This window comes from Rhineura floridana, chromosome 7 (assembly GCF_030035675.1).
Source record: "Rhineura floridana isolate rRhiFlo1 chromosome 7, rRhiFlo1.hap2, whole genome shotgun sequence".
In the NCBI taxonomy this organism is placed as follows: Eukaryota; Metazoa; Chordata; class Lepidosauria; order Squamata; family Rhineuridae; genus Rhineura; species Rhineura floridana.
Window position 1 is genome coordinate 95,051,763 of NC_084486.1, and position 72,089 is coordinate 95,123,851.

Below are 72,089 nucleotides of genomic sequence, written 5' to 3' on the forward strand. Positions count from 1 at the left end.
AAACTGGTGAAGCTAACAGAACCAACAATGGAAGTTCTTTTCACTGGTTTGAAATTCACACCTGAAGGACACCTCTTCAACTGAAGTGCTAGAATGACTTGGGTTAATGCCACTGTTGCCTTCCTCCTCTTCCATTACCAGCCATCATCAGTATTCTTGCAAATAAATATCTACGACTGAGCTGGAGCTATGCATTGTTTTTCAGAAAGGTTTTTGGCAATATTAAAAATGTCCCACTCTTTCAGTGTTTCAGTGGGGATTTTTTGGGTGGTGATGTTTGCAAAAGTGTTGTTTTGTATTACCATCCCATGTTTTCCCAATTGGCTTTATTTGCACTCAGTGACATCATCACATAGTCAAATCTAACTGGCTATGCAGTATAGTGACATCATCCCACTCACTTGGTAATCCCTGTTTGGTTTATATCTGCCATGTGTCTTAATCCAGGATGCATTGCCCTTATTCTTGCTTGACTTGGCTTTCATTGGTATCTCATAGCCAGCATAATTATGATGAGGTATCTACAAACAGCTATACTTTCTCCCCCTTTCCATAGAAGTGGATGAAATTTGCAGACATATCCCTCAGAATAGATTGATCATGTCAGATTGTAGGCAGATATAACCATGTGCTTTCATGCAGGATGCTTATATATAGATATATATTTTATTTTGTTGGTTTTTAAAAAAAAAAAAACCTAAGGAAAAGTCCTTTTTGAATTTTCATGGCAGAACTTGATGAAATTTGCTGACATAGTCATGCCTTCTGAGGGAATGAAGGCATGAGGACCGAAACAGCCATCCATTGAAATTCTCACTTACCCAAATTTTGAGATGCAGTTCTCCAACTAAGCAATGTTTGCAAAATGCATATGTTAGGGGAAAGAGTACATAAAAATGAATATATTAGTGAAAATAACATACAAAAATGCATTATATTAGAAGAAATTGCTTGCAACAATGGCACATTAGTAAAAATGCATACAAAAATGTGTTTAGTAGGAGAAATTCTCACTAAAATGCCGGAGAATTTTCATGAGTTTTTTTAATGCATATTGCTGCAGAAATGTGGAGAACCAGGTTTAACATGGGAAAAATGAGAAACTAAGAGAACAGAAGCTGACAGACCCTTCCATTCCTGGGGATGAGGGTAGGCTTCTGTCCCCCCCTTTTATATATATACATATATAGTGGGGAACTCTATATTGATTTACATAGGGGAAGACAGAGATATATATTTTAAACAAAACAGTTTTTTAATCCCTTCTCCCCAAGACATTGTGAATGGAATGCCTTGGGAAAATAATTCACTGTGATTAAAAACTAGACTTGCCCATCAAAAAAAGAGATTGTCTCATCACTTTACCTTCTCCCCTCTCATGCTCCAGGCATTTCCCCAGTCATCCTGGTTTCAATTCTTAAAAAGAACAAAAACTGTCATGCAGCTTTTGGACAGTCAAGTTCAGAGAGTGACTTAAAAGCACACTCTGATGTAGAAACATTAGAATCACCCCTATTCGCCTAGTAATGTTAAGTACACCCAGAGCCAACGTAAATTCTTAATCACTATGGCTTCTAGCAGTGAATTCCAAAGTTTAACTATGTGCTATATGAATAAGTACTTCCTTTTCTCTGTTCTGAATCCCTAAGGAGGGAGAAAAACCTCTGTCCCCTACTTTCCACAACATGCATAGTTTTACGCACCTTTATCACCTTCCCCCTTATGCACCTTTTTTCTAAACTAAAAAGCCCCAAATGTTGTAGCGTTTCCTTTCTAGGGAGTAGCTCCAGTCCCCTGATCATTTTAGTTGCCCTTTTTGCATCTTTTCCACCTGTACAGTATCCTTTGTAACAGCCTTTGCCAACCTGGTGCCCTCCAGATATTTTGGACTACAACTCCCATCAGCCCCAGTCAGCTTGCCAAAATATCTGGAGAGCACCCAGTTGGCAAAGGCTGCTTTTTAAAGTATGGTAACCAGAACTGTCCACAGTATTCCATGTGCAGTCACACCTTAGGTGTTTATAATGGCATTATAATACTGGCAGATTTATTTTTAATTCCTTTTCTAATGATTCCTGACACGGAGTTTGCCTTTTTCACAGCAGCAGCACATCAGTTCGACATTTTCACTGAGCTACCCATAACAATTCAGGATATCTTTTCTGGTCAGTCACTGCCAGCTCAGTCACTCTCAGCGTGTAAGTGAAGTTGGAGGCCCCCCTCTCCCACCATGTCTGTTACTTTACACTTTTTAAATATTGATACACATTTGCTATTTTATTGTCCATTAAGCACTTTGGAGAAATCCTTTTGGAGCTCCTTACAAGCGCTTTTGTGTTAAACCAGCTAAAATAATCTGGTGTTATCAGCAAACTTGGCCACCTCACTCTAGGTCATTTATGAAAAAGTTTAAAAGCACTTTGGCCCTTCAGACGTTGCTGTATGACAAGCCAGAGTATAGTCATCTGGGGGTTCAAGGGGTCTTAGACACCTTACTTTTTTGGGAGCAGAGTCCCTATGTCTCCAGCATCCTACGAACCAATCAGCATGAAAGGGGAATGTGTTAGCCACTCAGAAGAGTCTAGCATGCTTCATTGTCCTTTCCTGCTGATTGGAGCCAATCAGAGTGAAAGGAGGTGAGTCAGCACTGAGAAGACTCTTCTCAGTACCTAACACTCTCCCCTTTTGTGGATATTGGCACCTAGGAATATCTGTTGTTGTGGGAAAAGGTATTGACAAGGAGCTCATTCTCAACTCAGCAGCAAAAAAGGGGGGAGGGTTGTGACTATAACTAACATGAAGGGACCCTGTACTTCTGAATTTGGCAGTACACCAGTGATGACAAGTCCTATCATCCCTGGCCATTGGCCATGCTTGCTGGGGCTGATGGGATTTGTCATTCAGCAACATCTGGAGGGCCAAAGGTTCCCCAGCCCTGGGTTAGTGAGACAGGACATATTTTTGCAGAAGCCCTGTTGATCCTGTGGCAATATTTAATTGTGTGTTGTTTGGAGAAAATCAGCCTCTTTGGGTTTTCCATTTACCATTTGCTTTTAATGTTCCTTTCCCCTCTGTCTATTGGTCAGAAGAGAACCCATCTGCCAAATGTGTTTTTTACTTTCATCATTCATGATTTTTGGGAGCTCTGCCAACTTACACCAGCTGTGGATCAGACCCAAAGATTTCAAAGGGCAGCTTTCTGCATTTTTGTTTTGTTTTTGTGAGTTATTGAATAGAGAATATGCTGCAAGTCACACCACATATTAACATCTTCAATTTGCATGAACTGCATTTTCACACCGAGTGCTGGCCTACCCCAATCCCAGTGGCATGTGCCAGTAATAGGATTTCATTGTCTCGTGGCTGTTTTGGAATCTCATCTTTGCAGAAAGAGAGAAATTCATTTTGGATTAAGCTTTTGTTCCTTTCTATTTCTCTTGTGGGAAAGCTAAATTTGTTTTCTAATGCCATTACAAACAAATCTTTGTGTAGAGGAATTATCAGGGCACCTGTTTCTCCATTTAAACTCGATTAAAAGTAAGTTCCCTCCCTTCAGTGTGTACTTTTTTGACATTGTCTTCTATGGATTTACACATTCATGGTTCTTTTCAGTTATTCTCTTCAATTCTGTAATCTCTTTGCTTCCTTTCCTTTTCTTTGATGTGTTTTAAATGCTGAGTACATCAAGAACATGGAATAATTGTAATGTGCACTTTATTAATTCTAAGCTTTAAAACAAGCCCTGGATCATAGGTAGTATTCATTGAATTTATTCATCTTTAAAAAAAAAAGAAAGAAAAAGCCCCAAACCAAACCAAACCTAATTTTGCGACAAGGAAATTCAGCTCACAAGAAAACCCAGATTCTGACTCCAGAAGATATAAAAAAACAAGAACAATCTTGTTATTGCAAGCTTATGTATTGTTGCTATTTTGTGGTGGGATTCAATCATATACTGGCAAATTCAGGTTGCACAATTGAAATTGATTTGGAGATCTTGCACAACAAATCCGCTTCCCCAAAAGATCAGATTTCTTTGAGATAAGGAAAGTGACAGGAACATGCACTGTAAAGTGTGGAATAACACTTGCTTGGTGGCCATTGTGTATCCTCCCAGAAAACCAACTAGAATTAATGCTCAATAAATAGCCAGCACTGTTTAACCTCCCTGCAAACAAATCAGGATGATCAATAAACAGGTCATCTGGAAGTGATCATAGTCTAAGGTTGCCAGGTTGCAACCTGGAGATCCTTTAGAATCCCAGATACGTGAAATATATGTCTCATCTCAGCTGTTCATTTCCTGTTTCTGTCCTCGTCTCCCTTCCTCACCTTTGTAAAGAGGCAGATTCGAGGTATGCCACACTGAAAATGGGGGCAGAAGCAGGCAACATGGCTGAGGAAGGAACCAGTGGAAGAAGCCATGGCTGCCTTGTCTTCCACTTCAGTGAGAAATGTAATGGTATGGCATAGATTGCTGGGTTGCAATGTGGCAGTCTTACTATAGACACACACATTGTTCTTTTGTGCAACAAGAAGAGATGGCCATTTCTCTCGGTTTGCTAACATCCCTAAGAGAGGGCCAAAAGAAACTGTGAGAGCCGGAAACTTCAAGGGTATACTGTTGCTTTGGGGGAACTGGTGATATTAGTACTGCCTGTCAGTGTATCTAAACCTGCCTGCTTCCAGCTGTTCTGCTTCTACATTTGCAGATTAAGAGCGTGCTATAAAAAGAACCATAACTTCAGCACTCTCATCACAAAGAAACTGGCTTCACCTGGGACCTGGAACTCCAGGCAGTGGGGAGCAACAAACAATACACAACTTTAGGGTTGAGTGGACTCTCGTGTTGCAGATGAGCACATGGTGAAGAGATTGCAGATGGCATTCTTAGCCCTTAGTGCTCTTCAGCATTTAATGAGGTAACTGAGAAATTGACTCAACTCATCACAAGCTGAAAAGCACTTGGGGGAAATGTCTCCTCCACGTGGACCTTCACAAAGGCAAGGTGTACTAAGAGAAATGAGGAGTGTAGAGGGCTAGTTAGGATTTGGGCAGTTGTCAGCAACTAGATTGGCTTGCAGGGCAATTCAAAGAGTAGCACAGAGGCAATAAATTCAGTTCCTTCACCACTGCCGTGCAAATTTACTTGCTTTCATCCTTAGCATATACTCAAACTTGTGGACACTGAAAGGCTCAGGCTAGCATGTTGCTGCCTTGTGTAGAAAAGGAAAGAAGCAGAGAGGAAATACATGAGCAGTAGGGCAGGGGAAAAGATCTTTTGGATTCCTGTCAGTTTTCCCTCCCTGTAGGAGCCTGCTTCTTGCTTGGGGATGATAAGCTCCATTTGGAATGACATCAGATGGACACAGCACATGTAGGAATGGGGCAGGGGGGAGGGAAATTCAATTGGTTTGGATTTTAATGTGAATCAACCTAATTCTCACTTTCTGAAACAATATGCAAACTGGAACACAGCTAGCCATCAAAATGCGCATTTCTCCAACTTTTGTGACACAGTTCTCCAACCAAATAATAAGTACACGAATGCACATATTAGGGGAAGTTATGTATAAAAGGCATACATCAGTAAAAATAACATATAAAATGCATTATATTAAGAAAAGTTGCTTTCAAATATGTGTGTATATCAGCCAAGTTTATGTACAAAAATGTGTATATTAGGAGACATTTGCATTAAAATGCCAGCAAATTTTCATGAGATTGCAATCTGATCCAGAAATGTGGAGAACTGAATTTAATATTTGGGGAGAGGGGGAATCAAGAGAAACTGAAACTGACAGAATTGCCTAAACCTAATCCCATGTGAGTAAAACTGGGCCATCTGGGCAGCTAGTTACCTGCCACTGGGTTAAGGAAAGGAACAGAGGAATCGGAGCTGGAGAGGGGAACAAAGCTATACAGGGGGTGACTAACTGGTATAATTATGCAGTCTTGTTTTGATGTTAAACCAATAAATGTGTCAGTATAGCTATTTGTATTCATGCCTATATTGTAGCTAATATGAAACCCAGAAAGACTGACACTGAGTTGCATTCTTAGTCAAAACATATCTTGTTTATCAGTTGGCAGCAGAGATAGCCGGTGATAATATTTGGCTTTTTGCTCTAATCAACCATAGTGTAGCACGATCTCTTTAACATCTGTTATGTATTGTTTTCTGGCTTGGAAATTAGTGTTCGGAGATGTCATGGTTATTTGTTTTGAGCTGAAGGAATGGATATTGCAACTCTTAGTGATGCTTAATTAATGCAGCACCACATTCCCTGGGAAATCTATACTCTAAAGAGTGGCTTGTAGCTGCAAAGGCAGTATCACAAGCATTTGGGAGATACATGATATTTGTGTCAGATTTTTCCATTCATACCCTGGAAAATGGGCACATTATATATAAATATTGATGATGGTGATGGTGAAATCAATCAGTTTGTGAAATCAAAGCCAACATGGGATAGATAATCTTGTAATGGACTAAATATATTTATAGAGAGATCAAAGTATCAAAGCAATGCATGAAACACATAGATTTGCAGAAAATAATGGTTTTGTCATTTTACTCTTAGATCAGATAAATCCAACAAAAGAACCACCTTTAGTAAAGGCAGGATGAGGTGTGAAAATTGGAGGGAGAAACATCAATAATTTAAGATATGCAGACGATACCATATACTTAGCAGAAAATAGTAATGATTTGAAACAAATGCTGATGAAAGTTAAAGAGGAAAGCACAAAGCAGGACTACAGCTGAATATCAAGAAGACTAAAGTAATGACAACAGAAATGGAAACGGACTGCCTTCAAGTCTTATGGGTCATGGCTACCCTATGAATAGGGTTTTCATGGTAAGCATTGCCTCCCTCTGAGGCTAGTCCTCCCCAGCTGGCTAGGGCCTGCTCAGCTTGCCACAGCAGCATAAGCCAGCCCCTTCCTTGTTCACAACTGCCAGCTGGGGGGCAACTGGGCTTCTTGGGTCTATGCAGCTTGCCCACTGCTGCACAGGTAGCAGGGCATGTAACCCCTGAGCAGAGCTTGGAAAAGTTACTTTTTTAAACAACTCCCATCAGCCCCAGCGAGCATAGCCACTGGATTAGGCTGGTGGGAGTTGTAGTTCAAAAAAGTAACCTTTCCAAGCTCTGTCCCTGAGCTACTCACTATGAGGGTGATCTTTAGCTGGCTCTTGACACCCAGGATACACGAGCGGGGATTTGAACTCACAGACTCTGGACTCCCAGCCAGACTCTCCTCCCAACTGTGCTATACCAGCTGTAAGAGTTATGTAACTTTAAAGTTGACAACGAGGACACTGAACTTGTCAAGGATTATCAATACCTTGGCATAGTCATTAACCAAAATGGAGACAATAATCAAGAAATCAGAAGAAGGCTAGGACTGGCGAGGGAAGCTATGAGGAAACTAGAAAGGTTCCTCAAATGCAAAGATGTATCACTGAACACTAACATCAGGATCATTCAGACCATGAAATTCCTGATCTCTATGTATGGATGTGAAAGTTGGACAGTGAAAAAAGTGGATAAGAAAAAAATCAAGTCATTTGAAATGTGGTGTTGGAGGAGAGCTTTGCGCATATCATGGACTGCAAAAAAGACAAATAATTGGGTGTTAGAACAAATTAAACCAGAACTATCATTAGAAGCTAAAATGATGAAACTGAGGTTGTCATACTTTGGACACATAATGAGATGACATGATTCACTAGAAAAGACAATAATGCTGGGAAAAACAGAAGGGAGTAGAAAAAGAGGAAGGCCAAAGAAGAGATGGATTGATTTCATAAAGGAAGCCAGAGACCTGAAGTTACAAGATTTGAACAGGTTAGTTCATGACAGATACTCTTGGAGGTCACTGATTCATAGGATCACCATAAGTCGTGATCGACTGGAAGTCACATAACAACAACAAAGGCAGGATACAGCCTTTGCAACTGTCACAATTGACTTTGCTGTGAAAGATCTCGGTTGATTGAAATGAGCCATTGACTAATCTGTAGAGCTATTATGGAACATTAAAGAACATTCAACCTGCTGAGAAGTTTAAAAAACCTGCCAGCATTGTGATGTCCTAGGAACTGAAAGGGTTCTGTTCTAGTGGTGGGGAGGAATCAGCAGCATTGTGAAGTTTTAGACTGCTTCTGCTTGTGTACGACCATTGTATGTTTGAGTACTATGCACTAATTACTCATTGCTTGTGGGTAGTGTAAATGGGTGTGTGCATATGAAAAGGGAAGTGTAGGAGAGGCTGAAAGGGAAATGGACACATAAGACATTACACACAAAGAACACAGCCGTGTATTTGTGTACAGATGTCTACTTCAGGAAGATAGGAAGCTGCCTTATATGGAGTCAGACCATTGGTTCATGTAGCTCAGAATTGTCCACACTGACGGGCGATGGCTCACCAGGCGTTCATTTCCCAGACCTACCTGGAGATGCTAGGGAGGTCTGAACTGTCTACATGCAAACCAGATGCTATGCCACTGAACTATGGCCCTTCCTCCTACATTATCATAGGATCGCCATAAGTAGTAGTCGACTTGAAGGCACATAACAACAACGACAAACTTACTGTTTGCCTCATTTCCAGCTCCACTTCATTTCATATAAATCTCTCTTGTCAACTGTGGGTCTTTCTGTTCACTTTAATAGTTATAGGCTCACACTCATGAGTGGGAAATTTCTGCTAGAATAATATCAGAAATGGCCAGATATTTCTTACAGTTCCCCCCTTATATAGAAACTATTCAGCCATATGGGTACACTGCATTGTTTTCCATTGCACATCAAAATAGTTAAAAAGCACCACCATGTGGCTAAATGATGCCTTACTTTAAATCCTTATAATATGGTACAGTGTCATGAAGCTACCTTGAAAATACAGGGCAAAATACAGCAAGTTGAGTCAGTTTGTATATTCCTTGGGTAATGATTTTTTTTAAAAAAAATTATCACATGTTCTTTAGAAACGGATGCCACAAAATCAATGTAACTTTCTATATACTGAGCAGTTTTAGTGTTATGAACATTCTTGTAAAGCTTTGTCTCAGTTTTGACCTTAAGAGTAGTTATTTGAGGGAAGAGGTCAGGGCTGGGGTTCTCTCTATGGCCCTTTGAACTCATCCCAGGTGGCACACCCCACTCACCTGCTTCACACCTGAAGTGTTTTTGCCTGGCTGGAGTGTGCCCTCGAGCCCTGATAATGCCTCTTACTTGCCTGGATGGAGGATAAAAAGGGATGTGTAGAAACTAGTCAACAGTATCAAGGTAATTTTTTCATTTGTTACTCTGTAAACTTTTGCTTCTGGCTCCACCTGTCATTGGCATGTGGTCCTTGAAAAGTTGCCCAGAAGGGAATGTGGTCCTTGGGCTAAAAATAAATATATAAAAAGTTTCCCCACCTCTAACATAAGCAGAGCTTGGAAAAGTTACTTTTTTGAACTACAACTCCCATCAGCCCCAGCCAGCACGGCCACTGGATTGGGCTGATGGGAGTTGTAGTTCAAAAAAATTAACTTTTCCAAGCTCTGCATAAATGTTTGGTTATATATCTATATCACGTATATCGATATCTATTTCTATATCCCCCCTCTCTTATATAAGAACACAGGAAGCTGCCTTATACTTAGTCAGACTACTGGTCCATCTAGCTCAGTATTGTCTACACTGATTGGCAGTAGGTCTCCAGAGTTTCAGGCAGGGTTTATTCCCAGTCCTACCTGGAGATGCTGGGGGTTGAATTTGGGACCTTCTGCACACAAGGCAGATGCTCTACCACTGAGCTATGGCCCTTCCCCTCTCCCCCCCTCCATCTATATATATCCTGAAGAATACATTTCAAACACTGAATTCATGGATAATACTAAATAGCAATCCTTCTACTCCTAACACATTCCATGTATTGTAGTTTTAAACTCATAACTAATTTTAACTAATCCCATCACAATTTTATTACACCTAAAAATTCCCTTCTCTCTTTCTCTCAATGTGGATTGACATCTATACAGTGAATCAGAGGGTAGCAGAATGACTTATGCAGATGTACATGCGTATAGATTTTTGATTCAACCCCTTAGAGCAGCCTTCTCTAATTTGGTGCCCTCTATATGTTTTGGACTACAACTATCATCATCCCTGAGCATTGACCATGCTGGGTGCAGCTGAGTCCACCCAACGTAATAGCAGTGCAGGCTTAGCCTCTCACCAATGAGCCCAAGTTCATTAGCACATCCTAAATTGGCCACCTGAAGGGAGCCTCTCAACCCCTGACTCTCTGCTGTCACATGATATGAGTACAATAAGGGTGGGAGGAGACAAATGGTGAGCATCCAAGGCCTTGGAGTGGTGAAGGGTGGGTGGCTTACCCAGAGCTTGTTTGGTTAAAAAAATGAGATACCAGTACTCATACTTTGATAAAAGTGTCATGGTTGCCAGCTTCAATGGGCAGCAAAAAAGAGGTGCCAAGTACTGACTGACACACGGACGTGTGCACGCACTGGACTTATGTAAACCAAACCTAGATAATATTAATTAATATACTATCTGTAATAGTGTTCTGTATTCTGAAGATTCACATTTAATTCATCTTGCTGTCTTCCATGCCATATTCATAATTAACAGAGTTTTGGGCACAAGTCTCTTTCTGCAGTTGTGACTCTACCCTCTGCACACCAGAGAGATAAAGAAATTCACCATTTATGTGCATACTATTCCCCTGCCCATAGACACAGCATTATACTAAAGACAGCATGTCTTTCTGCAGTAATAACACTTTCAAAAATAGTGCACAATTGCAGAGATAGCTCCATTTCACATAGGTGAACAGTTCTGACATAATATTTTACTTTATTTCTGCAGTTTTCCTTTTTTTTATTAGCTAACAAAGAGTTCAAAATAGGTGCAAGCCTTTGTTTTGGAAAAAATGAGTGGTGTCTACTCAGTTCAAGATCTGTTCATTCTGAAATGAATGGGTGTATTTTTCATTACTCACATACATACTCATTCAGGGATGAGGGGACTTACTTTTCTCTGGTGATGGCAAAGCTTCTCTTTATGGCTGAGTTCTGGGGGGCTGTCATTTTATTGACTCAGAATGCCCCAAAGGTTGTGTTGCTCTGGATAGAACATTGTGGACAGAGTGGTGTGAAGGGGATGATGGTCACCAAAAAAAGGTCACCTGTTGAGAGAAACTCTATTGCCGCCATAACAAACAACATCAAACCAGTTTTAAAAAAGAACAAAAATATGAGTAATGAAGCAAATGCATTTCAATGAATTATTACCAAAACAACTGATTTCATTTGCCTAAATGAGTAACAAAACAAATGTGGCTTTTAATAAAAAATGAATGGGGTAAGGACACTTTTACGCTGTAGGCACACTGGCTTCAAAACAAATAGTATGTGCATTTCATAGAATCATAAAAGAGTAGAGTTGGAAGGGGCCTATAAAGCCATCGAGTCCAACATTTGACAAAAGGCTGATGAATCACAGGTGTTTTTTATAAAAAACGTCTGACTCTTTCTTTGTTTAGAAAATCCTATTTTAAAACTTTTAAACAGCAGAAAGAATATGTCAATCCTCTAGGCTAGGGAACCTGAGACTTTCAAGGAATGGAAGGCCATCCTGAGGCCATCAGGAATGATGACCAGCAGCATCTGGAGGGCCACAGGACTTCTAGACACTGTCATCATTAGAACAGTTGGAAGGTCTTCTTTCATTCACTTTCTCATCTTTTCTGTTCATAGTATTCAATTCTCTGTTCCAAGTCCATGGTAATGGTAGCTACTGGCTGAATCAAGGGACTCATGGTGAGATCAGATCGGCTTCACGTTCAGCTGGGACATGGGAATCTTGCCATAAGGATGACAGTCTAAGGCAGCTCTTAGATTACAGACAGTAAGAGAATTTGAGTTCAAAATATTTGAACAGGTATTTACAAGATTGGGACTATTGTTACTTTATATAAATATTGTGTCTTTAATCTTTCACACTAGTATAAATTCTGTACATCTGCATGGATTTACAAAGATAATTTAGAATGTTTTTAAACAGCCTTGTACACACATTTTGTATTAACAAAATAAAAGGAAGATATGCATCTAAATACTATTTCACCATGAAAATTGCTGAGACCATACCTCATTTTACTTTGCTGTTTTCTATTTTTTTTTACAAACTTTTTATTTTTGCAGTTGACCTTCCCTTTTCTAAACTTAGAAAATTCCCCCAATAATGTCCAAATTTATAAATATTCACTTCTGTACAGTATAGAATGAAGGCTTCAGCGCTAAACATTCTAGTGCAGTATGTGAGATTCATTAAGTCACTCACAACTCATGATAACTGTGCTGTTATGCTTGTGCAATGATTATGTTATACATATTAACAGCATACTATTAGTTTTTCATGTTTAAAAAACTGTGGGGTCAGTTAGATCCCATTAACCATTTGTGTAAGTTTTTGTACTTTACATTGTGGGAAATTTTTGATCCCAATGGCTCATGTACAGTTACACTGTTTTGCTGGAAAAAGGAAGGTCTCAATAAAGATTTCTAAAACTTGCCAAGTATTTTATGTTTATGGCCTTCTTGAGATACATGCAGTGAGACCAACTGAAAAGAGCGCATATGGACATAATAATCCTGAGAAATTTGTGACTGAGCAAATGGGACTTCTATAAAATAAATGTTCTAAAGTGATTTTTTTCAAAATGAAAGGAATGAATACATGGGAGGAAGGGAGGAGGGATACCTTATGATCACTGCCAGGTTTGTTGTTGTGCAAATCTTTTAATCAGGTGTATAGGGTGCTTCATTTAGTCCTATTGCACTTGCTCTTCAGAATACTACTTTTTTAAAATAAAAAAAATCCACTCTCCAAGTGCCGTTTGTAGCATCTCAATAATAATAATAATAATAATAATTTTAAAAATGCATGTTTCTTGAGTTGTGGTGCCATCAAGTGGTCAGGTCTTTTCAGCAACTTCTAATTTAACTGTGTTTCTAGAATTCAAATATTTTATAACTATGAACCACACCAAATGAGATATTAAAGATGTGTGACTGGATCTCTCATCTCTTTTTAGTTTAAAAACAAGGACAGCAAATGAAGTGGGAGGTAGCTTCACCCTTTCTCCTGCACCAATTTTCCAGTCTAAATTGCCACCCACAAGTGCTATTTGCCAGTATGGGAAAAATGTGGAATTTCCATCAGACTGTGTATCTCCTAGTCTAATTTGGCCCAGTGTCAATGATCCTATGGACCGTTAGTGCCCTAAAAATATTAGAAAAATACTCTTAAAATTGTGAAAATGTTTTCAAAATAAAAAGCAATAAATGTAGATTTAAAAACTCATTTATACTCCTATACATTGTACAAAACTACAAGGGGTAAAGTGAAAGGAGAACTGTTGCTACGTAGTCAGTAGTCAGTAAATGTGTAGCACTGAATATATTGGGCCTGGCTTTCACTGAAGTGATAATCCTGTATTTGGGCTATAGCACTTCGGAGACTGCAGCCAAGGATTCATATGATTGAATGCTCCTCCTCTATAACAAATAAATAAAAATGCCTGAATATAAAAGACTACATGTTAGGAAAAAGGATTCTAGCCTATACACCTTCCTAACACTTAGTTTTCTGTGTAGATAGAAATTAGGGACAAGGAACAACATTCAGTCCTGTAAGCTGCCCTGCAGTTTGAAGCAGATCAGCCCAGACACTAAGCCTCACTGAGAGAACTAGGCCTCAGTGATACCAAGCATGTGTAAACCTAACAATGCCTACTTGCTACTTATCTTCCCCTGTACATTCAGTACAACTGTACTGGGCTGTAGAAGGACTTTTAATTATGAATTCTACACTAGGGAATCTCCTCAGTGGCAGTTTCCCCTCTACAGGAACCTTCCCAAACGAGATGCCCTCCAGATTTTTGGACTCCAAATTCCATCAGCCCCAGCCAGCATGGCAGCTTGGACCATCTCTTACCACCAAAGAGTAGATTTGGAAACAAATCTCTAGCTGTCCCTTGGGGAAAAAAGCAAAATAATAATGCTGAAGCTGAATTATCCTTTCAAAGAAACTTTGTGGGATTCGTGAGGGAAATGATGACTCTTAATCATCCTTATAGGATATCATTACTATCATTATTATTATTATTATTATTATTATTATTATTATTATTATTATTATTATTATTATTATTATTATTAATAATAATAATAATAATAATAAGAATAAGAATAATAAGAATAATAAGAATAATAAGAATAAGAATAGTTGGTAGTCTTGAAAAATGAAAAATGTTGGCCCAAATGGCAGGGACAGCATGGCTCCACCAATAACCACTGGGGCACAAGTAGTGATGAGCAGAAGTACAGTCAAGCCTATGCTTTGGAGTGAAATGGGGGATGCATGAGGGGAACAAAAAGCCCTGGCTCAGCTGCTGTGCTTTCTATTTACTACTTCTGTGGCCATGTGCAATCTTTGCAGACACAGAAGCGAGTCACATTCAGCACAACACTAAATAGAGGGAGAATCATCTGACTGCATTGTATGCTAGGAGCCGAGAGTCTCTTATCCTCCAGGTATTACTAGATTACAGCTCCCATCATTCCTGACCTTTCCTGGCTATGCTGATGGAGTTGGAGTCCAATGATATATGGAAGGCCACACAGGTTTCTCACTCCTGGCACAGGTAATTCCATGCTATGCTACAACTCCTAGCACAGAAGAGCAGAGACCATCCTCTTGTTAGGTCAACACCAAGGTTAAATGCTTCCTTCCTGCTGATGAAGAGGTGAACTTCACTCTTTTCAAAGCCCTCCCTTGGAAGCATCAATGAAAGGCAGGGGCTACAAAGCTAGGGCTGGTGTTTTGCCTCAGCCCTACAAGTCTTGTTTCAAAGCTTTCTGCTGTTCACTTTTGGAAAGTTGGGAGCTTATCCAAGACTGCTAGCAAAACACTCTTTCATCTTATTTTTACTAAGGAGCAAAACAACTTAATGTTTAAGTCAAAAGATATGATACTGAACATCTTGTTCACATTATCTTTCTGAACATTTTGCATTCCTTTCATTGGTTTGTGAACTTCAGATTTTCATTCCTTTCACTTGCCATGGGGTGCTGTTCCATCTCAAATGGATCCTGTTGTCTGATACAGCTCAACTAAATGCAAGAATCACCAGGCACCAGCCCTTGTGCTGCTGGAACTCCAGAGGCTGGTGCCCCGAAACCCAGATGAGTCCCCACTACCTTTTGTGGCTTGTGGGTTTTTCAGCTTACTGTTGGTCTCCAAGTGCTGGGTGACTTCCTCAAAGGAAGAAATATCCAAGTCACTGTCCTCCTCATCAACAAACTGCAGTAAGGGAGAAGAGAGAACAGATAAGTGAGCAAGCAGCTGATGGCATGCAAAGACAGACTGTACTCTCAATTCTGCAGTGGCCAAATGGCTCACTACCAGCTCCTCAAAAGTCTTTCTAAATCAGTGAAGAAGTTATTTCTCAGGGAAGTCTAAATTCAGATCTGTTGATTAAAGTTTCCTGTTCTATACTCAGTACCAGAAGTACCCATCAGTCATCACAGAACTGGTGGGCTTTCAAGTGGTTAGATGCACCCATCTCCATGCAAGAGCACCCATTTCCATGATTTTGTGCAGAAGACCTTCCTAGCGGATTGCACCCTGTGAGTTTAATCCCTGACAGCTAAGTATAATGTACAGCAGAGTAGCCAATATGGTGTTCTCCAGGTCATCATCCCTGGTTTTTGACCATGCTGACTGGGGCTGATGGGAGTTTTAGCCCAATAACATCTGGAGGGCACCATGTTGGCTACCTCAACAGACAGTATATATAGGCACTTTATAGTGAGCAAATGTCACAGAAGTCAATAGGTTCCTGAAAAACTCTTTTTAATCAGACTATTGCCTATTGCTGCTTTTGAAATACTGGCTATAATGAAGTTATGCTCTTTGTCAATAGAACATATTGTTGACTTAAACTGCAATCCTAAACACACTAGGGAATAAGCCCCACAGGAGGCTGTGAGGCTTACTTTTGAGTAACTAAACATGCATAGTATAGTGTTATTAGGAAACAATTCATGAATAAAAAGCAAAAGGTAGCCATGTTGGCCCCAAATAAAAATTCTGAAATCCACAGTAGTGTGACACTTTCATTAGGCCAACCAAAATATAATGTAAGAGTGAGCAAGCTTTCAAGCTCTCCAAAACTCTTCATCAGGCTGGATGACTACCATGAACAAAAACTGTATTTGAGTGTTTTATCGATTAGCTTCAGGGAGAAAAAAAATACCACTCTCTGGTTTTCTAAGCTAGCGTATGCTGTACAGTACCTGAAGTTTTTTAGTAGTATGGCTGGGTTTAGGAGCTTCTTTGGTTTGGATGGGAAAGAGCTTCACTCCACCAGCAGGCTTTTTTCCAGATGCACTCAGTGTCCTCTCCAGATTTTTAGCCATTGACTGCACCAGTGTTTCTACATGAAGCATATTATGAATATGTAGACTTTTTAGTTGGTTGCTACCCAAGAGTTTCCAAGTGACTTACAACAAATTTAAAAACATAAACATAAATATATTAACAAATTCATACAACACTCCTACAATTCATTCACACACATACACATACACATACACATATACATACACACACACACACACACACACACAGAGAGAGAGAGAGAGAGAGAGAGAGAGAGGACCAGAATCTAGATATATTAGACAGCAAACATGTTCATCATCAGAAGTGACTTCTTAGAGAGTTATTTCTGACTTAAGAAAACTGTGTAATGCTAATGAAAGCTGTCAGAATGACAAAAGCAAGAAATGGGCTGCCAGTGTCTTTTCAGAGAGCTAGTCCAATAAAATCTATGGCAATAAGCATCTAACACAAAAAACTTTGTCACTGTGTGAAAAGAGTATTCATGGATAGTGATAGCACAGTATACAACCTCTCAGGTCACAGATTGTTGGTATATACTGCCCTTGAATGGACTGAAGCACATAGAAAACACTTGTTAAATGCAATGGCAGCCATGTGGAACAACTACACAGGTAAAAGCTTTCCATTTTACCTTGTCACATTATAACTAGGGATGCTTGAAGAATTTGACCCTCACAAATTCTTGGATGAAATGACCTGATCAGCACTTCTCAGATCAATCTGGAGATGAGAAGCTATATATCCAACAGATTTTGAACTTTTCTGAATGTTGCAACAGAATTCTTGGTAGTGAAAAGTGGTCAAAAATGGATTTACACAGCCACAGCCAGCATGGATTTTTCACATTCCGCCATGTTAAATGAAAATGCCCCCCAGGGCATTCTGCTACTTCCTATAAGCTTATTTCAAAACAAAACCTTACAAAACGTATACTCCTGAACTCAGAAACGCTTTACAACCTTCTAAGTCTTCATGGTGATACACAAAACACTCAGAGAGAATCTAGAGTTCAAAGTGTTAAAACAAGAAAAAAAAATCCAGACCCCTGTTGGATGTTTGTATCAGTGGTCTCATAATTTGCTGAAATTAATTAAAAATCAGCCATGTTCACAGAGTATCTGTAATCTTATTACTGACTTTGCCCCATACCCTGACCATTATCTTTTGCAATTTAAAGTATAAAAAAATGCATGGCTGATTTTAAATTAATTTAAGAAATTTAACATTGGAGTCTATGATAGTGCAGGCATGGTCAGTAAGTACCAACTATCAGTGTTCTAAAAGCCAAACTCACAGTTGTTTGGCTTGGCTAATCAGGGAGCCACATCCATGCCAGACATTTATTCCACTTTAAACAGTCATGGCTTCCCCCAAAGAATCCTGGGAAGTGTGTTAAGAGATTCCTTTTCCCCTGACAGAGCTCCAGTGGCCAGAGTGGTTTAAGAGTCAGCTCCTTTTCTGATGATTGTAGCTCTATGAGGGAAATAGGGCATCTCCTAACAACTCTCAGCACCCGTCACAAATTACACTTCCCAGGATTCTTTGGGGAAAGCCATGACTGTTTAAAATGGTCTGGTGTGGATGTGGCCATGGACAGCTTGGGCTTAAATTTGGGTGGGAGACTACATATGTCTGCTATAGAATAAAAAGGTGGGGGGAAACCCAAAAAATAATGTTGTGTTAACAATGTTTTCCTTTTGGAAAACTCTGCCCAGTGCCCATCCACCCAATCTCCTCCCCTCCCCCCTCCATCTACCTCCCTCCCCCTCCCCAGGTCAGTTTCACTTATCATAAGCATGACTGAACGGGAGTAAATCCCATTGAACTCAATAAGAATGTAAGTGGTCAAACATGCATTTCCCCTCCCTCTCCTTCCCCCTCTCCCCTCCTCATTCCAAAACTCCCAACCTCACCCGTGGCCAGTTTCACTATCCTAAACCCGACTGCATGGGAGCAAATCCCATTCAACTCAAAAAGCATGCAAATGATCAAACCTGCCCTCCTCTCCCCTCCCCCTTCCACCTGCTCCCCTTCCCCTTCTGCCTGCTCCCCTCTCCCTCCTTTCCCTTCCCTCTGCACTCCCTCCTCCTCCCCTCCCCTCCTGCCCTCCCCTCCTCCCCCTCCCCCCATGGTCAGTTTCACCTATCTTAAACATGATTGCAGGGGAGGAAATCCCATTGAACTCAATAAGCATGCAAACCTGTCCTCCTCCTCCCCTCCCTCTGTCTCCTGCTCCCATCCCCCCTCCTCTCCTCTGCCCTTCCATCCTCCCCTTCCCCCTACCCCCCCTCCTCCCCTGCATGGTCTGTTTCCTGTGAAAGACCAACCCAAATTGTGTTTGCATTTTTACAAATGTGTATGGCAGTACAATATCTCAGAGGAGGTCTGGTCTCCTGGTCCCCTAGTGCATTCACTATAGCTGCCCAATTTCCCTGCTTTGATAGAAATATATGTTGGCTATAGGTACTTTCTTAAAGTGCAAGGGTTTTTTGCTTATTAGTGAAAAAATACTTTTTAAAAGAGAAAACATGTATTTAAATATGTATTACCATGTTTTTAAAGGATCAGATTAGAGCAGAAGAATTATGAGCAAAATCATTTAATAGTGACACGAACCAAACACAGACAGATTCATCCAGCCCTAATTTTAGCTGGGTTTATAAATTGCTGATGGGTGCAAGCAAAGATGTAACCAGCAATCATTGGATGGGAAAGGAAGAGTGGTCAAGGCTAGGTCAGGGTAAGGGAGGATTAATTAAACTAAATCAAATTACAGCCATGTCGCTTGTAATGCTACCAGACCAGTGTTCAGGAGAAAAAAAACAGATCCCTTGTACGAAGCCACAGTCCACACAACATAAGCCCTGTAGGACTGTGCAAGGCTCATATGCCTAAACAAGTCTCAAGAGTCCTCACTCTGGACATGGCAAGCAATTGTCTCCCATCATTTTATACACACTGGAACCTACTGACCAGACACACATCCTAGCAAAGCAGCCACATAACTCCATAATGTTACTGCTTGCTACCATTCCTTCTATTTCCAGTTTTCAGCTGAAAAGTGTCATAGAATAGTGGAGTTGGGCCTATAAGGCCATCAAGTCCAACCCCCTCCTCAATGCAGGAATCCAAATCAAAGCATTCACATCAGATGGCTGTCCAGCTGCCTCTTGAATGCCTAATTGCTTATGTACCCCAAACAGCCCCACCTACACACAAAAAGGAGGGCCAACAGACTCAGGGAAACTCCAAGTATGGCCAAGTACAAAACATCTTCATGGGGGAAACTGCCTGTGAGTGTGCTCACATGGGAGTGGGTGGAGGGAAGGAACAGAAAGCAAACATGGAGGTGAGGAGGCTGCTTTGCAAAGTTGTCTAATTATAGCACAAGCCACATTCAGACCCCACCCAGAACAGGTAACTTGCCTATCTCCTGAACCACCCAGTCTCCATCTTCCCAGGATTCAAGCATTGTTTATTGGCCTTCAACCTGCTCACTACAGCATTCAGACACCAATCCAGAGTGTTCACAGCCTCTCCTGATTCAGATGTTATGGAGAAATAGAGCTGTGTGTCATCAGCATACTGCTGACACCTTGCTCCAAAACTCCTAATGACTGCTCCCAACAGCTTTTTACAGATATCAAATAGCATCGCGGAGAAAATAGTACAAGTGCCAGGGGGCTAAGGAATACTCACCCAGTGTTAAGCTCTGGACGCGACCATGAAGGTAAGAACAGAACCATTGCAATACACCTTCCAGAGCACAGCCACACAACTTGGAGTGTTCTTTTCCTTAACCTTAACCCCTTGACCTATTTTCCTTGGTCCCCCTCCCAAATGTACTGTCCTCACTCCCACCCAAAATACTCACGATCCTCCTCCTCAGCCCCTGATCTATTACTTCAGCCCATCATCACCCTAGATTGGAGCTAAGAAGTGACTGCCCACTGGAGCCAGCCAAGGGAAATTCTTTGCCCTGCCTCCCTTGCTTCCCACACTTCCTACTTCAACACATTGCAGCTTGTAGTATCCAGGAGGGAGACCTTGCTTAAACAGACACACTCCTGTTGGAGGTGATGCTTTGCTGCTGTTTCAGCCCAGAGAACTTTTGGTCTACCAGGGTAAGGAAAGGACACCCTCCCCCTTTCTATTCAAGACAAACAAAGGAACAGAATGAGAGTCTTCAGCTGCATACCCACCTTACCTTTAAAGCACCTTTAAAATACATTATTTCCCCCAAAGAATCCTGGGCACTGTAGTTTACTAAAATTCCCAGCACCTTTATCAAACTACACTTCCCAGGATTCTTTGTGCTTTAAATTTATGGTGAGTACACAGCTTTCATCACCCAACAAGATCAGCATCCCACTTTGTTGGACGGTCTCTTTAGAATTGCCTATAGTCAATTTGTCTTGAAACAACTATTGTTATTCACCTGAATGAGTATCTGCTGCCATTGAAAGAACTCTTCTCTTGCTGCTTTTTCCCTCAGGCTCATCTACATCAGATGAATCCCAATCACTCTCTTCATTTTGTGCTGCTCTGAGAGGGTCTGGTTTTGTCTTGCGGGGTGTGAGCTTTGGAGAGGCAAAGCTTGATTGGTCCTCAGACTCTTCTTCAGAGCTGAAAGGTGAAGTGCTGGGGAACAGAAACATAAGAGAGGGGGAAACGGAGGAATACATATTCTCTACTAGGGATGGAGGAAAGTTTTGTAAGGTGCTTTTTAAAACGTACTAACCTCATTTGCTCTCCTGGACTAATATACGGATCAGAATGTAATTATGCTTTGGATTTTGGACTGTTGTGATATGTTTCTCAGCCCAAAACCCCCCACCAAAATATGTAAAAAAAAAAAGAAGCCTGTCTTTTACAATGAAACAAGTTTATAAATGCACACATTGAGAAAAAAGTATATTTTATGATCAAATACACTCTAAAATACATATTTTAATAATATGTATTTAAATATGAGAGAGCCAGTGTGGTGTAGTGGTTAGAGTGTTGGACTATGCCCTGGGAGACCAGGGTTTGAATCCCTACACAGCCATGAAGCTCACTGGGCGACCTTGGGCCAGTCATTGCCTCTCAGCCTCAGAGGGAGGCAATGAAAAACCACCTCTGAATACTACTTACCATGAAAACCCTATTCATAGGGTCGCCATAAGTCGGAACCAACTTGAAGGCAATCCATCCATTTAAATATGAATTTTCATATGGATTTAAAAAAAATAAAAATCTGCAGATTACTGCAGAAGCAAGACAGAACAGATGATGAATAAACCCAAGCAAAACTGACATGGATCAGTGGTGGCCCCAAAATTATGGAATGATCTCCCTGACAAGGTGCACCTGGCGCCAACACTGTTATCTTTTTGGCACCAGGCCAAGACTTTCCTCTTCTCCCAGGTATTTTAGCATGTGTTTATAAATTGTTTTTGTGTTTTAAAATTTGTATATTTGTTTTTAATATTTTTAATTGCTGTAAACCACTCAGAGAGCTTCGGCTATGGGGCAGTATATAAATGTAATAAATAAATAAATAAATATAAATTCTCAACTACGCTGCTGTACAGAGTTTTGGAGCAACATCTAACAGAGACCATTTCGAGGGATTTTGAGAGTACTGAGAGCTTTGCAAATCTTGGCCAATTAAGCAGGTCAGAGGGAAATAGCTGTTTTAAGGCAAGGGGCAATATATATGGGTATGTGTGTGTGATATCAACCGATCGATCAATATATACAGATATATATATGTAATTGTGATTAACAAACCAGAGGACCACCACTTAACCTCTGTTTTGTTAATCACAATGATATGTATATATTTTAGGTGATTAACAGAATCAGCGAATTTGTTGTTGCTTTCAAAACTGTCTATATGTGTGTATGTGTGTGTGAAACCCCACTTTTCCTTATGAAATAAACTCAAATCAGCTTGCAAAGAAGTCCCTAAAATACCTAAAACACAACTACGGTTCAAATTACTCAGTCAGTTTCATACAATAAAACCATGACAATTCAGCATAAAACGGGACAGATGTTTAACTTAAAACTAGAACATAGAACTCACCTGGGGTGATGGACAGCAGAGTATTGAGAGGGTGGGCTGTTCCTAGCTTGCTTTGGAAAAGGCATCCTGGGAGTCTCCACTGAACTGGCCATGGAGCTAACTTTGCTCCGAGGAGCTGGTCTAGGAATCTCTGGGGCATAAGGCTGCAATTCAACTTGTTGCATTCTAGGCTTAGAAGACATAACCTGAATTGGAGAATGTGGGCTCCTTTGGTTTTTGCCTGAAAGAGAAGATCGGAATCATCTGGTGAAAACAAATTGGTCAGTATCTGATCTGGGGCAAATTATTGTGTCATAAGGAATGAAACTTTGGGCTCTCATAGATCCTTGGTGAAAGATGGCTACTTCCTACATTACACCAATGATGACTGAAACACTGTGCAGCTAAGAGCTTTTTCATATGTGAGGCTTATATTAACTTTGATCCTTTTGTGTGCTGTGTGAACATAGGATCATGAAAGCTGCCTGTTACTGAGTCAGACTATTGGTCCATCAAGTTCAGAACTGTGGACACGGATTGGCAGCAGTATTCTAGGCTCCCAGGCAGGGGACATTCCCAGCACTAGCAGGGATGCTGGGTATTGAACCAGGATCTTCTGCATGCAATGCAGATGTTCTACCACTGAGCTATGGGCCTTCCCCAACATCCAGTGTTGTTAATGCAGGATAAGCATTTCTAACATAGACAATCATTCTGGGTGACAAAGGGTGATAAAGGCTTTACATTTGCCTCACAAATCAACTGAAGCAAGAACCACTTTCAGCATCACGTGTAAAGTGCCTTAAGTCACTTCAAGTCAGTGGTCAGGAACAGGAAAACTGTGCCCTCCCCAGATGTTACTGGACTACAGCTCTCATCATTACTGACCACTGGTCATGGAGACTAGAGCTGATGTGGCCAGCATTACATAACTACCTTAGGTGCTGTGAAGAGCAAATATTCTACAGGCAGCCCTCAGGCTGAGAGAGATTCCTTGCCACTGTCTTAACTGGTATTTGTATTTTATGTTTGTCTATTGATTTTATTATGTCATTATATGATTGTGAACACAGCTTCTAGCCACAGAGAGGCTCTTTTGCAGCTCTCCTCTGTTCAGTACGGATGGAAGGGTAGATGTCCAATCCTGCCATCCAATAAAATGAGTGCATGTTTAAGGAGGCGTGCTCTATGCAGAACAGGCTGAGCCACTGCATACTGCAACTCAGCAGGAAAAGCAAACAGCCTTTTCTGCATTGTGGATTTTTGAGGAGATATTTACTGAGATCTTCTATGGATGCCATAGGAGGCACTAGTGGGCACACTGGTGTACACAGATGCTACATTGGCGATCCCAGCATAAGCCATCCTTGAAACTCTGGGAAAGGGTATAATACAAGTAAATACACCCCCCCAAAATAAAATAAAATTAATGTGTTGAAAATCAGAGTTCTAAAGAAAGATTATTATAGAGAAGCTTTCACTAACCTGGTGCCTTCCAGATGTTTTAGACTACAACTCCCGTCAGCCCCACTCATATGTAGTCTGGAACATCTGGAGGACACCAAGTTAACGAAGGCTGTCATAGAGCCTCTTACCTGAGACTACAGAGAGTGGCAGAGATGCATCACTTTCATCCTTTCGAACCCCTCTGACTTTCTTTTGCACTTCTTGCTCAAGTTTGTCTCTTAAGGCAAGAAAATGTGGAAATTTTTTGACCTTCTGCTTTTGCTGGATTTTTATCACATCTCTCAAACGTTTATAGGTTTGAGCCGGGATACCTTTTGTGCCCTATTGGAAAAAAATATGAATAATTCAAATTATAGCGTTGCATAATTCTGACAGTGCCACTCCCTTGGGTGGTAGACTTCGTCCTTTCCATGCAGAATGAATGTGCGTAGGTGGAGGGGAGCTGCAGGCTCTGTCCCCAACCTATGTACATTTGCTTCAGTGTTGCTTCAGACATTTGATGGAATGTACACAGGTGAGGGTCAGAGCCAGCAGTCACAATGCCGCCTGCCCTCTGGCTCATGCACATTCATTTGTGCACAGTTTTGTTGTTGTTGTTATGTGCCTTCAAGTCGATTACGACTTATGGTGACCCTATGAATAAGCGACCTCCAAGAGCATCTGTCATGAACCACCCTGCTCAGATCTTGTAAGTTCAGGTCTGTGGCTTCCTTTATGGAATCAATCCATCTGTTGTTTGGTCTTCCTCTTTTTCTACACCCTTCTGTTTTTCCCAGCATTATTGCCTTTTTTAGTGAATCATGTCAAAGTATGATAACCTCAGTTTCATCATTTTAGCTTCTAGTGACAGTTCTGGTTTAATTTGTTCTAACACCCAGTTATTTGTCTTTTTTGCGGTCCATGGTATGAGCAAAGCTCTCCTCCAACACCACATTTCAAATGAGTTGATTTTTCTCTTTGTGCACAGTTTGACCTGTGAAAAGGCTTCAGTTCCATATGGGACACAGCCCAATAGGATCTTCAAGTTCTTCTTTCTGAACCCCCATTCGTCTTAATGGAGAAAGCCACGACAGGTTTTTCTATTGTCTTTGATGATCTTGTGGTAGACACTTCAAATTCGTAATGGGCTGGAGAGATGTATTCCTCACCTAACACATGACTGGGGTGGGGGAAACAATATTTTTCAGTGAAACCCACAAAAGCATCTCTATCAATTCTACTCCAGTTTTACATTAGGCAGTTCCTACACAACACCTTTCCTTTTTACTGCCAGTTGTCCTTGCTGCTGCTTCCAGCATTGCAAGATGATTCTGGAATTACCTGTTTCTCTGATAGAGGAACACCATTTGAAGTCTTTGTTCCTTAATTTGAGAGATTCTGTACACGCCTGGGCTGGACTGGGGCCCTTACATACTTGTTTAAACCTCCAGGCTGCTTATTTGCTGCACCTGCTCTTTCAAATGGAAAGCCCAGTTCACAGCTTAGGGAGCTCAATGGTTCACTTAATTCAAGGACTAGGAGCTGCATAGATGGCTGATATTCCCAAACAGAAATGTTCTTCTCTCACATTCCCTGGACTCAACTGATTTAATTCAGCTGTTCAATTTCTAAGTAGAAACCTTGCATTTAATACTAAATATCAGCCTGTTAAAATACTTCTTTGAAAAAAACTTTCGCCTTATTACAAAAACACAATGAAAAAGGGAAAAACAAATAAATTCCCCAAATTAAAAAAATAAATCTTTAACAGGCTCCCTCCACAGAGTCTTTTTCTGTTCCCTAGCTTTTTTTTAATCTGCTCTGGTTCCAGTGTAGTTATCCACAAAGAAATCCTAAAAGCAATGCCATTTATATATAATGAACCACAAGATGTTTGTTTCTTTGCTTGCTTCATTCACTCCATGGAGAAGTGTTTCAAAATCCAAACAAATAAATGAGAACCTGCAACATGCTATGGAAAAATATGGGTAAGATGGGAGAATCCTTTGCTTAGCACTCAAAAGCTACAGTGGGAAGCAACTTCAGGAGTTGTCCACACTTCACTGCAGTCCTTCCCCTTATTTGACTGCTGGAACAATAATTGTGCCCATGTCCTGCCTTTCTGCAAGGAACCAGTGCAGGTTGTGGTAGACTAATGCAGGGTTCACTTGCTAAAAGATGACCAAACCCTTCACAGTCAGCCTGAAGGTGGCATACTTATCAGCAGGCTCTTATATTTCAAGAGAAGTTTAGGATGACCATGATGCTGATTGGTTTGGCACTCCTTATTTTTCTGCAGGTCTATTGTTGATAGCAGAGCTTGAAAAAGGTTTCTTTTTTGAACTACAACTTCCATCAGCCCAGTCCAGTGGCCATGCTGGCTAGGGCTGATGGGAGTTGTAATTCAAAAAAGTAACTTTTCCAAGCTCTGGTTGATAGACACTTTCTGCTGAACACAGACTGACAGTATTTGTACCTGGTAGGAAGGCAGGGTGTTCTTTTTCTAAAGGCCTTCCCATCACCTCCTCCTTCTAACATTTATTTCCCCTTGCTCCTGCTTACCATGAGTTGCATGTGGTGCTGGAGCAAGGATCTTTCAATCTCTTCCTTGCATGTCAGTTCATGCTACTTTTAGAGCTTGATCCCATGAGCCAAACATTACCTGGGGTAAAAGTATCCAAGTCTAGGCTCCATTACCCGGGCAAAGTGAGGCACTCAAAATATGAACAAAATATTAACAGTTCTGTACTGGCAGAAGACTGGCAAGCAAGCACCAGTATGTAGCCAAGATGTTCTAAACACAATTGGTTCACTTGAGGATCCACATGAGATCTACTTGCCTAGCCCTGTGTTTTTGTATTATGAGGTTTTAGTGCACAGTTCATGCTGAATTCTAGTAATGTAGGCAACTATGTGAGAGGTTGGGACAAAATACAAAACAGGAAGAATTGCAGTTCTCTTCTACATCCTCATTCCCTCTCCTATCTCTCAATCCATATCCAGCAACAGGCAACAGGCTAGGTGTCAGCACTTGACATCCTTCAGAAGCTGATGGGGGCCCAGTACCCTGCCAAGGCCCACAGCTGCAGTTTATTCTGCCTCCCTTACTTTTTTCTAGGTATCAGATGAGTGGGTCTAGCACAGAGGTGGCCCTCCAGATGTTGTTGGACTCCAGCTCCTATCAGTGCCAGCCAACCTGGCCAATGGTTAGGGATAATGGGAGCTGGAGTCCAACAATATTGGAAGGATCACAGGTTCCCCAACCCTGGGCTAGCTACTGCTATATATGCTTTCCAGGGCCCGCTGTTGGAAAAAGGGGCCCACCAGAGAGAGCTTTGCCCAGGCCCCCCTCAAATCTGAAGCCAGCTCTGACAGGGCATCATGTGTTGTTGTGAGAAAAACCACTGCAAGAAAATGGTGGAAAAGTATTTCTTGGACCGAAGACAGAATTCCATTAAAAAGAATTCCTTAATAAGCTCTTTATGAAAAGGACTGTTAACTTTGCCTAATTTCCCTGCGGGTGGGGGAAGGACATGGTCTCTTTTGCAAGTCATTTTCCTCATATTAAGATTCCTAATGTTGAAGAGGCAGGGTAGGAAGCAGCATCAGGATGCCCATTTTCTTGTCTTGGGTGTGAATGACCACACATGACGAAGGAAGGACCTTTAATGAAATGTCACTCTTAATTGCCAGACCCACTTTGCAATCCTCAGTTGAAAGTTTTGTTCAAACGCATAAAAGATGGAAAATGCTTTGTCTCTCCTTCCTCGCTCTCACGGCACTTCCAACTTACCCGCTTCACTCCCATGCTCTCCAGTTTCTCTTCAAGGGTCTCTTCCAGGATTGGACGGAATTGTTTCAGCAAGTTTGGATCCCTCCTTAGTGCCTCTAGAACCCTCCTCTTCCTGTCCAGAGTATCTTCTAGTTCTGCAGAGAAATCAGTGGCCAGAACTGAAAAAATCTTAAGGCACGGCAGTCAAGTACAAAAGCAGTTCTGCCCCCCCCGAAGCCCAGTTGGTGGTGGTGATGGGCAACATAATGGTGCTGGATTGGATGGAGAGGAACTTCTCTACCCAGTGCAGCACCATGATGGGGAGGGAAATTGCCTCAGATTGATCATCAGAATCACTTAAGGGATACTGGCACCTGGGAATGTGGCCATTGCTTACATATTCCAGTACAAGCCTGGCACCTACACAATTAATTCAGAAACCGAGGAATCTGAAATAATTTCCTGAGCACTGCCAATAACACTGGGACTAGCAGTAGTCTTGACAAGACTGCCTAAGAAAACCCAGCTTCTAATTATTGTGCCATTGAAGGAGAGATTATAATTATTTTACTGCTTTGCTGTTTGAAAAAAAAAGTTCTAAATAAATAAAGAAGTAGGCTTAACACCCATCTGAATCACAGGGTAGTTGGACAGAATCCAATTAACAATAATTATAATAATTAATATAGTGCTTATCTGGATGTGACAATCTAGAACAAAGAAACCATCCATCTCTGAGCTGCTGTTCTGGGTGATTAACCACTGGATGGAGTGTTCCCTGGGCAATGGGTATTCCTAGGCTCCACAGTGAATGGGTCAGCCATTGACTTCCCCAGACCGCAGAGACCTATATAGGTTTTCTGCTCAGGTTGGGGCTTTGGACCACAAAAATGTCTAGTATAAAATCAAACAAGAGCAGTTGAAATTGGTGGAAAATAGTATACCTTCTTCAGTAGATTCTTCTGGCTTTTCACCCTTAGGCACCTCGTGAATTTCTGGAAATTAAAAGCAGTACATTAGAAGAAGGTATAATATTTAAATTCCAGTTGGTGGAACTGACAGTTGTTTATCATCATCATCAAACTTATCACCCTACTTATTATTAAACTACCTCTCCATTTGACTACCCAGATGGTGGCCCAGGGTCCCCTGGGACTAGACTGGGATACAATTCCCAGGATTCTTTGGGTGAAGCCATGCCTCTTTAAAGTAGTTTGATACTGCTTTAAATGTAAGGTGCAGATGGACCCATACATTCTCTTTCCGGATTGGAAGCTCCTTGGGGCAGGGACCTGACCATGAACACTGATGGCATAACAACAACAACAACAACTTCAAAGATGTAATTCCGTCTTCTAAATAAGCACACCAACAGCAAAAGGGAGGCTTAAAAACACCTTAAGTGGCACATATGAAATTAGTTCAAGATTGTTCAGCCTTTGTGGCTCAACAATGATTCAAGGATTAATTTGACTACACTTTCTGCTACTTAATGACAGTATATTGGACTCTTCCAACAGTGCAGAAGAAAGGAGAGATTGTTTTCATTCCAGAAATAAGAATTCTTATTGTCTGCTAAATCCCTATAGACAAAGACTTCTGTCCTCTAAGCATCATAATGAAAACATTGACTATAGTAACTCTTCCTTACAGTAGTGTTCTAAGGAAATTTCTCTTTTTAAATGCATAAGTAGACTGCAACTTTAGAGCCATTATTCATCATTAATCCTTGATATGCAGGTTATACTGGGGCAGTAAGAAACTTTAGTCTCCAGAAAACAACCTGTAGTTGTCACTATTTATGACGACTAATAACTATGGAATCAATTGGGGCTTCTTTTGCTTCTAGGTCCTAGTTTCAATTTTAATTCCACGGAGACTGAAATTAGAAGTGAAATGTTCAGAGTGACCTTAGAACAAGGGCTGGATAATTAACTCCACTGTGTGCTTTTGAATCAATAGATATAGCTATTACAGAGTTCCTTATCCACATTCCTAAATTTGTCCATGTAGTATACAGTTTGTCAACAGAGAAAAAGAAGAATCTAGTGTTAACTATGAAAATCCATTCATCCGAGATATCAGCCATTACCTTTGGCTTTGCTAGAAGACAGGAACTTAATCTGCAAGGCAAAATACGTTATTCAAACATCAGCTTTTATTTACAAGGTCTAGTAATTGCTTACTTATTATAAGTGTCCACATAATCAGAAACAATGTGAAACAATTCAAAAAGTAGCTCCAAACATGTATTGCATTCTTTATGCTGAGGCATTGATGAGGAAACTGTGGGCCCTCCAGATGTTATTGGACTACAAGTCCCATTATCCCCGACCATTAAGCATACTGGGCCGGATGGAAGTCCAGCAACTTCTGCATGGCCCACAGATTCCCTGTTCCTGTGCTAGGAAATGGGATGCAAAGCTAGATTCTCAAAGTGGCATAAACCCTATTGTGAATGGCTCTATCCATCTGAAACAAACCCTACTGTCAGAAATGGTTCACTAGGTGGGGCGAAGCCAAGACAATGTCTTCCCAGCAGGTGGCTTGCTGCTGCTAACTGGGAAGTAGAGAGGGAGGAATGATGTGGAAGGGAGATGAGGCTCCTGTCAGTGTTGCACTATGCCAACCTCTCTGCTACCTCACCCTTCCTAGTAAGCAACAGCAACCCAGCTGGTGGGCTAGCATAGCAGCTCCGTGCCACCCTGCAAGCCGCTTCTGCCTACTATAGAGTGAAAGGTTCTCTCCATCAAATCAACTTGATTATCAGAACCACAGTTTAGAACAAGGACATTTTATATCAGGGGAAAGTTCAAATGTGCAATTTGCCAGTATTTGGAAATTGTCACAGTAAAACAAGAACAGTGTTGTGCAATTCTGCTTACTGTGCAGTTTGAGTCTTAGAGCAGAAGAGGCCTACAAACCTATTATCTATTTCAGTTTCAAAACAAGACTCAAACCTCCCAGTGAACTTGAGCCACAAAAGTGAAACAGAGAGCTTCTTAGAGGACTGTAGACAGGAGATAATATTCAGCTCACAGTTTTTTCCTGTGATTGGATGATCTTGGCCTGTTCCCTGAGTTGTGCAGTGAGTGATACCATTTGTTGCTTGCTGTGCTCAGCCATTTTCCATTGGTCAGAAGACAAGGAGGCCCGTAGTCTCTCGTTCTCACCCTTCAACTGGGAAGAGAAAAGCAAGTTGCTTGAAGATTTGGGCATGAGGACCATTATACATGAACAGGAGAAATGTATGCAGGAATGTATGAAGTTGCTTTGTGCTTGTTGTTGTTATGTCCCTTCAAGTCGATTACGACTTATGGCGACCCTATGAATCAGCGACCTCCAAGAGCATCTGTCATGAACTACCCTGTTCAGATCTTGTAAGTTCAGGTCTGTGGCTTCCTTTATGGAATCAATCCATCTCTTGTTTGGCCTTCCTCTTTTTCTACTCCCTGCTGTTTTTCCCAGCATTATTGTCTTTTCTAGTGAATCAGGTCTTCTCATTATGTGTCCAAAGTATGATAACCTCAGTTTTATCATTTGAGCTTTGTGCTAAGTTACCACATTTGTCCACAAAGCTCGGTACTGTCTGCACTGACTAGCAGCAACTCTCTAGGGTTTCAGTCAGGGAACATTCCCAGCCCTACCTGGAGATATCAAAGATAGAAAAATATAACCTGGGACCTATTGCATACAAAGAAGAAGCTCTACCTCTGTGCTATGGCACTACTTAATAGAGCAGAGCCCTCTACATGCAGTTACTTAGGCCCCAAACTAAATGGGACTGCATGGAAGTTAAATTTTGCAGTGCGATATTATCATTCTGTTCATGATTAATTTTAAGCACTAGCAGAAATGATGGAATTGCACTGCAGTTAGGGGTGTGCATCTGCATCAGCTGAAGCCTGAATTGAGAACCAAAGTGAGCTGCTTCAGAACAATTTGGGTTTTGTTCAAGGGGAACCACAGCTTCCCCAAAGCAGCTTGAAGCAAACCAGGTTGCCTCTGGTTACCTCTGCATAGTCACACTATCTCAGTTTGTCTTGTTAAAAACGTTTACATTTTCTCTTCAAGCTACCCATAAAAGGAAAATAGCAGGTGAGGTGGGGGAAGAAGGGAGGAAGAGGAACGGTGTCATTTTGTGACTGACAGCTCTTACTTCCAACCAGAAACTAACTTTACCAGGGCTCTTTTTACTTCCAAACACAGTGCTATTGGGAAGAATTTATCAGTTACTGTGAGTTAAGTAGAAAACAACAACAAAGCCTCAAACTGTTTTTCAATCATCATAACTCCTTAACCTCTGCACCTATCCTCCTAAAATTGTACAGGTTACATCCCTAGGAGCACTAATCATTTTTCATTCAAATCTCCCCTTCCAACACCACTACCACTTCATTCTGTAAACACACCTAACACAGAAACCAGTGTACCTATTTGTCTGAAATTTGTCAGGCGTCATCTACTCAGAAAAATTACCATGCCTGCAAATTCCACCTATTTCTGTCAAAAAGTAAAAACATTATAGCCATTTGTTCAATGTGAAGCTATACGGAGCCTTGAATTTTCTGAAGCAAGTTTATGATTTGCAGCCGAGGAGAAATGGGTCATGCCTGAAGCAGTCAAAGTTGAAAGAGGCCACTTTCCAAAGCGCTGAAGTAGGGTCTCAAGGAAACATCGCCTTTGATGCACACTTTTATGGCAGTTTTGTATTCTGGAAGCTGCCCTGGCCAGAATTGTCTTGTTCTTTTTTTTCTGAGTGTGGGCTGTAAAAACGGCCCCTGTTTTTCTGGATACAGCCATTTGGTAATATACCAGACAGGTATATTACAACAGGGTAGTACACATGTTATACTGATGTACAGTCCATGTATGCATGGGGGAGGGGAATTTTGCCTGCAAGCTCTGCCTTCCTCCATGAACATTCAGCACAATGTATCTACAGAGTCTAAACATATACAACACAAACTGTTACATGCATAATTTCTGTTCATGCATAATGCTATGCACAGGCAGAGGCCTAGAGCGAGGGTGCAGCCTATGGGCAAAATCCTGTTCCCATTTGTGCATTGATGGTACATCAGTATAATACGTGAATTGTCTTAAAGAAAGTGAAAGCTGTGAGAAAAATATATTCAGTGCACTTACCTCTTCCTTCTCTATCTGATGCTCCTTCTGAAGTTCCCTCAGTTTCCACTTCCACTCTGTTTTCTGATAAATTTTAAAAAATGATCTCAATCTTAGCCAAACCCATTTTGACATTCTTTATCACTAGTTGTGTAAAAGTCCTCAACAGTGAGTCAGAATTCCATTTGTTCTTTTTCCAGTCTTCACATTCTCTGCTGGACCTGATTTAGATGCCAAGCTACCTTAACGGTAGCTGGGAACCTCTTTTAATTCCATTATGCCCTTCTGCTCCATTGATCTTTTGAAAAACCTTTGAAGAATGCTGGTAACTCACTTGGTGTAGAATATTCCCTTTCAGAAGGGCAGTGGTCAACACTGCTACTTAACTGACAAATTATAATTATGTTGAGTTCTGGAGGACACTTTGACAGATGTGTCTTCAATCACTTGTTGATCAGAAAGGGCTGGTTTAGACATTACACAAAACCATAGTTTAGAATTACAAGAATGAGCCTAGGCAAACCTTGGACTCATGGACTCCCCACTTCTCCTCTAGTGCAACTCCAAGGAGTTAAGAAGTTTTGTTTCCATTTTAGACTAACCACATTTTGCCATGCTGTCCAAACTCAAAAAATTGTGGTTGATCTTATTGAAATGAAGCAGCTTCAGACCATAGTTTAAGAAGCTAGTTTGTCTCAATAAGTCATAGTTATGATTAACTATGGTCCAAGAGCTAGATTCTATGCTAAATGGTGGTCAATGTGAACAGAAATTGAAGTTTCTGATTTCCTCCTCATGGCCACACCACAAGAAGGAGAAGGGAGGGAGGAGTGTGTGAGCCCAAGGCTCATTACAGCTTGTCCTTGTAATGCTAAACCATGCTGTGAACTCTCCCAACATATTACTGTCAGAGCATAAGTAACTTCATAACACTCCATCTGCTTTCATTTTTTCCATGTTCCACAATAGTTATATAACTTAGTTTTTATGGTTTGGGGGCCATAGCATTTAATGGACTGCACAAAGAAGATAAGTTTCCTCTTACTCAACTGTGCTATACAACCAAGATATGATATCTTACAGAGCTCATAGTGTGAGTGATCCACTATTCCATCTATGTTCACCCACCTGTTGTTCGACCTTCGCCTTCATTCCCTGTAGTTCCTTCTGAGTCTTCTTCCATTGCCGCTTGTCAGTTGAATCATCATCCTGCAATGTCCCCAGATTAGAGACCATTGAATTCTTGACTTGTAGTTCCTGAAGTTTCTGGAGAAGGGATAAGTGGTACATGTAAATGTGTCACTGGCAAAGAGCATCCTGCAGCAGCCAAAACAATCAAGGCATCTCTCAGGTAAGTTAGGTTTGCACAATATATTACATCCAAATACAGAAAACAAAGTTGCTGGGCCTGTCCTACAGAAGCATGAGCACATGTTAGGAAGCACACAGGTTTATTGTTGCCTCTTTTGAGTTTTATTATCTTGATTGGGAAACGATAGCTAGCTAAAGTGTAGATATCACCTGCTAATACCTTCATAATCAGCTACATGACTCCCCACTTTGTGTACTTGTGAACAATGCTGGGAATACGGCTCAGCAAAAATGACCTCACAAAATTCTCCATGTTATTTGCAAGCAGAAAAAGGGAAGAATTTTACAATGTCCAGGGAAGGACTGGGATTCTCCATAAGTTCAGAAGGATATTGAAAAAGAAAATTTTCAAAACTTTGCCAGAAAATTCTTTTCTAAGAAATTTCTGTTTGCTCAACGTTGAATGAAATTATGGTTAGATCAGATCTGGGGTTCAGAGATGCAATGGGCTAAGAGAGGAGGACTGGAAGGAGATGGGGCCAAGCCCATTGTTTCCTTTAAGAATATTAAAAGTGGATCCATAGCTGCACCCAAAATACATAGATGGTGAAATTTGGGAGGGCATTTTGCTGAATATTCTCCATGGGATGACCAAATTTTTCCAACTGCTCAGGAGAAGCTTGAAAAAGATTTTTAAAAATGTGTCAGAAACTTATTGTCTGAGAAATTTTGACTCAGCCCTAACTGGGAACTAATAGAATAAATTCTGTTTACAAGGGCTTGGATCCCATCTAACCCTTCTACTCATGGAGCAAACTAGGACCCAATGAAGGCTCCTGTTGGACTACTGGGACAGGTTGGCATTTTTCACCAATCTTCCCTTCCCCCTGAAGCTCCCTGCACCATCTTTCAAGCTGCTCTGGAGGGTCCTCCAACCCTTTAGAGCAGCTTTTGAGGGATGGGGGGAAAGGTCTTCAGAGGGAAGGGGAGATCAGTGAAAGTCTCCTCCCATCTTCCACTGATAGGATCATCTGATGAGTGGAGCTCTGCTCACAGAGTGCTCCCACCAGCAGAAGCTTAACTGAGATCTAAGCAGATGTTGAGTTGTGGCTGTTCCAGGTGCAAAAGCAGATCACTCTTCTATCAGTTTGCTATTGATCCATCCACAAGCAGTCAGAGCTGAGTCAAAAGGCTTATTAGATGCAAGTTGGGGAGGCTCAAAGTAGATTTTCTGGACTTGTGAAGGTTCCCTAAGACAAAACATAGGAATCCCTAAGAAAAAAAAGTCTAAGAGTGCTTTTTATATATATGATGATCTTATGATTTTATTGTACTCTGCATTGAAAGCTTTTTGTCAAAAAGTGCATCATAATTTTTTGTAAAAATAAAAAAACAGAACAGAATGTGTTGCACGTAGAATTGGCTGTCTGTGCACATCCTTGCAATAATCTGTGTCTCAGGATCTTCAGCCGTTTATGGGAAGCATTCTCACACTTGAACTCAACAGATATAACTCAGTTTTTCCTTCTTTAGCATAAGGAACTTGAACACTCCTTGAAGAAAAGGCCCTTGCATCAGATCTTTTGCATCTGATCTTTAAAAGCAGTGTACCAGTTTATTGAAGGTGGTGAATTCACTGAATGTTCAAGTAAATAGGAAAATAATAAGTGGTGCATTCCCCTTACCCCCTCCAAGGCAGAATTCTTGCTGGCAATGTCTTTGAATTCAGTGAGGAACAAGTGCCTGAGTTCTTCCATTTCCTTTTGAAACTTTATCCTCTCCTCCTCCTTCCATCTCTCAAATTTTTTCCTCCCCTCCTCTTCTCTTTGCCGCACGTGCTCTGCTTCCTATCAAGGAAACAACAATCTAAAGCTGGAAATAAGCTGGTTAGGAAAAGCAAAAACTGTGACTACAGAATGATTTGGAGTGGTTTCAGCCATTCAAATGGAACTGGAAATAATCAAAGCCAGGGGTTCTTAACCTGCAAACCATGGACACCTAGAGGGTTCAGGAGGTCTGTGACCCAGGTGCAAAAGAAAAAGAAAAATCCAGTACAATAAAATAAACTTCCTTCCTTCCTTCCTTTATGGGGAGTCTATAGCTTTTATCAGATTCTCAGTGTGGTCTGTGACTCAAAAAAGTTTAAGAACCACAGCTCTAAGGGAACCAGTGGTACCAGCTGGGTATTTAATATGGCAACAACCAATCCCTTGGAACAGCAGGATGGGTAGAGCAGAAGTGGAATAGCAATGATCTGCACAGACAACTTTCCTTATCAAAGATACTTAGAGTGTAATCCTATGCACATCTACTCAAAAGTAAGACCCACTGAGTTCAGTGGGATTTAATTCCAAGTAGGTGTGCACAGGAGTGTTGCACATAAGAACATACAAAGCTGCCTTACACTGAGAGAGACCAATGGCCCACCTAGATCAGCACTGTCTACTCTGACTGGTAGTCAGGTTTGAGGTAGGAGCTTTTCCCAGCACTACTTGGAGACACCAGGGTTGAACCTGGGACTTTCTACATGCAAGGTAGATACTCAATCAATGAGGTACAGTCCCTTCCTTGATATATGCATATGCGGCTGGAGGCCCAAGAGGGATTCCTTGCATTGAAATATGGGCATCCCACTGAATAGCAAATATCCAGGCCAAGATGTTATCCAAGATGATGGGCATTGTGCTAAAGGACTTCCACATGCATGCTTAGCTTTGCTCTTCAGAGCTGCTTCATTCCTTCATGGTTTCCATGTTTCTGCAACTCATGCAATACACCTTTGAATATATTTTTACTGGAATAAAAGAACAAATATCTTCCATTCCAGATGCTGTGGTGTAAAATCCCCTGTACCATTATTGTGAATTGTTCATTTTCACTTTGGCTACAAACAGATCATTTAGCAAGCTAAGAGGTCTGTCGTTTTTTGGGTTCCTCCTTATTCATTTTTCTTATGAGTCCGTACCTGAGCCCTACATTGGCTCTCAGCCTCCAGCTGGGCATGGGTCTCCCTCAGCTTGACCTTCAGTCCTTCAATCTCACTTTCCATTTGTTCCACCTGTTTCTTCTTCTCTTTCTCTATGGAGTTGATTCAGAAAGAGGCGCCATTAGTGATTGTATCAATAGCAAATATTTGCAATTGTGTATAGAAATGCACCTAGGAATGTAAAGTTGGCACTCTCAGTAGATGTGATATCCACATACTAGGCAGGGGGGCAGACTTCAGGTTTTTCAAAGCTACTGTGTTTTTTGCTTGAACCCTGCCAGTCAGAGTCAGGTACATAAGACATATCATTAGAATGAAAGAACTGGGTGCTTCTGAGGAATTTGTTTTCAGTTAGGGATGTCAGAAAATTTGGTTGAAATGGGAAACAGTACTGGAAATCACATTAGTTCACAGGTCTATCTTCATGGAATGGAAATCAGGCAGGCAAATATGATCGGTGTTCACTGTCATTATTTTTTTTCAGTCCACAATTTGCTGTCATTATTTTTTTTCAGTATGTTAGTGATGACATTTCTCTCTCTCCCCCCCCCATTTAAATGAATGGTGTGGAATCACATAACAGTAATGTAAATTAGTCACATTATTAAATTTGGCCACAGTGAACAACTACTGAATAATGTTGAGAAACATATGCAGATCTGCAGTAAATCACACGTCTTTATTCCTCTTTAGCTATAGTACACAGAAAGTCAATAGAATCATTGCATTTCAAATAGCTCCACCTTTTCTTACAAAAAAGTCTACACAGTTTCACTGTTAAAATTAAAAGGTTGGGAAAACATTGTAATTATTGGAATAGCACAAAATACTTTACTGTTTTCATATATGTAACAATGATGTTTATTTCAATGTTTTGATAAAATTGTTTTATTGTGAATTTAATTATGTGTGTGTGTATATATATAATTATGGTAACTGGTTTTATACTTGTTCAGTGCTCACAAGTCACCTTGGCAATTAAGCAATATAAAACAACAACAAATAGCATCAATGTGCTTGACACCTGACAAAGTACAAGAGGGCAGGTCCTCACCTCAAAGATCAAAGATTTGTAATTCCACACAGAGGAGGAGGAGGAGGGGAAGAGAAATGCAGACAGGGTGAACACTAAACAGCCTGAAATTCCAAACTTTTATTTATTGACTTAGAACATAGCTTTATGTGTAAAAAACATAATATTTACTATATTAAAAACATTCCACGCAGTATTAGATGTATGTAAGCCCAGTGGTTTCAAAGCACAACATGCCTTATGTTTGGACTGTGGCCAAATACTGCAGAACCACTGCCCTCTGCTGGACAAAATGTCCAACATGCTTGGAGCTGAATTTACTCCTGGTTTTGTAGGTTTATTTTCCTGTCTGTTGCTTGCCAACCTAATTGTATTTGTGCAGAATATTTTATAGTATTTGTAGGCTTCCTGGAAGTTATGTCATACACCCAAAGGTTATAATTCTAAACCTCATAACTGGTTTATGATTGGCTGCCAACTTGGATAGCTTTATTTATTTATTTATTTTATTGGTCACTTTTCTTCACAAAAGTGACTTACAATCAATAAGCTAGCTGGATAAACTCCTATAAGACTTAATTTCTACTTAGAAGGAGGTGGAAAAGCTACCTCAACTGGAAGTTCAGGACAGTATTATTTTTTAAGTCAGTGCTAGTCAGACACAAAACAATGAGAAATGTATGTTGATAGTTTATTTATTTATTTATTATTTGATTTATATCCCACCCTTCCTCCCAGCAGGAGCCCAGGGTGGCAAACAGAAGTGCTAAAAACACATAAAAACATCATAAAAACAGACTTTAAACTACATCATAACAAAACTTTAAAAACCTTTTAAAAAAAGCTTTAAAAAGTTTTGGTGCTGCAGAAATTTTCTGGTAAGGAAAAGAACACAGAACATGAATATACGTCTGGTACAATTACAGAGCTGAAGTGATGCTAAACAAATGCACTGCCTCTTTTTGTTTTTTAATAGGGATTTCTATAAACATTTTTATAAAGCACACTTTGTTTGTTCAGCTAGTGCAGAATCTTTCTTTATAACAGTTATAAAAAAAATTAACAACCCAAAACGCGTTCCATATAAAGAAATGGCAAGTTATCCTCCTTTAAGAGAGGATTAGACAAATTCAGGGAAGATAAGGCTATCAGTGGCTACTGGCCATGATGGCTATGCTCTGCCTCCACAGCTGGAGGCTGCATGCTTCTGAATACCAGCTGCTGGAAATGGCAGGAGGAGAAACTGCTGTTGTGCTCAGGTCCTGATCGTGGCTTCTCATAGGCATCTGGTTAGCCACTGTGAGAACAGGATGCTGAACAAGGTGGGCCATTAGCCTGATCCAGTGGGCTCTTCTTATGTTTTGTTGTTATTAAATAAGTGATATTAATTATTTCATGGTGTAATACAGTGTAATCTATATGTTTTATGACGGACTTTAGCATTATATGAGTAGGGACCTATACCCTTCTGAAGGGAGGCACTTTCAGTTACATGAATAAATCTATACTTGCACAACAACATTTTCTCATTTTCCAAAATGCTGCATGTACCAAATTCTTGGTGTAAGCAGCATGGCTCAGAATCAATTTGAACACGAGACCATTCAGAAAACTAAATTTAGATCAAAATAATGGATACCAGTCCCTTATTTGTAGAGAATGGCTGTGCATTGAAATAATGTTCTTTTAATGTAAAAGGGGATCTCTAGACTTTTTTAACCCATGAATGAGTTAAAGATCAGAAAATGCCAGCAGGACTGATTAGTAAACAAACACTACGGGAAATGAACCTGTATACAAGGAGAGGCACCAAACAGTCAGATGCATTTGCACAATTAGATTGGTCCAACAAGCCCCTGATGATCATCCTACCCACAAACAGCCCTCTAGATCAGGAGTAGTGGTGCCCTCCGGATGTCCTGGATGCCAACTGCCATCACCCCTGAGTAGTGGCCATGCTAACTGGGGCTGATGCAAGTTTGTGGCCAATAATGTCTAGAGAGTACCACATTCACTACCCCTGCTCTAAATGACCTAGAAATTAAAGACTCACTCAGTAACCTTGAATATACATTCTTCTCCCAGTCACCCCACATTTGACATGGAATCCTCTTCATTGAGAGGCTCAGGAGAAAAAAAACTCCTAGAGGCAAACCCTGGAGGAGATGAAGGGAGACACCTGGGACCACTTTGGATGACCCTTTTGGGTTATACTGAGGGTGCCATCCCCCTCTGTTGTTATGGGTATGAGGGGAAATGATTATGGGTACTCCCAGTGTTGGAGAGTATGTAATTTTGCTTCTCCTTTTAGTGTGAACTTAAGCTGGGGAGATAGCAGCAAAAGTGAGAGATCTGTCTTCAAGTATTACGTGAGTGGGGCTGGTTTTCTCTGTTGTATTTTGGTCCCCATATGCTAGTTGTTTCAATTTAAACTGATGTTTTAGAAGTTATCTTATCCAATTGTTTTCTGTGTTGCTCTGAAATGTGGAATTTTTACCAGTATTTTTTCCCCTGTATTTGACTTTATTTTAGGATGTTGTATACAGCTTAGAGATTTTCTTTGAAATAAGAAGTGGTATACACATGACCCAAATAAATAAATAATAACAACCCTCCGTGCTCACCAGCTGCAGTAGCCTCCAGGTGCCTGCGCTGCGTGTGGGCTTGAAGAAAGGAGTAGTTCATGAAGGTCTTGTCACAGAGTTGGCACTGGGAAAAGACAGAACAAAGGACAAAAAGTCACACATTGGCCTGGTTCTCGCATCAAGGTAAGCCAGAGTACTGGCTCCCACCAAGGAGCTTGCACCTGCTTTGCTCTTCCCTGGGCTTTTTAGATCAGCACAAGATGGCAGCTAAGCCAAGGTTTGTCCATGCTTTGGCAACCACAAGGTTAGACTGCTGCAATACTGCAATATGCTTTATGTGGGGCTATCCTTGAGGTTGGTCCGGAGGCTGCAGCTAGTGCAGAATGCAGTGGCTAAGTTGCTTATGGGAGCAAACTATTGCCAGCATAAAACACCTTGCATACAGGATTTGCACTAGCTGCCAATCTACTACTGGGCCAAGTTCGCTAGTTTTGGTACTAACACAAAAGGCCTTATACAGCTCGGGCCCAGGTTACTTGAGAGGCCACTTTATATACTGCACTCTGCTGCTCCTTTAAGTTCCAAAGTCATCAGAAGCCTGCTTCCCTGTAACTTGGAGCAGGGCTTTTAGTGTGGCGGCCCCTGTTCTGTGGAACAGCATGCTGGTTAAGATACAACAGATTTCCACTATCTGCACTTTCCAGAAACAACTAAAGAATTTTTTGTTCAGACAAAGCTTTCTCAACTGGATTAATAGGTCTTGGCCATAGGTGTTCATTTTGTACTTTTTAAAATTCATCTTCTGTTGGGTTTTTTTTGTATTGTTTCATATCTGTTTTTTAGCTTGTTTTTATATTTTGTACATTGCCTTGAGACACATACATGGAAAGTAATAGATAGATGGCTACAGATCATGATTAAGGAAAAGAGACCTTAGTCAATTTATACAATCTGAAGAGAAACCAGACTACCTTAATCATGATCCTGGGTTCAGACAGCACACTAAGTACACTAAGTATCCATGTGTCTTCCTATGTACAATCTTGGCTTAGCTGCCATGCTGCCCTAAAATGCCCAAGAAGATGCAAAGCAACTATGATCTCTTCCTAGGCAAGCAGCACATTTGCCACGGTTTGGCTTGGCGTAACATGCAAAGGTGGCCATTGAAAGATTAAGCATGAAGGTCAAGGGTGGGAGAAACTCCCGCAACATTCTCATTCTATGCCCACTTATCCACATTTCACAGAATCATACAATAGGTTGGCACCAAAGGCTATCTAATCCAACTCCAATCTTAATGCAGGCCCATCCATCCAGGTGTTAAGCCTAACCTTGAATCCTGGGCTGAACAGCTGCTGAAGTACTAAACCTAGACAGCTATGGCCTTTTCTCCCTGTTTGTTTATTTGTTTTTGCTTTTGAAACCTCACTCAGATAGATGAGCTGGAAGAAAAACAAAGATTGTTCACATTTTCTTGACTGGCCACTGTCTGAAAATCCACTGTGAATAATGCAAATGCATATGCTCCCTCTGTCTCTATTTACCAAGGATTGTCTGCATTAAACAGAAGATATTTAAGAAGCTGTCAGGGATGATTTCATTGCATCCTGCATTGTACATTGTTGAGACTGCATTGAGCAGGAGGTTGGTCCTTCAAGGTCCTTTCCAACTCTGTAATGCTATGATACTATTCTAAATCATTGTTCCAATTTTACATCTTTGCAAGATTTGGGGGATTTTTTTTAAAAAAAACAAACCAATCTGCCCTGCTGGAGGGGGTTGTATGAGGTGAAGGTGTCCCTACTGATTGGCCTCTGTCAGCACAGAGTGCCTTAATGCACCCACTCAAAGAGCAGGTAGGCAGAAACTACCACCACCAGTATCCCTGCTGGGTATATCCAGTGTGGCCTCCGGAATCAGTGGTTTTGGGGTTAGGGATTGGAGCTGGCCCTGCTGTAGTCTGATAGTAATGGGTTCAATCTGGACCTCTTCACTCCCCCAGCAAGGGAGCTGAGTTAGCAAAAGGACATTTTTGCTTTCTACCCCCTCCATCCACCTGCTACAATGAGTGGTAAGGCTGTTGATGTGGCAATGGCTATGCAGCTCTGTTAAACCTCACCACTGCTGGTCAGTGGCATGGATTGCTCTGCCCATGTACATACTCATATAGAAGAGTGCACTAGTTTGTCTTCCACCCCACCAATTACTGTCTATCCAGATAATAACTGTTACTATTTATGATCAAACAACATCATACTGCAGGCCTTCACCAACATACACAGTAAGTGTGGTTAGATGGTGACGGGGTTGGGGGAAATGTTTCAGCATTGATCCTTATTATGAAGGCAGGACTGTTCTAAGTACCCATGTGTGTCCCTATTTCCAGCTATGAAACTCTGGAAGGCATGCCGCTGCACCACTTACCTTGTGGTAATTATTGGCCCCAGCTTGCAAGAGCAACTGTTGGGTGGCAATCATCTTTTTCCGCCTCCTGCTCTCTTCCTTAACACTCTTCAGCTCTTCTGCTTGCTTCTCCAAGTCATGCTTGATGCGCTTGAGGTCTTCTAGGTTAGCCTGGTGTTGCTCTTCCTGAAGTGCCAGGCTCATGCTCAAGTACTCCTGGGAGTGCAGCAGGTACTCAGTGATCAGTTGGGACATCTTAAAGACCTTTAAGAGAACAGGGTCTACCGGCTGCTGACAGTAAGGGCACTTTTCTGCATCAAGATTGCAAAAAGTGATGCTATTAATGTTTTCCTGTAGAGTGGCAAGATCCAGCTCACGAGCCACCCGATCCACATCAATGGCACTGAACCGTCTCCAATCGATCATATCTCGCCGCAACTGGAATTTAAAGGCTGGAGTCATGGTAGGACTAGCCAGCATGTTGCCAAAGAGATTGTTGTTGCTTTGGAAGTTCACAGGCAATGCGGACCCTGGCATAGCTGTCCAGTAATGACGAGATGCAGGCAGAGGTAATGGGTAGTAAATGTTAGAAGCAAAAGGCTGAAAAATGAAAAGGATACAAGATGAATCAGGGCTGAAACAAACTGATAATTGCAAACTGTCGAAGGACATTTGTGCATTTGAAGACATATCTAAAATGTATATACTGGGAAGTTTGCAAAACTGATTTCCTTTGATATTATTCTACTCAGTCCTTGAGCACATGAGTATTTTTGTATCTTATTACACTTATTTACTTATTACTATACCGAATGGCTAAACAACCACAGGTTCAAAGAAACTACTACATAGAATGAACAAAATAGCAAGATGAATATGTGAACAAATGAAAAATTACTGCTGTTTATAGCTGAAACATTTGATTCATTAGCTATTAAATTTAAAATAAGCTCTAAACACAGGTGAGAGTTCCAGCTTCCACATAAAAATAAACACACAAAAGCATGCTTGCACTTTCCATACACCTTTGCCCAGATCTCTTGGGCACTCAAACAACTGTAATTTGTGTTGTGTGTATATTCTTACCCAAAGATGGAATGAGAGTCACTGAGCTTTCATACTGAAAAATGAGGATATCTGATACTGTACCTTTATTAAAAATATTTACTTTTAACATTTTATTGACCCAGCTACAAAATTGCTTACAATGCAGTCCCATACATGCTTTCTCAGAAGAAAGTTCCATTATGTTCAATGGGCCAACAGGAATGCATGCATAGGATTGCAGCCTTTAGGAAAAAACTATAAAATGATACATACCATTTTCCCCCAGTATAGAAATGCGGTTCTGATCTAGCTTGACCCCTTGCTTATTCACAACAGACAGTTGTGTTGAGCAACAGTGTGTTACTAGGTGTGTCTTGGCATGATGGTAACAAGACTCCAGAGTTCTGCTCACAGTAGCACAAATATACCATGGCTAAGCAGAACACTCCAGGTGGTGAAATATTCATTCCCAGCTTTGTGTGTATTTGTTTGAGGCTCAAGTGTGAGTAAACAATGATCACAACAAACAACTAGATGATAAAATATACCATCCTCTGCCAGCAAAGCCGCAATACATTCTACATAGGGCAAACTAAAAAATGCTAAAGAATAAACGGACACAAATCTGACGTCAGAAATAGCAATATTCAAAAACCAGTGGGGAAATATTTCAACCTTTCAGGACATGCTATAAATGACCTTAAATTAGCCATCCTGGTGTAAAGGAACTTCAAAAGGAGATCGCAACATGAAACCGCTGAATTACAAAAGAGGTTCAATGCTATCGTTTGTGGGCTGAACTGAGACAAAGGAACTTAGCACATTAGATATATTAACTGGCTTAGCAAAGCAAGATGCCTGTTGCCATCTAGGACTGTTTTTTGTGAATTACCACTGTTAAGTATGGCTATGAAATTATCACTGTCTGTACTTCTGCATTTCATTTATCTCTGACTTCTCTTTTTACAATTCTCCCCTTCTCAAACCATGCATATATATATACATAAAATTTAGGATAACACTTCATACATCTAATGTAGAGGACTACAGTCCACAAAAGGGCATACCATAATAAATTTGTTAGTCTTTAAGGTGCCACAAGACTCTTTGTTGATTCTGCTGCAAAAGACTAACATGGCTACTACTTTAGAAATATTTCTGGATACATTTTGGAAAAGCTGAATTCTGTTTCATTATTCAAATGAAACCACCACTCAGAATCAGAGTCACAAATGAAATGATGCCAAGGATGCAAATGTTGTTGATGGAGGGCAATGCAGGAACTCACAAAAGAAAAGTAGGAGGCCTCTCATTGGCTTTAGCATCTCAGTTGGTCTGCTATCAAATGATACAAGCTTTGCTCCATCTGTGTGCCTAGCTATGTTGACTGTTATGTCCTTACGACACTGGTCAGCTTTGTTAGGTGGATACATTTGTCATTGATGTAGTGTCCCAAATACCTGAAAGACTGTCTTCTTCCCTACAGACCCTCTCAGGTGTTGAGATCAGCAGAGGAGGACCTTATGATAGTTCCATCACCCTCAGAAGCTCAGACAGTAGTGACCCAGCAGAGGACATTCTCTGTGGTGGTCCCCAAGTTGTGGAACTCCCTCCCCACCGAGGTGCATCTGGCAATTTCGCTGCTCAGTTTTAGGCAAATGCTGAAGACACACCTCTTTACCTTGGCCTTTGACACCTGAGACATATATTTTCAGAACCCACCCTATTTGGGGATTTTAGCCTGTTTTTAAATTGTTTTTAGTGTCATATTTTAAAATTGTTGTAACCTGCCCTGAGACCTTTGATGGGCGGGTAATAAATGATGATTATGTTGATAATTCCTATAGTGCAGGGGTGGTAAACTTATGTGCCCTCCAAGTTTTTCTGTGAGTCCCCTGAGCCCCCCCCCCAATTGTTATATATATTTGACTGCTCTATGGCTCCCCTGCTGTGACACCATTATGTCAGAAGTTTTTTGTGCCCACCTAAATAAGTATCTAATTTTTTTAACCAACTCACTGCTCCCTTTGGTCTCCCACTGTGATGCCAAAAGTGATCCCCACTGGGATATGACCCTTGGAAGGTTTCCTGAGAAAGAATGCAATCCTCCAATTGAAAAGGTTCCCCACCCCGCTCCTAATCTGATTATGCATATAATATGTGGCTACAAAAAAGGCAAATGCTATTTTAGGCTGCATTAATGGAAATATAGTTTCCAAATCACTTGATTATTAGTTCCCCTCTATTCGGCAATGGTTAGACCTCATCTTGAGTAGTGCATCCAGTTCTGGACACCGCACTTTAAGAAGGATGCAGACGAACTAGAACAGGTTCAGAGGAGGGCAACAAGGATGATCAGGGGACTGGAAACAAAGCCCTATGAGGACAGACTGAAAGAACTGTGCATGTTTATTTAGTCTTGAGAAGAGAAGACTGAGGGGAGTTACAATAGCATTCTTCAAATACTTGAAAGGTTGCCACATGGAGGAAGGCCAGGATCTCTTTTCAATCGTCCCAGAGTGCAGGATACAGAAAAATGCCCTCAAGCTGCAGGAAGCTAGATTCCAAATGAACATCAGGAAAAACTTCCTAACTGTTAGAGTGGTATGACAATGGAACCAATTACCTAGGGAGGTGGTGGGCTCTCCAACACTGGAGTCATTCATGAGGCAGCTGGACAGCCACCTGTTGGGTATGCTTTAATTTGGATTCCTGCATGGAGCAGGGGATTTGATATAGGTCCCTTCCATCTCTACAATTCTGTGATTCTATGTGCTTATGAACAAAGGTTTGTGGATTGTTTTAGTCAGTGCTTTTTGTGATAAAAAGAATGAGGTGTCAGTACTCATATCTTGAAGTGTTGTGGGTGCTAGCATAAAATAGCTGCTATGGTGCCGGTACTCTGTACTGGTACCATCACACACAAGCACTGGTTGTAGTTGACTAGAGCTTGAAAATGGAACAAGAGCCATACACCATCAACACAATGTGGCATTGTGGTTAGTGTGCCAGACTAGGACTGGGGAGACCCAGGTTCAAATCCCTGCTCAGCCATGAAGCTCACTGGGTGACCTTCTATTGCTCAGCCTAATCTACTTCACAGGGTGTGGTGAGGATAAAATTTGCAGGAAGAGAACCGTGTTTGTTGCCCTGAGCTTGTTGGAGGAAGGATAGAATAAAATATAATGAATTAGAATGTGATGGTAGATTATTTTAAAAGAGGATTAAACAAATTCTTGAAGGATAAGGCTATCAGTGACTATTCATCATAATGGCTGTATGCTATCTCTAGCATCAAAGGCAATATGCTTTTCAATATCATTTGCTGGGGAACAACAGTGGGAGAGAGCAATTGCCCTCATGTCACATTCCTGGGCTTCCCAGAGGCATCTGGCTGTTCACTGTGGGACAATGCTGGACAAGATGGGACTTCGGCCTGATTCAGCCAGACTCTTCTTGGGATAGGAGACTATGAGTGCATCCAAGAAAAAAATAGGCATGCAATAACATCATGCTCCTCTAGAGGGCATTTTAGATTACCGTCCTAGGCTGTAAGCACACCAGTCACCAGAACAAAGCATTTCCATTTTCCACTCCTGGAGGGGGAACCAGTTGATCAGATGTGAAATATCTTTGAAGCTGGATTTTTTTTAAAAGCCCACATTTAAGCTGCTCCCACCAGGTTTTACAGTAAAAAGGGGTGTGGTTTGACTAGCATTGAGTGTCCCTGTTTTCAGAAGAGAGTGGTGTAGACATGCTGGAACCGGCAGAACAGTGAGTGTGTTTCTACCCTTAGACTGGGGGTGGCCATTGTTATCTCCAGCTGGTGGCACCTCCCTGTCCCTGCTGGCCAGGTTGATGTGATCCCAGGAATGTTTGCTTTGCTTGAAGTGAGTCCTGCTAGGGTCCACTGGGTGAAACTTTCCCCACAACTGCAACTACATCCTGGGAAAAGCAGCATTTGTGAAATTCCTGCCTTTTCTTACAGCTCAGGAGCCCTGTAAAAACAAGTTGGCAGCCCCACCATAAAACATCACTGGTAGTTATTACACAGGAAGCTGCCTTATACCATCAGACGATTAGTCCATCTCACTAGGTATTGCCCACACAAGTGTTCCTAAACCTTGGGTCCCCAGTCGTTGTTGGACTACAACTCCCATCATCCCTGACTGTCAGCTAAGCTGTCTGAGGACAATGTAGTCCAACAACATCTGGGGACGCACGGTTGAAGAACACTGGCCTACGCTGACCAGGAGCAGCCATGGTTTCAGACGGGACATCCCCAGCCCTACCTGTAGATGCCATGGAGTGAACGTGGGAGTTTTTGCGTGCAAAGCACATGCTCTACGACTGAACTACGGCCCTTCCCTATCTTGTCTCTCTCACCATAAAAGAGAATGGCCTTATTAACAGTCCTTCCTTTCCACCCCTCAGCAGCCTTTCCCCCTCTGCTCATCTGGAAAACTGGCCCTAGATTTCTAAGCACTACGAAAAGTGCCTCCGAACAGAAGGATGTGGCAGGACCTCCGGTTGAGCCATCCTCGGAATCTTGAACTTCCCCCAGAGTCAGACTCTGGCCAGCAACTTCTCACTGTGCAATTTTAAAACTGCACAAGAAGCAATGCCTTCCTTCTCCTCCTCTTTTTTTTGGGGGGGGGGGAGTCTGCTTCACACCCAACTTTTCCCCACTTCAAGAGCCCCTCCTTCTCTTCCCAATACATCAGCTCCCTCCCTGCCACGCAACCCCAACCCCCTCCCCCCGCAGCTTCGGGTTCAATAAATAAAGTTTTCAATACATCTGATTTTGAAGGAAAGGATTAGCGGGGGGGGGGGAATAGAGAAAGGAGCGGGTGGCGGAGTTGTCTTTGGTTCACTGGTCAGCCCCTGACTTTTGAGTTCGGGTGTTCCTGTGGGGTTTTTTTGTACTGGACGACGGCAGCTAACGCTTCACTGAGCTGTGGGAATACGCTAGAGGGAAAGGAGGGGGCAAGAACCGGCTCGAGCGAAGCCCAACTTGTAGTCCCACCTCTCCCCTTTCCGCCTCCTCTTCCTCCCTCCCCTCTCCAACTCTTTCCATGTAGAGCTTCACAGTGCGTCGTTTCAGTCTTGTATACCAAACAAAACAAATCCTTACCTGTCTTCGGAGGGCATGTTTTGTTGAGGGGTTCTGGGAAATGTGTGTGTGTGTGTGTGAGAGAGAGAGAGAGAGAGACAGACAGACAGACAGAGACAGAGAGAGAGAGAGAGAGAGAGAATGTAATCAAAACAGCCTGGATTTTAGGCAGAACTCTCTCCGAGCTGGAATCTTCCTTCTCCCCTCCCACCCTGGAAATTCAACACCACCCAACAAAACGCTGGTTCCTCACAGCGGCGAATCGCCCCGGCCTGCATTCGCCACATCAGACTGAAGCGCGAGAAAGCAGCTCGATGGCTCCGGGCGGAGAGAGTTTCTCGCTTGGGGATGGGAAAAAAACACACATCTGTTAAGCCGTTCCCAAAGCCAAGCCGTTGCTGTAGAGACTTCTAATAACACCCTACCTGATTCCCTTCTCGCTCCTTGTTTAACTTTACTAACGTCATTGGCTTCAACCTGGCCAGAATGTAGAAAAAGGGAGGATCAGGCAATCAGAGTGTTTAAACATTGCTGCTCAGGGGACTATTAAGGTGCTGTATGTTTGATAACAAAGCTACCTTCCTGTAGCTATAATTGTACCCTAACATGCAGCAGAGGGAGAGGAGGCAGGGCTGAGGGTGGCAATAAGGGATGGGCACATCTGTCAGTTTCAGTTTCTCATTTTTCCATTCTTAAATTCAGTTCTCCACATTTTCACATCAATTTGCAATTATAATTTTTTTAAAAGCCCTTTTGAAAATTCATCACCATGTTAGTGCAGATTTCTCCAAATATATCTTTTTGTATGGAATTTTGCCTAATACACACATTTTTGCAAAACATTTCCCCTACTTTAATGCATTTTCATGTGTTAATTTCACTAACCTATGCATTTTTATCCACATGTTACCCCAGAATATGCATTTTTGTGCACATTACTTGGCTGGATAGCTGCATTTCAAAATTCAGAGAAGTGCAAATCCATTATCATAACGCTGGTTTTCCCACTGTGAGGCTCATCCATTGCACTCCAGGTGTGCTGCCCCCTGCAATGTCCCCAAATGCAGGAACCTCGACTGTTCCCAACATAGACCCAAAAAAGGGTCTATGACCCTCCTGGGAAACATGAAGTAGAAGGGGCAGGATTGGACCTTGAGATTGACAGACAAACAGTCAAGGAATACCTAATCAGTTCAAATTGGTACAGCCCGATAAACTGCATACTATAGTACTGAAGGAACTCTCAGAACTGCTGTCTATTATCTTTGCGAAATCATGGAGGACTGGTGAAGTGCCGGATGACTGGAGGAGAGCTAATGTTGTCCCTATCTTCAAAAAGGGCAAAAAGGAGGAACCGGGGAACTACAGACCAGTCAGCCTAACATCAATCCCTAGAAAAACTCTGGAGCAGATTATAAAGCAGTCAATCTGTAAGCACTTTGAAAACAATGCAGTGATTACTCGGAGAAAACATGGATTTATGAAGAACAAATCCTGCCAAACTAATCTTATGTCGTTGTTTGATCGGGTAACCTCCCTTGTAGACTGTGGGAATGCTGTGGACATAATGTATCTCGACTTCAGCAAAGCTTTTGACAAAGTGCCCCATGATATTTTGATTAGCAAGCTAGCTAAATGTGGGCTGGATGGAACAACTATCAGGTGGATCCACAGTTGGCTCCAGAATCGTACTCAAAGAGTGCTTATCAATGGTTCCTTCTCAAACTGGGCAGAAGTAGCGAGTGGGGTACCACAGGGCTTGGTCCTGGGCCCAGTGCTCTTCAACATTTTTATTAATGACTTGGATGAGGAGGTACAGGGCACGCTTATGATACAAAATTGGGGGCACAGCTAATACCATGGAAGACAGAAACAAAATTCAAAGAGAACTTGATAGGCTGGAGCATTGGGCTGAAAACAACAGAATGAAATTCAACAGGGATAAATGCAAAGTTCTACACTTAGGAAAAAGAAATCAAATGCACAGTTATAAGATGGGGAATACTTGGCTCAGCAATACGACATGTGAGAAGGATCTTGGAATTGTCATTGATCACAAACTGAATATGAGCCAACAGTGCAATGTGGCTGCAAAATAGGCAAATGCTATATTAGGCTGTATTAACACATAATGAGAAGACATGATTCACTAGAAAAGACAACAATGCTGGGAAAACCAGAAGGGAGTAGCAAAAGAGGAAGACCAAACAAGAGATGGATTGATTCCATAAATAAAGCCACAGACCTAAATTTACAAGATCTGAACAGGGTGGTTCATGACAGATGCTGCTGGAGGTCACTGATTCACGGGGTCGCCATAAGTCATAATCGACTTGAAGGCATATAACAACAACAGAAGTATAGTTTCCAAATTGCGTGAAGTATTAGTTCTCCTCTGTTCAGCACTGGTTAGGCCTCATCTTGAGAAGAGACTGAAAGAACTGGGCATATTTAGCCTAGAGAAGAGAAGACTGAGGGGAGATATGATAGCACTCTTCAAGTACTTGAAAGGTTGTCATACAGAGGAGGGCAGGGATCTCTTCTCAATCGTCCCAGGGTGCAGGACACAGAATAATGGACTCAAGTTGCGGGAAGCCAGCTTTTACTGAACATTGGGAAAACCCTCCTAACTGTTAAAGCCATGCAACAATGGAACCAATTACCTAGAGAGGTAGTGGGGTCTCCAACACTGGAGGCATTCAAGAGGCAGCTGGACAGCCATCTGTCGGGAATGCTTTAATTTGGATTCCTGCAGGAATCCAAACTGGATTTGCAGGAGGTTGGACTCGATGGCCTTATAGGCCCCTTCCAACTCTACTATTCTATGATTTTATGTGTTTCAGTTTGTGAATTGTTTTAGAAACTGCGAATTACGAAGGTTCACATTTAAATCTGAACTGAATCACATTTGTCCCCCATCCCTATTTGTAATGGTGTTCTGCATGTACATCTCAATTGTATGTAATCCTTGGTGTGATACTGCTGTCAAACCCTGTCCAGCAGCACTTACTTGGTACAGTGCTTGCCCAAAATGGGATAGAGGGATATGTTATCCATGCTGTTGTTGCCCAGCACATAGTTTTCAAACCTGGCTCATGGTTATTCCAGGCTTGAAGGGGTGGGGAGGAAACAGCCTCTGAAGAATTTCATTAAAAACAGGCAAACAAATATACCTAAGCTTAAAAAAATGACACAGCAGTGATGGGAGGGAGAAATAAGCTTTGTTGCTATATATTGTGCCCCAAAGCAGAGACTGCACAGAACAGGGAGGACTTATACAATTGTTGAAGAACTAGAAGTTCACAACATGATGTACAGAGGGTTGTCACTTTTTTTTAATCAGTTCTTGCTCCTGTGCTTTTAACCACAGCTTGATCTGCTGACATTAACAGGTGATAATATTGGATATCTAAAGGGCCATCTATGCCTATAGGAATTTATCCAAATGCTGACATCATCTTTCTTCACCCTTCTTCGGGTGTCCCCATTTTGAGTTGCAAGACAGGCGAGTGACCAAGAAAAAGGGTCTGTTAGGTAGTGGCACCCTGCTTGTGGAACTCTGTCCCTTGAGAGACTCACCTGTCTCAGAATCATATATCTTTCTGGTGTCAGTGGAAGACATTTTATTTACCCAAGCATTTTAATCATTTAGATCTGTTTATTGCTCTTGACCTTTTTAGGCTGTGTTAATTATTTTAGTAATTTAGCTGCTAGGCCAATTAGCTGCTGGGCCAAGTTCAAGGTGCTAGTTTTGGTGTACAAATCCCTATACAGCTTGGAACTAGGATCCCTGAATGATAGCCTTACCTCTTTTATACCCAATCGATCACTGCACTCTTCAGACAAGAGCCTCCTATAGATACCATCTTATCAGGAGGTCCATTCTGCACAATATAGGAAGCAGACCTTAGTGTTGTGTGGCACCTACCCTTTGGAATTTCCTCCCCTTAAATATTAGACAGGCACCATCTCTGTTATCTTTTAAATGCCTGCTGAAGACCTTCATCTTTCAACAAGTCTTTTATGTAGAGACCTTATCGCAGTTTGCATCTGTTGTGGAACTGCTTTTTAAGATGTTTTAAAAGATTTTTTCCAACATGTTTTTAAGATGTTTTGTTTTTGAGATGTTTTAAGATGTTTTTAGTGTTTTGTTCTTTGTTTGCCACCCTGGGCTCCTTCTGGAAGGGCAGATTAGAAGGTCAATTAATTAATTAATTGGTTGGTTGGTTGATTAATAACAGCAACAACAACAACATAGATTTGTATTCCACTTTTCCTCCCAATAGGAGCCCAGGGCAGCCATAATAATAATAATAATAATAATATAGACCTGTTTCACATGACACAATAAGCCAAACTATGGGTTACCAGGATAAAATGAACATGCAGGCTATTGGAGAGGAGCTTGCAGCTGCTTTGTTCCTCCTCAGTCTTTTTTACTCCTGCACCATGCTGAGCTAAGCCAAGGATAGACTTAGCATGTTGTCCAAACCTGGACATGGTTAAGCTGTCCTCTTTTCACTAGCCACGAGCTGTAGCCAAGAACAAATGGTTTGGCTTCCCATATTTTGCAAACCTGAGAACTGTATTATTGTTTTAATGATATATTGTTAGCTGCTGTGGAAGTTTTGGTTTTCAACACAAAGGCAGAGTGCTAAATATTTTAAACAAAGTATAATAAAATGTTTATCTCTGTGCTGTGAAAGGTGTTCACCTACTGATTTCTGCAGCTCAAGCTACTGTTAAAAGGACAGGTCAGCCCAGGCTGCTTTTTGCTGGTCAATTAACTGGCAGTTCCCAGTGGAGACCTAAAGTCATGAGCTCTACAGCTTGTTGTTAAAGACATCAAAGGGAATGTACAACCATATTCCTTACAGCTGGGATGAGGAACCTGTGGTCCTCTAGATGTTGTTGGACTCTCCTATCAACCCCAGCCAGCATGGAAGATGATGAGAATTAAAGTTCAACAACTTCTAAAAAGCCACAACTTCTCCTCTCCCTGAATAAAATAGTAAATAGCTCAAAATGATTTGTGAAAATGAGTCAAATCATATCCTGCAGAGGAAGGCAAAAAATAAAAATAAAAATCTTCTGGCTCAATGGACAAGCTGACGTACAGGAAAAACCCTTATTGCTCCCAGATATGGTGATCAATCAGATCCTGAGGGTCTACAACAACAACAATCCATCCACTTTGTCTTCCCAAGACTAAAGCTGCAGTCTTATCTCTGGGAGTAGGTCCCATTGAACTCAACAATAAGACTTGCTTCCGAGTAGATGTTGTGGCTGCTGCTGTCGTTAAAAATTATATACTGACTTTCATTACAAGAAGGAAAACCAAGATGGTTTTCGGTATAGGTATAAATATGTATCGGATTGTGCTGCAAGTTCCATCGCAACAAGAATTTTGGAAACGTGAAATTAACCAACCAATTTATACTCTTAATGCAGTTTATTTGGGTTTAATGTTTTGTCCAGTTCCTTTATGCATGTAATTCACTGCACCCCCTTGCTCAAACTGTTCTGTTTACAAAATCAAATAGAACTTTTTCACAAGTCATTGAGGGATTCAGGGCATTCTAGTCTGCTACATTACTATAAATCATCTCTAGATGAAGCAACATAAAGAGCAACTCATTTTGCTGTAGCTGAAGCAGGATCGTATGCCTGATAAGCAACAGTTTATCAACCTCCCCATCCTTGTCCTTAAATGAGGCCAGCACTGGTTTGTATGATTCTCCTTGAATCTTATGGACAAAACAAAAGATACTTATTGGCCTTTCAGTGCCCTGTAATAAGTGGCATATTGAGTGCCACTTATGTTAATGTAAGGAACATCCTCTCTTTCTTAAAAAAAGTTCCTAGGTTGAATAGTATAATATATGTAGTTAAGTTCAGAAGTTAGTAGGCACTTATTTCTGCATGCAATCAAATTGTCATTTAAATATGATATATAAATGAACCATCCCATCCCATCATCAGACTGTTGGCTATAGCTCATCTATTACAAAGGAGAAAGAGGGGACAAATAAAGAACAATATACATGAGAATAGGAGGACTGAGATCACCATTCATTCATTATGTCAGAAGGGCCCAATATTCCTACACAGATACTTAAGACTGCAATCCTTTATAATTTTGGGAGGAAATGCCAATGAATTCAATAGGGCTTACTTCTAAGTAGGCATGTATAGGATTGCACTGTGATTTACTTCTAAGTAGGCATGTATAGGATTGCACTGTGAGTCAATCTTTTTTAGTACAGCTGGAGGCCTTCACTACTACTATCAACAACACAACAATTTAAAACTAATGCAAAACAAAAGCACAAAATAATATATATTACCATGACAAACACATAACATTTTAACATGATGTGTATCATCAATGCTTCAACATTATTTTTAACAGAAACATGACTGACTTTAGTGGCAGTAAAGTAGCAGTAGCAAAAAGCAGAATTATATAGCAAGTGACAATTCTGTAGAGCCATTTATTTTCTCCAATTTTTTCATTCAGTTATTATATCAATAGGGCTTATTGATACAATAGTCCAGATGACATTGCTGCATAACCATGACATTCTAGTATTTTCCAGTTGTCTTTCCATCTTTGGCAGTTGTTCACAAACAAGATTGCAGCACCAACCTATGGACTGGCAAAGCAATATTGAGAACCTGGTGGAAAGATGGTGGTGGTGGTGTCTGTGAGGCTCTTGGTGATGTGGATGGTGATCTACTACCTTTCTGCACTGCTAGCCTTGCATTTCTCGGTTGAGCTGCCATTAATATGTTCTGCTACACAATCACTTCTCCCATTGTTGCTCTCTTTTTGTTTCTTTTAAATCTCATTTTATTTTTGCACTGAAGCACAAGAGTAAATTTTTTAAAAAATGTGAATGGGAGCTGCAAGAAAATGTTGCAATGTGGAGTGCTCCTTATTTGAGATGCCATCATTCCATTTCCCCTTCACCCAGTTTTCCCTTCTCTCCCCCACTTCCTGAAAGGAAGGCAGCCAACATCCAATGGGCACTGAACACACTCTTGGGCTGTTTCTGGGATTCCCATCCTTAGGATTTCCCCCTTTTTTCAGTTCTGCAAACCTTGAGGTTCCTCCAAGCCTGCTGTTCTCTCTCTCATGGTGCTTCTCCCCTGCCCCCAAATATCTGCTTATGAGGACTCTAGAAGAACACTGCTCTAGAGAATAGACATTCATTTATTTTTACCTCACATCTCTTATGGTCAATTTGAAAAACTTACAATTTGAAGGGGGAAAAGAGACAATAATTTCCAAGTAAAAACAAAACTTTTTTAACCCCCCCCCCAGCAAACAGAATATATCCCAAAGAAAGTTGTCCCATACTGCTATAGTTCTGTCCCCCTCTATCACATGTGAGCCTGCTATCACATTACTGCCTCTGGTGTCAACAATACTGATATCAGTTTAGCACAAAGGGAAAACAGTGTGCAATGTTTTGTTTGTTTTTTACCCTCTGGAAGACCCCTAACACAAGCTGTATATGCCTTGGATACAATCAGCCCTAATGATACAATTGATCCATTCATTCCCATTACTCCGATAACATTAAAAATTATCTTACAGTGTAGGTGATCTGGTTGGGAGCCCGAAAGTCCCAAAGTATAAACCTATCCTGATAAGGCTTGTAAAGTGTAAAAAGTTGTTTTACCAGAGTTAACTAGTTTTATCTTGAGATATTTACTTACTTCCTTACACAGCTTAAACAAGGCTCTGGTAAGTAATAGGGCAATGTGCTTTGAAAAGGTTTTCCACTAGAGTATTACTTCCAATGGTCACATTCCTCTTCTCTTCGTGGTTCATGAAATTCCACAGATGCAAAGCATAGGAGACATTGAAGTCTGGCCTTGAATCCCACACTTCATAGTACTTATGCCACTGATTATAGGGGATGGGATAGAAGCGCTGGGGGTGCAAGAAGGAAATGTTGTGACATCTCTGATCCTCCCCTTTCTGAAAATTGGTGAGATTGCACAGTCTCTGTAGCATCCTTGTGACTAAGTAAGGCCCCTGATTTCCCCAGATGTCTCCATGGTAGTTCCGAACAAAATCGTTCATGCAGTCCCAGAGGAACCAATGATGATGATGAAAACCAAGGATCCCATTGCTAGAGAACTGGGAAGACTGGGCTGCCAAGAAGTTGGCCACTGGGATGGGTCTGATGGAAATGACATCTGTGTCCATATAAATCCCACCGTATTTCCACACCATTGCAAGCCTGATTGCATCAGAGATAATATAGACCCAGTACTTCTCCTGTGTGGCATTGACCTGCAGGGCTCAAAATGGACACAGAATCAAGGAATAGTCCCTACATTCTAAGACATACCTCTTACTTTAGTTCTTTCAGTACTTGCAGTATTTCCAGTACTTGAAATTCAGGAACCTTTAGCCCTATGGAGAAACTCAAGTTTCCCATGCAAGAGATCCTAGTTTCAAATCCTGGATGTGACTTCCCACTAGAAAAATCTGGGAAGCCCTCTCCAATACACAGGTGAAACAGAAAGTGTGGGGTCTGACGTTGAACCAACCAGCTGGGGCACTGCATCAATTAATATCCTGAATCTTGCATGGGCCACTTAACCAGTGGGTGGAACCATAACTCAGTGGTAGGGCACAGAGATATGCTTTGCATGTGGAAGGTCCCAGGTTCTGGCCCCAGCATCTCGAGTAAAAATGTAGATGAGCAAAATGTCTGCCCGAGACCCCAGAGAGCTGCTGCCAGTCAGAGTAAACAATCCTGGGCTATATGGACATATAGCCTGATTTAGTATAAAGGGAAAACCACAATTTTTCAAATGATGGACCAGTTTATTAGATTTCTGTTTAAACAAACTAAATTAAATATGGAAAACAGAAATTTTGAAGTTGGATGTCTGAAGCCCAGTGCAGATCAAACATTCTGCAGAATTTGGGCTGTGTGATGGTGTGTTGTGTCTCACTCAGCCTATTCGCCTATTCAGCCTATTCAGGATTCTCCCCACTGACTATCTGAGCTTGTTGTCATGCATAGTTATTACTAATCTGGGATAAAATGAACCTAGATATCAGAAAACATGCTTTAAGAACCCCTGTAAAAGTTGCATCTTCACCAAACCTCAGCTGAAAAAAATCTGCACCAAATTTAGGTACACAATGTGGTTTCAGTGTAGTTGTTAGGGATGGAACGATCTGCCAGTTTCAGTTCTCTCAGTTTCTCTTTTTCACATTTTAAATTCAGTTCTCCACATTTCTGCAGCAATTTGCTGAGCTTTTTTAAAATCCTCTTGAAAAATTTCCAGCATTTTAATGCAAATTTCCCCTAATAAACACATTTTTGTAGGAAGTTTTGACTAATGTAAACATTTTTGCTAGCTATTTCTCATCATATAATGCATTCTTGCATTTTTCTTCACTCATATTTTCATTTTTATGCACACTTTCCTCTAACATATACATTTTTGTAAACATTGGCTGGTGAACTGCATTGCAAAATTCAAATAAGTGCAAATTTTGAAAGCTAGCTGTGCTTCAGTTATATTGTTTTGGAAAATGCGAATTTGATAAATCTGGCTTGAAATGCAAACTGAATCAAAATTCTCACATATCCCTAGTAGTTGTAAATCAAAACCTTGGTAGGAAGAGGAAGTCAACATTTTTCTTTTTGCACTGATAAATACAACAGCAATTTTTTTTTAAAAAAAGGGAAATCAATATTTATCAGAAAAATCTTTGATAACTAATTTTGACTATTTCTTACCCCACCAGAAACACAACACTATTTTCTTTCTCACCTGAAGGTACCACGATAATAGAGGTGTGTCTTGGAACAAAATGTCCATCTGCAAGGGGAAAAGGAAAATGTTTTTCATAGCAGATAAGAAATAGAGTGATGGGGAAGATGACTTGAAAGATGCCATTGTGTTATTGTCCAGCCCTTTCATAAAGAAAATGATGGACCTGTCTGAATAGATTCTGGCAGCAGATTCCACAGAACATAAAACCAGTGGAGGAGGCTGTAGACGGTCAGTTGTCTCCAGAAAGAAGATGCTTCTGCCCTGGGTCAGGACATCTTTGGGCATCAGGAACTGTTTCAAAACAGGTTTGCAGGAAAAGAAGCAACTGGTTTCTTGAGACAGCTCATAAAATATTCCAAATGCAAACAAAAAGAAGATACACAGGTACATATGGATCTCCTTCAGCATGTTGACTGTTCATCGAACTTTTGATCTTAATAAAAACATAACAAATATTAGTAATATATTTACTCTTCTTTCACACATGCATACACTTGTTGCACTGTTGGTATTCAGAAACTTCAATAATAATGTTATCACCACCCTTAGCAGATGTTGGGGACACTTGAACAGGTTCTTTAGGGTTACAATGTAAAGAAGAAGCCATGTGTACTGTATGACTGAATTGACTCAGCAATCTGGAATACATATAGTAAAAAAGAATGGGTTCAAGCAGGGGTGGGGAAGCTGTGCCCCTTCCAGATGATGTTGGATTTCAACTCCTCAGGCAGCACAGCCAAAGGTCAGGGATGATGGATGTTGTAATCCAGTGACATCTGGAGGGCCACCGCTTCCCCATCTCTGGATTAGTGGTTGACAATACAATCCTATACATGTCTACTCAGGAGTAAATCTCATTATTTTCAGAGGAGTTTACTCCCAAGTAAGTGTGAGTAGGATTGCAGCCTGCATCTTGTGGGATATTCCTATTTTTGTTTTAGCTTCTATCTCTAATGGATGCAATGGGCTTGTAAGCTCTTCCCTAAAATTCCAAGCCATGGCAAAAGAACTGAAATTAAGCAAGACCATGGAAATAGATGATCTGCAAATTCTATAGAGAATATCTAGGATGCAGCAGCACTATTCATGGCAATATTCCAAATAATAAAAATAAAAAGGTGTATATTCTTACCATCTTTTCTTAGATTTCCCCCCACTAAGGAGATTCTTTTCCTGAGCCACCATGTGGCCATTTAAAATATCCTCCTCATGGTTGCTGTGTAGACTCAGTCATTGTTGCTGCTGCATTCAGCGTTCCCTGCAGGACTACATTCAAAAAGTGAACTCCAGTTAATATTGATCCCCCTCCCCCGCCAAGTGGCTGGCTTTCTCTTCTGTTGCAGACAGGATAACATTCTTTATGGGAGCTCTTTTGTCTCTATTGATTAGAGTCTCTGTCATAATACGGACGCAGGTAGGAGGTGATGAGGAAGGTCATGTCAAGTCTGGTGCAGCATTTCATTCAGAGATGGATGGTAGATGCATGAAATTCTTTGGTAATTCTTTGAAGTTAATAAAAAAAAGCATCCTCCATTGTTTGTGGGGGATGAATACAGTTTTCAGGAGAAAATGAACATTCCTCCTTTCCAAACTGAGACACACTTCAAATTTGCCTGCCAGCTTACCAAGCCATGTGGCTATTCTGGGAATATCCTGAAGGAACCATAGATCATGAGTCTGATATCTTCTTCAGCAGATGCCTGCAGTGCTTCATTCTAGCTATTTCTGCAGGAGACTCCAGAAAGATGCAGCAGCTGGGATTCCTATCGATTAGTATCCTGGACATTGTTTCATGCCTTCAGTTTCAATATTAGCTCCTCACCATTACGAGTCTTTACTGAATTCATTTGCAATCTCTGCAAACATGTCTGGCTAATAAAAAATTAAAAGGTGTTGGTACCTTGGAATGCCCACTGGCTTGGAAAGGACAGGTAATGGCTGTTCTGTCTTTCCCAGAACATTCATATTTTGCATTGGGAAGATTGTCATTGCTATAAAAAGGGCTGGAACTGGTAAACGCTCTTTCTGGGAAAATATCTATTCATCATTGCTGGTCAAGTGGCTGAGTGGAGTTCTCAAGTCTCTCCTCAGCCAAAATGCTGATCCAAGTGCTCACTGCACTTTTCTTTTTCTGCTCTGCCTATCATAGTAGATACTTTCAGTTATAATGAATTAGCTGACAGCATTGGAGTCATTTCAAGCAATGTACTGTGGAAAGAAGGCTGCAAACTCTAAATAGCATGAATAATTTAATATCCTAGGAAGCATCTGACTGTCATTACAGCATGATTCTAGGGAAGAAAAGGCGACTGGTCTGTTCTGGGGTGTATCTGGGTGACTTTGCAGATTAATCACTCCATGATGAACATTAACGACTGTGCTGTACTCACAACCAGGATGCTAAAAAGTAGTAAAGTACATTATCACTTTTTTCAATGCTTGTTTGTATTTATTTCACTTTCCATTAGGGAGTGTGGAATGCTGTCCCCAGAGAAACATGCCTGGCGCTGTCATTGTCAGCTGTTAGGCACAAGGCTAAGATCTTTCTGTTTGCCCAGACTTTTGGTCATTAACTTGGAATGTACTGTCATATAATTTTTAGCCTGTTTTGTGGTGTACATCTTTTAATAGGGTAGGATAGAATTAATCCATTTTATAGTTATTGTTGGATGAGTACTTTTATACATTTTGTTCTGTTGTATTTTTTCTGTATATTTGGTTTTTAAATTATTGTCAAGCTGTTTGTATTTTATGAATTTGCAAGTCACTCTGAGACATTTTCTTGAGGAAAGTGATGAATAAATGTAATCAATAAATAAATATGATGCATGAATTTAGTAGTTGTTCTAGATCAGAGATGGGAAACCTATGGCCGTCCAGATATTGATGGACTCCAATTCCCACTTATTACTATGACCACATTGTTAGTTTCTTTGTGTGCATAAATATTAGCAAATATAGCACAAAGGACTACTACATATGAATATAGGAAAACCAAAGACCCAACTATCGCAGCATCCTGTTCTCATAGTGGTCAACCAGATGCCTATTGGAAACTTGCAAGTGCAGTTCCTCATAGAGTTCTTTCTAAATTCATGTGGAGGTAGGTGGTACAGTTGCACACTGTGATGGCTTTCACACTGCACATTATTCCATTATTCTGATGATTGCTTACCTGGTAATTTGCACATTTTATTTAATCTTTCACATGACAAAAGCTAGCTCTGAAATCTAGTGGAATATAGTGGATTTTTAGTACTCATTTCCAGAATAAATTCCAGAAATAATCCATTTGCAAGCTTGGGAACCCGGAAAATCTTGGCAGTTTTGTGCTAGCTGCAGCCACTCATGTGACAGGCATCCCAGCATGCAATGCATTCCTGCCCTTTAGATGAATGCCATTGTATTTGCCTAACAAAAATTGATGTAACTTTAAAGTTGACAATGAGGACATTGAACTTGTCAAGGATTATCAATACCTCAGCACAGTCATTAACCAAAATGGAGACAATAGTCAAGAAATCAGAAGAAGGCTAGGACTGGGGAGGGCAGCTATGACAGAACTAGATAAGGTCCTCAAATGCAAAGATGTACCACTAAACACTAAAGTCAGGATCATTCAGACCATGATATTCCTGATCTCTATGTATGGATGTGAAAGTTGGACAGTGAAAAAAGCGGATAAGAGAAAAAACAACTCATTTAAAATGTGGTGCTGGAAGAGAGCTTTGTGCATACCATGGACTGCGAAAAAGACAAATCATTGGGAGTTAGAACAAATTACACCAGAACTATCACTAGAAGCTAAAATGATGAAACTGAGGTTATCATACTATGGACACATAATGAGAAGACCTGATTCACGGACTTCCCAGGAGGATCGCTCCGCCTGTGCTTGCGTCTAGACGAGCTCTCGTCTCAGAGGAAGCTTTTTCAGTTTTAAAACCAGTCAGATGAGTTTTTTTTGACTGGGAAACTTTTCTCCCAGGCAAGGGAGAAACTAGAGATTACCCACAGAAGTTCCGTGGTGTTTGTTGGACTGGAATTCATTGGAATCGCCTATGAAGGAAGGTAGCCAACAGCGTCGGACGGAGCCAGGGATTACAAACAGGCTCTAACTGATTAAGCAAGACTTTTTTTTTCTTCAAAGAAAAACGGAAATTAACAGGCAAGCATCCTCCTGTCTATTATCATCATTTTGTTATCGTTACTGCAAAAGAGATTTGTCAAAGAGTCAGCAACAAAGAAGCCCTGGGTGAGTTATAACTTTCTCTTTCACATACGGAATTAAGGAGGAAGAATATTGAAATAGCCTATCTTTGTTTTTTATTGCAAAAAGCTGGCATGGAATTGAGCATTTTAAAGATATAAACGGATGAGAGGCATCTGATTTGAAGAGAAAATTTGATTTATCTGATATTTGAGTATTATATGTCTGGGACTATTTTTTCTGGTCTACTTTTTTTCTTTTCTTTTTTTTTTGGCGAATCTGCTTATTCCTTATGCCACTAATCATTTGGACGCTGTGAACTAAATTTGTTTTGGACATATAAGAGATAAGGCAGTTCGTGCTGTCTAGAGGGTGATGTTATCTGGCTTGGAAGATTAACTCATTTGTGACTGGAAAAAGAAATAAACTGTTCTTTGCTTGAGAATAGTGACTATATTGGAATTGAAGGGGTTTTGTTCTTTTGCTTTTAAGAATGACAATCAAGAAGGTGGCTGAGAACCTGGATGTTCAGGAAGGGGTTCTCTCTCTAAATATGTTTCAGAAAATAATGAATGAGATTAAGCTAATGAAACAAGAGATGGGTCAGAACAGACAAGAGATGAAAATTGGATTTGGCAAAATGAGACAGGAGCTGAAAGAAATTCAGGATTCTATAACTGGACAAGAAAAAGAAGATGAAAGAAAGATCAAAGGGAAGGTTCAAGCCCTGGAGATTGGAATAGATTTATCAAATATGGACCTGGAAAAAGATTTTGATTTTATGGTTGTGATGGATCCTAAAGACAAATATTACTGTTTGGAATTCAGCGGTGTCCCTGAAGGAATTGGTGAAGAGATTAGAGATAAAGATATCAACGACTTGAAAAAATTCCTGGATTGGAAGGATTTGATGGAACTTGAAATAGAGAAAGTTTATAGAATAAATTCCAGATATGTGACAATGGAAAAACTCTCAAGAGATGTGTTAGTACATTCTGTAAAAAAGAGGAACAGAGATACAACTTTACAACAACATTTCAGTAATACATTCAGAATTGATGGCAAGAAAATACCTGTGATGAAAGAAATCCCTATCAGACTCTTATTATATGACTATGGCAGCAAGACCAAGATTATTGGGTGTGCAAAGATGGAAGATGGAAGATGGAATCAATACTGATAATGGGAGAATGGGAGAAGAGCTATTGAAATTACTGGACTTAGTAGACCTGAAGAGATGGATTAATTGACATGTCTATTTGGAGAAAAATTGATGGATATATATCTCAAGGATTAGAAACTTCTCTTTGACTTTTTGTGGAAAGAATAAAATGATATTAATGAGATTTGATACCAATTAAGATAACCACTGGAGGAAGATAATTGTATAATTTTATTAAGAGACAGGTTTGTTATATATTATAGACTTATAGCTAATCTACGACAAATCGGAAGTCAATAGTTTTTATTGTAATAGTTATTAATTTGTTTTGTTTGTTTTGTTTTGTTTTTGAAAATTTGAATAATAAAAATTAATGATAAAAAAAAGAAGAAGACCTGATTCACTAGAAAAGACAATAATACTGGGAAAAACAGGAGAGAATAGAAAAAGAGGAAGACCAAATGAGAGATGAATTGATTCCATAAAGGAAGCCACAGACCTGAACTTACAAGGTCTGAACAAGGTGGTTCATGACAGATGCTATTGGAGGTCATTAATTCATAGGGTCGCCATAAGTCGTAATCGACTTGAAGGCACATAACAACAACAAAAATTGTACTGGTATTCTGGTGTAGGCACGAGTAGCAGCTTCCCCTTCCTCCTTTCCCCCCACACACCCCTGTGTCCAGACACCCAACAAAATAATGTCAGATGCTAGAGGGAGAGGGGTCGCATGGCAACAGGATGAAATCTTAAGACCTCCTACACAGTGGGGAACAGAGCTACAACTCCCATCAGCCCAATCCAGTGGCCATGCTGGCTGGGGCTGATGGGAGTTGTAGTTCAAAAAAGTAACTTTTCCAAGCTCTGGTGGGGAACTACAGTGTGCATGTTCATAATGGGTGAGAGACTAAAACAAGACATTGTTTGTTTCAGCAGTGTGAAAGACAATTCTGGTATATCTGCTGAAAAAGCCACAGCTCCTTAACACAACAAGTACAGCTGTGTGAAAGGAATATTAGAAATTGGGATAGAAGGACTACCATTCTCATCCACAAACTGACACAAGAAGCCCCATGTGAGAAAGCAGCCTGTTTGTTCCCTGAGTAGTGGGGAAATTAGGGGAAAATACTACACAGTTCAGTTTCCTCTGGTTGAGAATGAACTGGGGACTTAAGTGTCTTTGTAACATTGCTTTGTTTAGAAATATACAAGGAGAACATTGCTTTGAGATTTTAATGATTTGTATGCAATCAACCATAATATTCCTCTCCTGTACCCACAAAATTGAAGAAGCCTGGTTGGATCTGTAAGTACCCAGTTTGAAATTTCCAGACTGGAGGGCTTTTCAGGAAAATGCTCATAAGCCTCAAGACGGCAAGAACAAACAAGGAGATAATTTACATCCAGAGCAGAGATGCTCTGAGATGTTGATGGCTGAGGTCAAAAGAAATGAAGAACTACAAGAGCATCAATAGTGGAAACAATTAGGCACCATTTCAGCAAGAGCAAATTGCCTGATGCTGCATCAGATTCCCAGGAAGCAGCTGCTGCATTCTTCCCCCTGTCCCTGTCAGGGCGCACCACAGTTTTCATAACTGTAGCTAAGCTCTCTGTTCTTCAGTTCAAACAGTAAACTTGATCCAAACTCTTTCTCTCACCTTCCTCCTAAGCTCTGAGGCATGTTACCCCATGTGGTGAACCACTGAACTGCAAGTGTTCAGCCTTCTCAGTGAAGAACCTTCTGGTCCCAGACTGACTCTGCTCACCAGATTGACCAGAGTAGCCTTATAGGCAGGAAGGAGTATAAAGGGCTTCCTGTTCCAGCCGGATCTGCTTAAGTGCACTCTTATATCCTTTATTATTCTTTTGTCCTAACTTCCAGTTAGCTCCTCGATCCTGCCATTGGATTTGTCCTTAGGACCTGATTTGCTTCTCTGCCCTGAATTCTGGGTTGCTCTCTGGTCATTACCTATTATTTGATCCTGACTACTGGCTTGTCCCGTGGCTTTTGGTTCCTGTCTGCTGGCCAAGCCATGACACATATTAATGTTATTGTGTTAAATCATAGACTATCCATTGAGAACCAATCACCTTAGAGGATGGTTTGTTGACATCTATAACACCACTGTGAACTAGCTTTCAATGTAAACCCACAATCCCCCAAATCATTCTCTGCATCATTAAGAGAATAAGCTAACCCAAAATATCCAGGACTCAGCCAGCCTGACTCTAGCATCTGGAAGGGCTCAGTTCTTTTACTTCCAGTTGATTTGAGAATCCAGATCAGCATTAAAATAATCCAAAGTCTGAAATGTCACAGTTTGGCTATTAAAATTTTGCAATGAAAAGTTCCAACAATAGCTTGGATTCTAAGATAAATGAACTTAAGGATGTTCATAGAAGGAAAGTTCCCTGTCCTTTTCTCTCCCTTGCGCATCCATCCCAAAAGACTTGCCAGAGGATCAGGGAGTTTTCCTGAGCAATGTGGGTCAGGGTACAGGGGCTGCTGAGGGAGGGGAGACTCATCCCAAATCAGACCTCTTCCTGATTTGGGGTTATACTCCCCTCCTACAGCAGCCTCCCATGCTCCATCCCACATTGTTCAGAAGGACCCTCAACCTTCTGGAGAAGCTCTTTTTTTTTTTGGTAAGAACAGGTGGCTACAAAGGGGAGATAGAGTCATGCAACATTCTTCCAGAGAACTAAGGATTCAAGCCAATGACTTTTATCTTGTATTTGGATGATGAAAGCCAGATATGGAGGTATTTTATGTAGCATTGTTCCAAAATGTGTTCTCCCATTTCCCCAATGTTTTCTTCCCCTGCAACAGAGGCTTCCATTTTTGTCTCATTCTCAAGGCATTTTAGATTTTTTTTTAGAATGTGGTGGTGTGGGTTCTTGTGCATAGCTTATCATTGCTAGGTAGCCAAGGGTGCTGATTCTAGCAAACATTTCTCCAGTAATCTGCAGTCTCCCTTGCTGACTTCCTGACCTGAAAAAGGCCCATGGAAAGTGTTACTACATGATGTCTTTTCCTGTGGTTTAACTGAGGCATGGAAGCTAGGTAGACTACAGAGTACAGACCACTGATGAGGTGATTTGTAGAATGAAAGAAAGGTCACACATAAACATCCCATTAGCCACCTCAAAAGTAAGGTAAGTATGACAAAAAACATATCCCTCATCCATGAGAATTTCACAGATTTCCCCCCCTCCTCTGATCATTATTGAATGCAGTTCCTTTTCTCATTCACTGGTGGAGAATTATTGGAAAAAATGCAAGAGAAATTTTCAGCACAGAGCTAATTTAATGTTATTTGGAAGCTGATCATTTGTTCCAAGGCTTAGGTAATTGCAAGTTTATAGTGAAACTTGTATACTTACACTAGCATAAAGCCAGGAGTATACCTACAAAATCTGATTACTTTCTTATTTGGAATAGAGCATATATTAACTATAGATCTATTGTTGTACTGAACACCCCACTCTGGTAGGCAAATTTCATGTTCCTAATATTGCTAATAGTTTTCTTATGCATCATCAATGTATCACACTGAAGCTGTAATGTGGTGTACACTTTCTTGTTAGGAGTGAATCCCACTGAACTCAATGGGACTTACTTCTTTGCAAACATAAATAAGATTGGTCTATTTGTACCTTCAGTTCTGCATTTGGGTATTATTTAAGAAAACAAAATTATTCCTTCCATTCATTTTCTTTTGAAGCAGGTGTAAAAATTACTATTTTTGTTTGTTACAGCATGCTCAGCTGTGCCAAAACATTTATGAACATTAATTATAATAGAGTAATGCACAGCTGTGAAACTCAAAACCATTCAACAGAGACATCCTGTATTTCTCAAAAATTGTGTCTTGTGTGATGGATAATCATGATTAATCTAATCTATTCAACCTTCTATTTTAATAAATATGAGCCACAGTAATTGATCTCCCCTCTATATTGCCCATTGTTGTTGTTGTTGTTTTAAATTTCCCCATATAATACATTTCAAAATAAATGAGAACTTACTAGTCACACAATGAAAGACTGAAGATTCTTCAGCAAGCTATTGATAGAATTGGGTGAACGTACAGAGGAGACATCTCATATACAGGAGAACCTTTCATATCCAGGACATGCACTGCTGTTTCTAACTTTTAGCACAGTAGCCCTAGAGGTGATATTTGTAATAACTTGCCCTGGGATAGGAAGAGGAAACAAAAGCTTTTTTTAAAAAAGGAAAATATTACGAGGGGAGAAATAAAACATCCAAGATCCGTACAGTGTAACAACAAGAGCTTGCCAGTTGAAAGGGCAGACAAATACTTTGGAATGACAAGCAGAACATAATAAAGTAGCAACGTCCTAAGAATAGCATAAAGGCTCAGAAGGAATAACTAAATCTGCAATATTAACATAACGGAGCTCTGGAGTGGGTGCTTAAAGATAGCAGGTTGTATCCAGACTATGTAAGTGAAACTTTCTTACCACTAAAATCAATAGGACTCAGGTTATTCATGAATAACTTTTAAGTTTTCAGTGGGACTAAACTGCAATTTACAGTGCAATCTAAACATGTCTACTCGGATGTAAGTTCTGTTAAATTCAGTGGAGCTTATTCCCAGATAAGTGGGTTTAGGATTGCAGCCTTAATCTGGATCCAACCCACTGTACACATATTGTCTCATTTAAGAACATAAGAACATAAGAAGAGCCTGCTGGATCAGGCCAGTGGCCCATCTAGTCCAGCATCCTGTTCTCAGTGGCCAACCAGGTGCCTGGGGGAAGCCCGCAAGCAGGACCTGAGTGCAAGAACACTCTCCTCTCCTGAGGCTTCCGGCAACTGGTTTTCAGAAGCATGCTGCCTCAGACTAGGGTGGCAGAACACAGCCATCATGGCTAGTAGCCATTGATGGCCCTGTCTTCCATGAATTTGTCTAATCTTCTTTTAAAGCCATCCAAGCTGGTGGCCATTACTGCGTCTTGTGGGAGCAAATTCCATAGTTTAACTATGCGCTGAGTAAAGAAGTACTTCCTTTTGTCTGTCCTGAATCTTCCAACATTCAGCTTCTTTGAATGTCCACAAGTTCTAGTATTATGAGAGAGGGAGAAAAACTTTTCTCTATCCAGTTTCTCAATGCCATGCATAATTTTATACACTTCTATCGTGTCTCCTCTGACCCGCCTTTTCTCTAAACTAAAAAGCCCCAAATGCTGCAACCTTTCCTCGTAAGGGAGTCGCTCCATCCCCTTGATCATTCTGGTTGCCCTCTTTGGAACCTTTTCCAACTCTATAATATCCTTTTTGAGATGAGGCGACCAGAACTGTACACAGTATTCCAAACGTGGCTGCACCATAGATTTATACAACGGCATTATGTTATCGGCTGTCTTATTTTCAATACCTTTCCTAATTATTCCTAGCATGGAATTTGCCTTTTTCACAGCTGCCGCACACTGGGTCGACATTTTCATCGTGCTATCCACTACAACCCCGAGGTCTCTCTCCTGGTTGGTCACCGCCAGTTCAGACCCCATGAGCGTATATGTGAAATTCAGATTTTTTGCTCCAATATGCATAATTTTACACTTGTTTATATTGAATTGCATTTGCCATTTTTCCGCCCATTCACTCAGTCTGGAGAGGTCTTTTTGGAGCTCTTCGCAATCCCTTTTTGTTTTAACAACCCTGAACAATTTAGTATCATCAGCAAACTTGGCCACTTCACTGCTCACTCCTAATTCTAGGTCATTAATGAACAAGTTGAAAAGTACAGGTGCCAATACTGATCCTTGAAGAACTCCACTTTCTACAGCCCTCCATTGGGAGAACTGTCCGTTTATTCCTACTCTCTGCTTTCTGCTTCTTAACCAATTTCTTATCCACAAGAGAACATCTTCTCTTATTCCATGACTGCTAACCTTCCTCAGAAGTCTTTGGTGAGGTACCTTGTTAAAAGCTTTTTGAAAGTCTAAGTACATTATGTCCACTGGATCACCTCTGTCTATATGCTTGTTGACACTCTCAAAGAATTCTAATAGGTTACTGAGACAGGACTTTCCCCTGCAGAAGCCATGCTGGCTCTGCTTCAGCAAGGCTTGTTCTTCTATGTGCTTCGTTAATCTAGCTTTAATAATACTTTCTTCCAGTTTTCCAGGGACAGAAGTTAAGCTAACTGGCCTGTAATTTCCGGGATCCCCCTTGGATCCCTTTTTGAAGATTAGCATTACATTTGCCACTTTCCAGTCCTCAGGCACGGAGGAGGACCTGAGGGATAAGTTACATATTTTAGTTAGCAGATCAGCAATTTCATATTTGAGTTCTTTGAGAACTCTTGGGTGGATGCCATCCGGGCCCGGTGATTTGTCAGTTTTTACATTGTTTATTATGCCTAGAACTTCCTCTCTCATTACCACTATTTGTCTCAGTTCCTCAGAATCCCCTCCTGCAAATGTTAGTTCAGGTTCAGGGATCTGCCCTATATCTTCCACTGTGAAGACAGATGCAAAGAATTCATTTAGCTTCTCTGCAATCTCCTTATCGTTCTTTAGTACACGTTTGACTCCCTTATCATCCAAGGGTCCAATTGCCTTCCTAGATGGTGTCCTGCTTTGAATGTATTTATAGAATTTTTTGTTGTTGGTTTTTATGTTCTTAGCAATGTGCTCCTCAAATTCTTCTTTAGCATTGAACGTGTTGTGAAGAAGTGTTCCTCTAATGTAACTACTTGCTTAGTCTACCTTGGAGAATGATGCTGTAGTGCTCAGAAGGAATGCACACTTGCTGTTTCCTTACTTGGATGCTGTTGATGGAAAAAAATGCAGAGAAAAAACAACCCAGATCCAGTGAAAAAATCGGCATCTATGGCATGGCTCTTGGAATTATTCCACCACTGCCTATGTCTCAAGGCATCTCACAACAATATATGCAGCTTCTTTGTAGATGATAGTTTAAACTAAGGCTAAACAGCTGGAAAGCTGCTGTTCATGGGGATGATCTACTAGCAAGATACATGGAGTACATGACCTATTCTAATGAAACAGGCTCACTGCAGACATCTATGCCCAACACATGGATGCTGGGTGCAGTAACTAGTGAAAAAAATGGAAATAGACTGCCTTCAAGTCGATCCCGACTTATGGCGACCCTATGAATAGGGTGTTCATGGTAAGCTGTATTCAGAGGAGGTTTACCATTGCCTCCCTCTGAGGCTAGTCCTCCCCAGCTGGCTAGGGCCTGCTCAGCTTGCCACAGCTGTACAAGCCAGCCCCTTTATTGTCTGCAACTGCCAGCTGGGGGGCAACTGGGCTCCTTGGGACTATGCAGCTTGCCCACAGCTGCACAGGTGACAGGGCATGTAACCCCTGAGCCACTCACTCTGGGGGTGATCTTTAGCTGGCCCTTGACACCCAGGAGACACAAGCAGGGATTTGAACTCACAGACTCTGGACTCCCAGCTGGGCTCTCCTCCCCACTGTGCTATACCAGTTGTAGTAACTAGTGAAGGGGGCTAGAATATATTCATGATTTGGTGG

At 40.9% G+C, this 72,089-nt stretch overlaps 2 protein-coding genes across 2 annotated transcripts; both read right to left on the reverse strand.

Annotated features, from left to right (window-relative positions):
* Positions 1-11,449: 11,449 nt before the first annotated feature.
* On the reverse strand, positions 11,450-49,516 carry DZIP1L (DAZ interacting zinc finger protein 1 like). The gene is made up of 16 exons (XM_061636577.1): positions 49,387-49,516; positions 43,227-43,805; positions 40,842-40,926; positions 37,164-37,276; positions 35,884-36,045; positions 34,016-34,153; positions 32,909-32,971; positions 30,800-30,940; positions 29,853-29,883; positions 28,705-28,755; positions 27,782-27,915; positions 24,138-24,330; positions 22,564-22,783; positions 20,929-21,131; positions 16,385-16,524; positions 11,450-15,389 (listed from the first exon to the last, which is right to left on the reverse strand). The coding sequence occupies exons 2-16, from the start codon at positions 43,740-43,742 to the stop codon at positions 15,213-15,215; spliced, it is 2,367 nt and encodes a 788-aa protein (XP_061492561.1). The 5' UTR covers positions 43,743-43,805; positions 49,387-49,516; the 3' UTR covers positions 11,450-15,212.
* Positions 49,517-57,103: 7,587 nt separating this feature from the next.
* A4GNT (alpha-1,4-N-acetylglucosaminyltransferase) lies at positions 57,104-59,586 on the reverse strand. Its single transcript, XM_061634421.1, has 2 exons — positions 59,176-59,586; positions 57,104-57,673 (listed from the first exon to the last, which is right to left on the reverse strand). Exons 1-2 carry the CDS (start codon positions 59,584-59,586, stop codon positions 57,104-57,106), a joined length of 981 nt encoding a protein of 326 aa, XP_061490405.1.
* Between the last annotated feature and the right edge of the window lie 12,503 nt (positions 59,587-72,089).

Bases quoted from the DNA above. Each gene is read 5' to 3' on its own strand.
- DZIP1L (XM_061636577.1), bottom strand. From the start codon at position 43,742: ATGCCAGGGTCCGCATTGCCTGTGAACTTCCAAAGCAACAACAATCTC. The intron at 34,154-35,883 runs GTAAGGGGAATG...TCCCTTCTCCAG, and splicing joins AGAATTCTGCCTTGGAGGGG to AAACTTCAGGAACTACAAGT. The intron at 24,331-27,781 runs GTAAGTTGGAAG...TTTTTCCAATAG, and splicing joins AGAGCATGGGAGTGAAGCGG to GGCACAAAAGGTATCCCGGC.
- A4GNT (XM_061634421.1), bottom strand. From the start codon at position 59,586: ATGCTGAAGGAGATCCATATGTACCTGTGTATCTTCTTTTTGTTTGCA. The intron at 57,674-59,175 runs GTGAGAAAGAAA...TGAGCCCTGCAG, and splicing joins TATTATCGTGGTACCTTCAG to GTCAATGCCACACAGGAGAA.